Source organism: Balaenoptera acutorostrata, chromosome 4 (genome assembly GCF_949987535.1).
Source record: "Balaenoptera acutorostrata chromosome 4, mBalAcu1.1, whole genome shotgun sequence".
NCBI classification, from domain to species: Eukaryota; Metazoa; Chordata; class Mammalia; order Artiodactyla; family Balaenopteridae; genus Balaenoptera; species Balaenoptera acutorostrata.
In genome coordinates, this window is record NC_080067.1 from 109,107,632 (window position 1) to 109,179,720 (window position 72,089).

Consider the following 72,089-nt stretch of genomic DNA (forward strand, 5'->3'; position numbering starts at 1 on the left):
TGTTATATCTTCTTCTTGGATTGATCCCTGGATCATTATGTAGTGTCCTTCCTTGTCTCTTGTAACATTCTTTATTTTAAAGTCTATTTTATCTGATATGAGTATAGCTACTCCAGCTTTCTTTTGATTTCCATTTGCATGGAATATCTTTTTCCATCCCCTCACTTTCAGTCTGTATGTGTCCCTAGGTCTGAAGTGGGTCTCTTGTAGACAGCATATATATGGGTCTTGTTTTTGTATCCATTCAGCCAGTCTATGTCTTTTGGTTGGGGCATTTAATCCATTCACGTTTAAGGTAATTATCGATATGTATGTTCCTATGACCATTTTCTTAATTGTTTTGGGTTTGTTTTTGTAGGTCCTTTTCTTCTCTTGTGTTTCCCACTTAGAGAAGTTCCTTTAGCATTTGTTGTAGAGCTGGTTTGGTGGTGCTGAATTCTCTTAGCTTTTGCTTGTCTGTAAAGCTTTTGATTTCTCCATCAAATCTAAATGAGATCCTTGCTGGGTAGAGTAATCTTGGTTGTAGGTTCTTCCCTTTCATCACTTTAAGTATTTCATGCCACTCCCTTCTGGCTTGCAGAGTTTCTGCTGAGAAATCAGCTGTTAACCTTATGGGGGTTCCCTTGTATGTTATTTGTCGTTTTTCCCTTGCTGCTTTCAATAATTTTTCTTTGTCTTTAATTTTTGCCACTTTGATTACTATGTGTCTCGGCGTGTTTCTCCTTGGGTTTATTCTGTATGGGACTCTCTGCGCTTCCTGGACTTGGGTGGCTATTTCCTTTCCCATGTTAGGGAAGTTTTCGATTATAATCTCTTCAAATATTTTCTCTGGTCCTTTCTCTCTCTCTTCTCCTTCTGGGACCCCTATAATGCGAATGTTGTTGCGTTTAATGTTGTCCCAGAGGTCTCTTAGGCTGTCTTCATTTCTTTTTATTCTTTTTTCTTTAGTCTGTTCCGCAGCAGTGAATTCCACCATTCTGTCTTCCAGGTCACTTATCCGTTCTTCTGCCTCAGTTATTCTGCTATTGATTCCTTCTAGTGTAGTTTTCATTTCAGTTATTGTATTGGTCATCTCTGCTTGTTTGTTCTTTAATTCTTCTAGGTCTTTGTTAATCATTTCTTGCATCTTCTCAATCTTTGCCTCCATTCTTATTCCGAGGTCCTGGATCATCTTCACTATCATTATTCTGAATTCTTTTTCTGGAAGGTTGCCTATCTCCACTTCATTTAGTTGTTTTTCTGGGGTTTTTTCTTGTTCCTTCATCTGGTACATAGCCCTCTGCCTTTTCATCTTCTCTGTCTTTCTGTAACTGTGGTTTTTGGTCCACAGGCTGCAGGATTGTAGTTTTTCTTGCTTCTGTTGTCTGCCCTCTGGTGGTTGAGGCTATCTAAGAGGCTTGATGGGAGGCTCTGGTGGTGGGTAGAGATGACTCAGCAATAACCATTTTTAAAAGAAGGTGGGAATACACAACAAGTATGTCTTTAGGCACTCATGCTTTGGGTGACTTTCCTATCTTGCCTACTCATCAGTGACTTGTAGACTCATCTAGTAGGGATGGGCAAAAAGCAAAACTAGAAATATTTCTCTCTAAGAAGCAAAATGAAAAAGAATGTCTAACACATAGAGCATCATGCAATTTCCCCTTGAAATGCCAATAGAAAACATCTAGAGTAAAGAGAAAATGATCATGAGACCTCTTACTTGACCCCTGTGGGTGGCTTTTGTTTCTAAACTCCTTAATTATAACAAGAATTGTCTTAGTTAAGCTATCTTCGACATTGATGGGGGAAGAAAAGGCCATTAATTTCTAGTTTTATATGTTTAAAACCATTTACTTACTCTTTTCTCATCTTTCCTTCAACCTAAACATTATGTTGACTTTGATATGTAATTCTTGTTTCATTATAAAAAGGAGCACATAGTATATGAAATAAGTTGCTCTTCATTTTAACTAACACTGTCAATTTTATTTGTAATTATTATGTAGTTAACATGTTAATGATGTATGTTTTAGGTTTTTATTACTTAGAAACTTACAAATTACTTTTTAAAGAATGTATTTCATAATTACTAGGCTAGGTTATTTTGTGGTATGTCAAAATTCACTGAAATAAAATTAGAAAATTGAAAAGAATCTGTTATAAGTCATTTGCAACCAATTATGAAGACTTCCAAAATACTGTCTCATAGAGACACGGATGTGGTGACAATAGTAGAGGCCACATAGAATAACATATGGCTAGTCATTTAAGGGAGATAGTCCCATCTAGATAGGTCTGTTATCTGTTAAATTGTTTGCGCCTTCATTATAAATTCTGTAGATTGTTTATTCAGTTTTTAGAGAGGACAGTCTGGCCATATATCTCACTTAGAATGTACATGTTTATGAAGCTATATAGCACTACATTTTGAAGAGAGTGATCTTGGTCTCTCTTTTTTTTAAAAGGCAGTTTTCTGAGACTATTGTCCCTGCAGCAATCAGTTTATACCGCTAGGGGTCAGTCTACATGAACAGATGTCCATGTATATCACTTAGGTGTCCAGTTTTAGGATAGTGTTATCATTTGATTTCATGCAGGGTCTTTTCATTTGGGGATAGAAGAATCTCCTTGGACACTTACACGGTAATATACAGCTTCTTGCATCCTGAATTTTCTAGCTCTACTCTTGACAGGACATTTCTCGAAGGATTTCAATATACAGCTTAACTGTTCTTTTCCCTTACCTGTCTCGTTTCTCTTCTCTCTGATGTCAATTCAGAGCCCTCATCTAATTTAATATGCAAGAACAAGAGAATGGCTGACAACAATGGAATCATAGGTCAGGGTTTTCCCCAAACCGTTATGAATGGGACTGAAGATGACAGTTGCTCACGGAATGACTGGATTTGGAGGGTGACTGACATGTGGGAGGTATGTATGAGGGTGGCTTTCTAACTATGGTGCCTTATCAAACTGCTGGTTTCTGTTACAGTATTTTTTTCCCCACATTTCCTCTGGTATCTGGAAGACAGTGAGGTCTGTCTTCCTCACTGCATTTTAAGTCCTTCCCAGGCAGGGGCTATATCTTACCCATCTTTCTTCTTCCAGTACTTAGCACAATGTTTGACACATAGTTGGCACTGATTGTGGTTTTTGAACTGAACTGAACTCAGTAAGTACTAATATGCCAGAATGACCTACTACATAGTTATTTTTATTGGTAGAGAAATATTAAACATCAATGGAAATACCCATGGCATGATGGCCAAAAATAGAATGACCCATTCTTCTTTTTCTTTCTAAAGAAGGAGAAGAATGTACATAGTTTAAAGTAATTGGGACAATTTGGAACTCTTATCAAGCTAATAATTGTTCTGAGAAAAGAGAAATGCCTCTAATTTGTAGGTAAAACTCAGAAATATTCCCATCTTTCTCCGAGGAGGGCATTCTTGTTAGTTTGGAGACAACAAGACTTATTTCTCAGAACAGCCTTCATGTTAAGTATAGCATCACACTGGCCATGTTAGAAAATTAGTTTAAAATCACAGAATCCGGCTTTCAGGATTGGAAAGGAACTTATTGTTTGTTTAGCTCACATCGTTGTGAGAAATATTATTCCCTTTTAAGCATAATGAGCACCAAAGTTTGTTAAAAGGGTGATGGCTTTAGTAATGATACTAAATGATATAATATATATGTGTGTGTATATATATGTACTTATACTAAATTATGTACTTATTATGCTGTGATCAAAAGTGAGGTTCAACTTGTGACCACTGGGAGGCACTGTGTAGCTGTCACAGCTAAGGAGGCCCCCCACACCATCCGCACCAGCTTGCTGGGCTGCCGGGGAGACAACACACTCACCTCTTTTCCCCAACCACTGGCACTTATCCATTTGCCAACCGGTAGTTATTAAGTGTCCACAGAGAGCTGGGTGCTGTGTTAAATTAGGCAACACAGTGAGAACAAGCTGCCAGTGTGGCTAGCCCTGTTTCCCCTCTCCCACCCCCCTCCCCAGCAAAGCTCTTTAAATCTCCCTTATGATTTATGTTTTATTTCTTTATTATTATTTATACATTTATTTATGAGGTTTTGTCTTTCCTACTAGAGATCCTTGAGAGAGAGGTCTACATTTTTATTTTGTAATTGTTAATCCCATTGACCGGTTTGTAGTAGATCCTTATTACATGTTTGTTGAGTGACTGGATGCTATGCCAGTTATTTCCTCTTGTTCTTTTGATTTTGCTGTGATTTCTTCTTGACTGCACTACTATCCAGTTATTGCCACCTGCCCTGCATCACTCCCTGCTCACTGTCCTTTAATGCTGTTGCAATAATGAAATGGTTATAGGTGAACACTTTTCCTCTCATATCAATTATTCTTCCTTCCTCATTCTGCTGTAACAGTTTAGAGGTCTTGTTTATACCACATCAGAAGTGAATGACATCAGTTATCAGCGGCAGCATTAACAGTCTCACTTTTGTTAGTGGGAACTAGAATTGAACAATGTGTGGAAGACACCATAGGAATTTAGAAATGTGAGTGATTCCATTTAGATTAGATCTGTCATGATTGACTCTAGAAAATTGAATTTTGCCTCTGGCTTTGAAGTAATGAGACATTCCATTCTCTGGAATGGAGAGCAGAGGACGTTTTGGGGAGAGATGTTCAGTTATGTCTTGGCAATAAGGAGAAGAATTTATGTCTAAAAATGAGAACATGTGTGGGGGGAAAGTGGGAAAAACTATCAAAGAGGTAGTGAGCCCATTTTGTGAAATACCTAGGATGTATTTCTAATCATGAGTTTTGGGACTCTAATATTGAATAGATCATGCTTAAAATTGGACCTTGAAGGCCACTTCTCATTTTATATCTTAATCTTCTTGCTAGAACAACTGGGTGTTCTCTGTAGGTACTACATCTGGAGTTATCATATCCAGTAATTTTTCTGACACTTGCTATTACTAACAATACAAGTCTAAATATTGCCAGAGGGTCTCAACTTTCTTGCAGAAAAGTTGGCATTTCATCCAAAGAACCTTTGCTTTTGCAGATGACAACTGCTGGAACATATGAGGCCCGAAGGTGACCCAGTGTTTGGACACCTGATCTGTTACAAAGAGAGCATAGAGCTCCAAGTCATATCACAGATTTTCCATTTTTCCTTTGGCTTCCATTTTAAAAAAATATTCTCCTGGAAAACTTTCTGCCAGACTAGGAACCACAGATGCTGAACTTATGTGATAAAACATTGAGGCCCTTGAGGATAAATTGGTGACAAGGAAAAGTTGCTTGTTGAATTAATTAAATTTGCATCTTTAAATATTTTAATTATTAGGTAAGTAGAAATGTGTGCTTAGGGTATAATTAGTAGTATAATTCTATTTTTATTCTATTCACTCTTTTCTTAACTTCTCTCCTTCATGCTATGTTTAAGGATTGCCAGTTCAGGGGAACAACCCTTTTTTCCCATAATTGAGAACCAACCTTTATTCCCATAATTGCATAGAGACTTCTGTTCTTGTTAATGCCAATAAATTTTTAGTCCCATTAAGGGAAATGGATCTTTATTTTTGTGAAAGTTATAGAATGAGATGGCTGGAACCTCACAGGTAATAAAGACAAACTGATTAAATGAAGAAAACCATAAAGAAAACAAGTGATTTATGGTAATGATTTTTTGTTGTCCAAAAAAGTCTCCGTAATTAAATTTTCTTCCATGGGAATAATAGTGAAGGAGCCTACAGAAATTATATGTGTGTATGTCTGATTTCAGGCTATGTATTTTATTATCTTATGGGATTAGCTCATATGCCCTGAACACTCACTTACGTGTAGAGCATGTTGTTCAACCTATAAGAGGAGGTCAACCACAATTTTTAAATCAACAACTGAAACAGATAGTGTACCTGGTATAAAAACATCTTACTTCACATTCTAAGGACTGGTAAGAGACCGTGTTAATCCTATGTCTACCCAAGGCTTGCAGTATGATTGGGAAAAAAAATCTCAACAGGTATATACCATTTAACTCAGTAGATATTTCTATAGATTTTAACTCTCTAATTTTGAAAATAGATTAATAATTAAACTAATTTGTTGTAGTAAAAGTGTCCGTAAATAATTGTGTGCAAATTGATTTTCAAAATGTAATTATCATGTAAGGGTACCAAAAATAGTTTCCTATTAAAAAAATTGCAGAGTGTTTTTGGTAATTAACCTTTTAAATATTGCAAATAACCTTTACATGGATAAAATGTAAATTATATTTAGTAAGCCAGAATTTTTCATATATATCGAGATCTCTTAAAAATTGGTCAAATATGCAACTGCCTTCTATTTGGGATTAATAAAAGATACACCTACAGTGTCTCTTCTAAATGACACTAGAAGCATACTTACCACTGAGCTTGACCTAAATATTGAGATAAGAGGGTAGAATGGGTCTGCAGGCCATCAAAACAATCACATTAAAATTAAACAGTTTTGTCAGTCATAAAGATGGATATTTTATACTAAACACATTCAATCATTTACAGAAATTTTTACTTTAAGTAAAAAATTTGAATGGTGTGAGGCTGAGGCTCTATAAATACAGCTATAAAACATAATACAAAAAATCAAATGAACACGTGAGATAAATCCGTGAAGTTATTGGACAAAATTTTCAAAAATAATGGGAATAAGTACCTAAAATATTTTAATTCCTATTCCTTCAAAATCACTTACTGAACATGAATTCTGATTTATATTTGTGTTTTTAATCTGCCTCTTCCATTTCTCACCAGGGTCGAGTGGTTAGTCTTATATGAAAGGAAAAACCGAATGAACAAAATAGTGGTAAATGTAAACTGAGTCCATATATGACCACTTGGTCTTGAAGCAGTAGAAAAATTATTTTCTGCATAAATGGTCATTTGTCCCGAAATATTTCCTAGATAAATTGAGAATGTAATTTTCAGGTCATAACTTTTTGACAGCATAAAGGAATTTCTTTTTTAAAAAGGTACGTCTTCCTATAGAGTAGTAAGAAAAATCAGAAGGAATGCTTTAGAAAGGGGAAACTAGGAAATAAGGAATTAGAAGACACCTTAGAAATTATCCAATGACGAGTAAGTCTCCCTCAACACATAGATGGGGAAACTGAGCTGTGGAGAGAGATAAACGCAAGTTTGTCAAATTTTTTCTCTTAACTTTTTATTATAAAAACATTTTTAACATGCATAAAAGTAAAATGAGTAGCACAGGACTCTTCTGTCCTATATGGTAATCACTGGCAACGTGGCTGTAGAGCACTTCAAAGGTGGCTAGTGACACATGTTGAAATGATAATGTTTTAGGTATATTGAGTTAAATATATTTTAAAATGAATTTCACCTATTTCTTTTTACTCTTCAAAATGTGGCAACTAGAAAATTTGAAACTATATATATGGCTTACATTATATTTTTATTGGACAGCGCTGGCGTAGAATCCCCGTTTACTTACACCCACTTCAACAGTCATCAACTCATGACTCATCTTGTTTCATTTATACCCCATGCACTTTAGAACTGCCTATGGTCATACTGGTAATTGGTCCCAGCTTTGGCATGGAATACCTGCTTGTTGGCTAGTGCTCTTTCCACTACTGTACTTTTAAATTGAAGTCTTTTTTGTGTTTGCTAGCTTTACTGTCTCCCAATTATGTAAGATCACATCTCTGAGAGTTACTGATTTTGACAGGTTAATAATGCATTCATTCATTTCCTTTACAGACTATTATTTTAATTTAATTGATAAAGATTCTTGGGTCAGATTCTCCATTTACTTTACTAAGTAAGGTGGTCTCATTTGTAAATCATTGCTCATTCTTCCAAAATCCTGGTCACCTAAGGATAGCAATGGAGTTAGTGCCTTCTCAGCTTACGCTTCTCATTTATATTTTTCATGCGAAGTTTCATTATTCACTGAAAGTAGATGTTAAAAAAGCATAATTGTTCAATAATCAATAAACATATTCATTGAATATTTACCATATTGAAAGCTCAGTGCGGGTGTACGTACCACCCCCCTCCCACCACAATCTATCATTCAGAGAGTTAGTAGTCATGGGGTGGAAAGAGAGAGAAGGAAACACAAATTTGTTTCCAGACATGCTGGACCTGAAGTGTCAGGAAGAGATCAAAGCAGAAATGTCTAGAGATAAGCAAGAGCTGAGCTACTGGGGAAAACGTTTTCTATGTAGACAATTCTCTTCAGTGATGACTTCTTGAATCAAAGGGGAAAACATTTTGATAAAACTATTTATTATAGAAATATGCTCTTTCAGGGAATATTTACAATTTAGTTTCTTCATATATGTTTATATACCTTTGTTATAGTTATTTCAGTGAAGTATACTATACGTATTTTAAAAAACATAGTTGTGTTATTTGGGTGTATGTAAGTCATTAACAGAACTATTTAATATGTTTTTTAACTTAATTACAAACCTGACTTAACTTCTGCATTTCCATCTTGGAAAACTGCATGGGCTTTATCACAGAAAATCTGAAAGTTTTGAATTTTTCCTTTTACCTGAGGTCAACACTTAGAGAAGGTATCACACCTTCCGGGGTGATTTAGGTGGAAGTGATGATGTCTTTTGGTAGACTATCTTCTACGTGCTCCACAGAGCCACATCCACTTGGGAAACTGACCTGTAAGGACCATGTCAGCTGGCTCCCTTGCCCTCTTGTCCCCTGGTTAGGTGAGGACAGTGGGGAAAACCAGTGGGAGATAGGAAGTAGGGAGGAACATGAACTTTGGGACCTATTCCTCTTGTTCTCTTCCTGTGGGGTTGCTAGGGGTGGCTGCTGTCTACCCAGCCTCTCTGTCTCTGGGTTTTGGTCACCACTCACTCCCCTGCAGACCTAGGGTTGCTAACGCCCCACCTATTAAAAGACCAGGGGTACTGCCTCATCCCTTCTGGGCTTTTCACCCCTGCCTGTACATTTATAAAATCTTTTTATTAAATTCCCCTTAAACTATCCTAATTTGAATGTGCCATCTGTTTTTTGTGGGATCCAAAAGTGTATGAGGATTTCCAGCCCTGGCTCTTCATGTTGGAATTCTGGTTTGACCCTGGATACCTCAGCATTCTCACCTCAGAAGCTGAGTTTCTACTTGGAAAAGAAATTGGCATGTTACTGGAGGCTCTGAGCCATTGAGCAAACGCTATATAGAACAAGGGTTTTCTCACATTCCTTTCTAATAATAAAATGTATTCTTCACCAGAATGAAATATAGAACTGACATTCCAGAATGTACTTGAAAACGAAACAATTCTTCAAGGTATACTTTATTTTTTTTTTTTTTTTTTTTTTTTTTTTTTTTTTTTTTTTCCAGCTGGTAAGAAATGTTTTTTTTTTTTTTTTTTTTTTTTTTTTTTTTTTTTCCACACACACACACTGTATTTTATTTTTACAAGAGATAGATAGACTGACACCAAGCATTGTACATGGATGACCACAACAAAAGCAACAATGATTGCAATTACCAAACATGAAACACACTTATACTATGTCATAACATTGACATTCAGTCCAGTAATCCTCCACTGTAACAGCTCCTTTACTTTGCAGTGAAAATTGATTTGTATATTCTTTTCCTCTGAGTCCTTGTGGGATTTTTTTTTTTTAATTCAGACAGAAAGTCACAAAAATTATACTCATCCTCATCAGTTCACTCAGTCCCATGTAATTAATTTCTTTTTTTTCATCTTGATCTTTTGTTAGCACTTTTATGAGTTCATCAGTTTTTCATTAGAGTTCTGAAAATGCTTATTCATTCAGTTCAGCAGTACAGTCAGTTACCAGAAACCTGTACTTGTCAGAGTCTTTTCCATGAATTTCTTGAAGATGAAACTCTTTTATAGGAACATATTTGCAAAATCATCAGAGTACACCCAGAACTGTCTGTAAATGACAAAAGACTTAAAAATGACCATGGTTAAAGATTTGATGAAAGTTCATAATAATGCAGTTGACAAGAAAATTAGTTATTTCTGAGATATACATTTTAAAGTAATAACTAGGATTATTACTTATAACATTATACCAGAACATATAAGATTTTTAGACGTTTCCTGTAATGTCTGAAACATTTATATTAACATATTTCCATACATATTTCCATACAAATACAAAAATAAGATTTTTAGAAATTTCATGTAATGTCTGAAACATTTATATTAACATATTTCCATACATATTTCCATACAAATACAAATATAAGATTTTTAGAAATTTCATGTAATGTCTGAAACATTTATATTAACATATTTCCATACATATTTCCATACAAATACAAGATTTTTAGAAATTTCATGTAATGTCTGAAACATTTATATTAACATATTTCCATACATATTTCCATACAAATACAAATATAAGATTTTTAGAAATTTCATGTACTGTCTGAAACATTTATATTAACATATTTCCATACATATTTCCATACAAATACAAATATAAGATTTTTAGAAATTTCATGTAATGTCTGAAACATTTATATTAACATATTTCCATACAAATAACCCAATGAAAGTTTAGTATTAGTTGTTTTGTTTGTTTTTTTATACTGCAGGTTCTTATTAGGCATCAGTTTTATACACATCAGTGTATACATGTCAATCCCAATCGCCCAATTCAGCACATCACCATCCCCACCTCATCGCAGTTTTCCCCCCTTGGTGTCCATATGTCCATTCTCTACATCTGTGTCTCAACTTCTGCCCTGCAAACTGGCTCATCTGTACCATTTTTCTACGTTCCACATACATGCATTAACATACGATATTTGTTTTTCTCTTTCTGACTTACTTCACTCTGTATGACAGTCTCTAGATCCATCCACTTCTCAACAAATGACTCAATTTCGTTCCTTTTTATGGCTGAATAATATTCCATCGTATATATGTACCACAACTTCTTTATCCATTCGTCTGTTGATGGGCATTTAGGTTGCTTCCATGACCTGGCTATTGTAAATAGTGCTGCAATGAACATTCGGGTGCACGTGTCTTTTTGAATTACGGTTTTCTCTGGGTATATGCCCAGTAGTGGGATTGCTGGGTCATATGGTAATTCTATTTTTAGTTTTTTAAGGACCCTCCATATTGTTCTCCATAGTGGCTGTATCAATTTACATTCCCACCAACAGTGCAAGAGGGTTCCCTTTTCTCCACACCCTCTCCAGCATTTGTTGTTTGTAGATTTTCTGATGATGCCCATTCTAACAGGAGTGAGGTGATACCTCATTGTAGTTTTGATTTGCATTTCTCTAATAATTAGTGATGTCGAGCATCTTTTCATGTGCTTCGTGGCCGTCTGTATGTCTTCTTTGGAGAAATGTCTATTTAGGTCTTCGGCCCATTTTTGGATTGGGGTGTTTGTTTCTTTGATATTGAGCTGAATGAGCTGTTTATATATTTTGGAGATTAATCCTTTGTCCGTTGATTCATTTGCAAATATTTTCTCCCATTCTGAGGGTTGTCTTTTCGTCTTGTTTATGGTTTCCTTTGCTGTGCAAAAGCTTTGAAGTTTCATTAGGTCCCACTTGTTTATTTTTGTTTTTATTTCCATTACTCTAGGAGGTGGATCGAAAAAGATCTTGCTGTGATTTATGTCAAAGAGTGTTCTTCCTATGTTTTCCTCTAAGAGTTTTATAGTGTCCAGTCTTATATTTAGGTCTCTAATCCATTTTGAGTTTATTTTTGTGTATGGTGTTAGGGAGTATTCTAATTTCATTCTTTTACATGTAGCTGTCCAGTTTTCCCAGCACCACTTATTGAAGAGACTGTCTTTTCTCCATTGTATATCTTTGCCTCCTTTGTCATAGATTAGTTGACCATAGGTGCGTGGGTTAATCTCTGGGCTTTCTATCTTGTTCCATTGATCTATGTTTCTGTTTTTGTGCCAGTACCATATTGTCTTGATTACTGTAGCTTTGTAGTATAGTCTGAAGTCAGGGAGTCTGATTCCTCCAGCTCCATTTTTTTGCCTCAAGACTGCTTTGGCTATTCGGGGTCTTTTGTGTCTCCATACAAATTTTAAGATGATTTGTTCTAGCTCCGTAAAAAATGCCATTGGTAATTTGATAGGGATTGCATTGAATTTGTAGATTGCTTTGGGTAGTATACTCATTTTCACAATGTTGATTCTTCCAATCCAAGAACATGGTATATCTCTCCATCTGTTGGTATCATCTTTAATTTCTTTCATCAGTGTCTTATAGTTTTCTGCATACAGGTCTTTTGTCTCCCTAGGTAGGTTTATTCCTAGGTATTTTATTCTTTTTGTTGCAATGGTAAATGGGAGTGTTTCCATAATTTCTCTTTCAGATTTTTCATCATTAGTGTATAGGAATGCAAGAGATTTCTGTGCATTAATTTTGTAACCTGCAACTTTACCATATTCATTAATTAGCTCTAGCAGTTTTCTGGTGGCAGTTTTAGGATTCTCTATGTATAGTATCATGTCATCCGCAAACAGTGACAGTTTTACTTCTTCTTTTCCAATTTGTATTCCTTTTATTTCTTTTTCTTCTCTGATTGCCGTGGCTAGGACTTCCAGAACTATGTTGAATAATAGTGGTGAGAGTGGACATCCTTGTCTCGTTCCTGATCTTAGAGGAAATGCTTTCAGTTTTTCACCATTGAGAATGATGTTTGCTGTGGGTTTGTCATATATGGCCTTTATTATGTTGAGGTAGGTTCCCTCTATGCCCACTTTCTGGAGAGTTTTTATCATAAATGGGTGTTGAATTTTGTCAAAAGCTTTTTCTGCATCTATTGAGATGATCATATGGTTTTTCTTCTTCAATTTGTTAATATGGTGTATCACATTGATTGATTTGCGTATATTGAAGAATCCTTGCATCCCTGGGATAAATCCCACTTGATCGTGGTGTATGATCCTTTTAATGTGTTGTTGGATTCTGTTTGCTAGTATTTTGTTGAGGATTTTTGCATCTATATTCATCAGTGATATTGGTCTGTAATTTTCTTTTTTTGTAGTGTCTTTGTCTGGTTTTGGTATCAGGGTGATGGTGGCCTCATAGAATGAGTTTGGGAGAGTTCCTTCCTCTGCAATTTTTTGGAAGAGTTTGAGAAGGATGGGTGTTAGCTCTTCTCTAAATGTTTGATAGAATTCACCTGTGAAGCCATCTGGTCCTGGACTTTTGTTTGTTGGAAGATTTTTAATCACAGTTTCAATTTCATTACTTGTGATTGGTCTGTTGATATTTTCTATTTCTTCCTGGTTCAGTCTTGGAAGGTTATACCTTTCTAAGAATTTGTCCATTTCTTCCAGGTTGTCCATTTTATTGGCATAAAGTTGCTTGTAGTAGTCTCTTAGGATGTTTTGTATTTCTGCGGTGTCTGTTGTAACTTCTCCTTTTTCATTTCTGATTTTATTGATTTGAGTCCTCTCCCTCTTTTTCTTGATGAGTCTGGCTAATGGCTTATCAATTTTGTTTATCTTCTCAAAGAACCAACTTTTAGTTTTATTGATCTTTGCTATTGTTTTCTTTGTTTCTATTTCATTTATTTCTGCTCTGATCTTTATGATTTCTTTCCTTCTGCTAACTTTGGGTTTTGTTTGTTCTTCTTTCTCTAGTTTCTTTAGGTGTAAAGTTAGATTGTTTACTTGAGATTTTTCTTGTTTCTTTAGGTAGGCTTGTATAGCTATAAACTTCCCTCTTAGAACCGCTTTTGCTGCATCCCATAGGTTTTGGGTCGTCGTGTTTTCATTGTCATTTGTCTCTAGGTATTTTTTTATTTCCTCTTTGATTTCTTCAGTGATCTCTTGGTTATTTAGTAACGTATTGTTTAGCCTCCATGTGTTTGTCTTTTTTACGTTTTTTTCCCTGTGATTCATTTCTAATCTCATAGCGTTGTGGTCAGAAAAGATGCTTGATATGATTTCAATTTTCTTAAATTTACTGAGGCTTGATTTGTGACCCAAGATGTGATCTATCCTGGAGAATGTTCCGTGTGCACTTGAGAAGAACGTGTAATCTGCCGTTTTTGGATGGAATGTCCTATATATATCAATTAAACCTATCTGGTCTATTGTGTCATTTAAAGCTTCTGTTTCCTTATTTATTTTCATTTTGGATGATCTGTCCATTGGTGTAAGTGAGGTGTTAAAGTCCCCCACTATTATTGTGTTACTGTTGATTTCCTCTTTTATAGCTGTTAGCAGTTGCCTTATGTATTGAGGTGCTCCTATGTTGGGTGCATATATATTTATAATTGTTATATCTTCTTCTTGGATTGATCCCTGGATCATTATGTAGTGTCCTTCCTTGTCTCTTGTAACATTCTTTATTTTAAAGTCTATTTTATCTGATATGAGTATAGCTACTCCAGCTTTCTTTTGATTTCCATTTGCATGGAATATCTTTTTCCATCCCCTGACTTTCAGTCTGTATGTGTCCCTAGGTCTGAAGTGGGTCTCTTGTAGACAGCATATATATGGGTCTTGTTTTTGTATCCATTCAGCCAGTCTATGTCTTTTGGTTGGGGCATTTAATCCATTCACGTTTAAGGTAATTATCGATATGTATGTTCCTATGACCATTTTCTTAATTGTTTTGGGTTTGTTTTTGTAGGTCCTTTTCTTCTCTTGTGTTTCCCACTTAGAGAAGTTCCTTTAGCATTTGTTGTAGAGCTGGTTTGGTGGTGCTGAATTCTCTTAGCTTTTGCTTGTCTGTAAAGCTTTTGATTTCTCCATCAAATCTAAATGAGATCCTTGCTGGGTAGAGTAATCTTGGTTGTAGGTTCTTCCCTTTCATCACTTTAAGTATTTCATGCCACTCCCTTCTGGCTTGCAGAGTTTCTGCTGAGAAATCAGCTGTTAACCTTATGGGGGTTCCCTTGTATGTTATTTGTCGTTTTTCCCTTGCTGCTTTCAATAATTTTTCTTTGTCTTTAATTTTTGCCACTTTGATTACTATGTGTCTCGGCGTGTTTCTCCTTGGGTTTATTCTGTATGGGACTCTCTGCGCTTCCTGGACTTGGGTGGCTATTTCCTTTCCCATGTTAGGGAAGTTTTCGATTATAATCTCTTCAAATATTTTCTCTGGTCCTTTCTCTCTCTCTTCTCCTTCTGGGACCCCTATAATGCGAATGTTGTTGCGTTTAATGTTGTCCCAGAGGTCTCTTAGGCTGTCTTCATTTCTTTTTATTCTTTTTTCTTTAGTCTGTTCCGCAGCAGTGAATTCCACCATTCTGTCTTCCAGGTCACTTATCCGTTCTTCTGCCTCAGTTATTCTGCTATTGATTCCTTCTAGTGTAGTTTTCATTTCAGTTATTGTATTGGTCATCTCTGTTTGTTTGTTCTTTAATTCTTCTAGGTCTTTGTTAATCATTTCTTGCATCTTCTCAATCTTTGCCTCCATTCTTATTCCGAGGTCCTGGATCATCTTCACTATCATTATTCTGAATTCTTTTTCTGGAAGGTTGCCTATCTCCACTTCATTTAGTTGTTTTTCTGGGGTTTTTTCTTGTTCCTTCATCTGGTACATAGCCCTCTGCCTTTTCATCTTCTCTGTCTTTCTGTAACTGTCTCAAGGTATACTTTAAACTAAGGAATGAGGTGGCAGCTGCGGTCCTGAAGTGAATACACTTGGACTTGACTTTAAATCGACGCCACAGACACATTTGGCCTCATGTTGCTGGCAACGGCATTAAGTCCTAGTGCACTTAAGAGCTTCAGGTTTCTAATAAGCATTTTCTTCAAAGCAGTGGCTTGATTTGCTCTGTGATTTTTGTCAAGTGCATATCATATCAAAGGATAAGTGTTTGCCAAAGGCTTTCTTCAGCCACAAAAAGGGGAGTTTTGTTTGAAGAAAGTCAAGTTGCACTGACTGGCTCCCACTGGGAAGATGAAAGGAATGACTGGATTTCCTGTTACTCTGTTGTTGTTGTTTGTATCCCTCAAATATTTTAATCAACATGAAAGGACTTGTCGCACTGTGAGAGCAGTGCAATTTGAGAAAGCCATTCAAAGGCCGCCAAATAGATTCACAGCTAATAAAATTGTATTTGTCTGTGGTGTTAAAGACCAGATTTATGGGAGATGATTAATAAGGGCCAGAATGCCAGGCATGGAAAGAGAGATTATTATTATCAGGAGATTATTTTCCAAATGCATTTCTCCACTGCAGATTCTTGATATGTATTATATACATTGAAAGAAACAATGAGATAAGTTGTAAAGGCTGGTTTTGGTCTGGTTATAAGGGGGGAGGAGAGGGTGGGATGAATTGGGAGATTAGGTTTGACATAAATACACTACCACGTGTAAAATAGATAGCTAGTGGGAACCTGCTGTATAGCACAGGGAGCTCAGCTCAGTGCTTTGTGATGACCTAGATGGGTGGGATTGGGGGGAGGTGGGAGGAAGGTCCAAGAGGGAGGGGATATAGGTATACATATAGCTGATTCACTTCATTGTACAGCAGAAACTAACACAACATTGTAAAGCAATTATACTCCAATTAAAAAAAAATAATGTAGCATTGAGACATGATATAAACTGTATAAATTCTGTACATGTACATGGCCTAATGAATTTAGATTAATAATTTCAAATTTCAAATTAAAATTGCCGTGTTAATGATCTTAACTCTACAGTATGGAAAGTGTTCATCTTAATTAATTGCTGTATATTGTTTTCTTGTTATATTTCTGTGAAATGTGTGTGTGTATATATATATATATATATATAAATATATAAATTCATGTTTGTTCAAAGGATGAATGATTGGATAGTTCAAGCACATGTATTTTCTTATTTTTGAATCTTTAAGAAGTCTGACTATTACAGTCATGTGATGATGCTTGTGTCCTGAAAAGGAAAATTAAAAAAGAAAAAGGAAAAGAAAAAAAGAAGGAAAAAGTACCACTATCTTTGTATTCATTATAATTTATAATTACCAATTAGGAAATTAACTACATAGGACATTCTTATTCAAATGAAGCAAGTCACTTTATTGTCAGTCCTTGAGACAAAAGAGATGTATGACATTATCATACTTGCTCTCTCAAAAGGACAAAATCTGTGTCCCTCAATGAGGGCAAAAAAAAGTGAAGAACACCACCCCTACTCTGTATTGATTTTTATTTGAGTCTCATCTTTTCATGTTCTTATTTTTTATCTCTTTTTGTCTTATACTTTCTTTTCTTCCTATTTAAAAAAAATTAAACAAGAAGTTAAGTTAATCATATTCCTTAGTATATGGGACATTCTCAACACTGTTCTGAAATAGATCCCTCTCCTATTTTATTTATTGATGTATTGCTTTTCTTACCCTTGTTCAAACCCCTCCTTCACAAAAGACAACCATAATGTGTATCTTTCTGTTCATATGGTCTTATAAAATATGTATTGCTGTTTCACATGCATCTATTTTTAATTTATGTTAATGGTATTAGAATAGATCTTTTTTTCTTACGGTTTTCACTTAATAGTATGTTTTAAGATATTTCCTGTGACTGTGTGTAATATAGTGACCATAGTGTGCATTCACCAGGTGTTACCTACCCACTTCCTCGGTCCTGTCACCTATAATGTCTGCAGCCTTTGACCCACATACAAAACTGTATGATCCCTATGGACATACGTGAGGAGCTCTTTGACATATACAAAGGAACAGGGTTGCTGGGTTATAGGTTATATATATCTTTAGTTTGAATAAGTATTAACACGTTATTCTCTGAATGTCTACACCAGTCCGTGTTTCTACCTGCAGTTCCTGAGGGTTCTCATATTCACATAAATCTGTCAACACTTGGCATTATCTAGGCGGCTAATTTTTGTTAGTATAGGTGTAAAATAGATAGGTGTTAATTATATCTCATTGTTATTGATATATCATTGTTTTACTGCACATTTTTCTGATTACTATTGAGTTTAAACATCTTATATGTTAGCTGGCCTTTTAGATTACCTCCTCTGTAATTGCTAGAATGTATACTTTGCCCAGTTTTCAACCGGGATTGATATTTTTTCCTTTTTTATTTTCTTAGTAGGGTCTACATATTAGAACCGTGATAGTTTTAGACACTGAAAACTTCTTACAATCTCCCATTTTCTCTGATCTTCATATCTTCCTTTTCTCTGATCTTCACGAGGTCTTTCCTTGAGCAAAATCCTCAAGTCTGATGTAATAAGTTGTGTCTATTTTGTGTGTGTGTGGTTTTAGGGTTCGTATAAAAAGTCATTCCCCACCAAATGTCCCTAAGTTATCCTTCCATATTACCTATTAATTTTATAGTTTTTCATTACATATTTGAGTCTTTAATATATTTGGAGTCTACATTTATATGTGGTGTGGATTGTGAATGGCTATAGATTGAATGTTTGTCTCCCCTCCCCCAAATTCATATGTTGAAATACTCACCCTCAGTGTGATGATATTAGGAGGTGTGGCCTTTGAGAGGTGATTAGGTTATGAGAGTGGAGCCTTCGTGAGTGGGATTAGTGCACTTATAAACGAGACCCCAGGAAGCTCTTTTGCCCCTTCCATCACCTGGGGACATAGCTAGAAGATGGCTGTCTCCTACCAGGAAGCAGGCTCTCCAGACAGCGAATCTGCTGGTGACATGATCTTCAACCTCCTAGCCTCTAGAACTGTGAGAAATTTCTGTTGTTTATAAGCCACCCAGTTTAAAGTATTCTGCTATAGCAGCATGAATGGATGAAGACAGAGATTCAGTTTTATTTTTCTCCATATAGTAACATTTTTCTCAACTCTGTCTCTTAAACAATCTACCATTTGCCCATGGGTTGTGCTGCCACCTTTATCATATACTTCCGTTCATGGGTCAGAGTCTGAGCTATTTTCTTCCATTGGATCATTGTTCTTAAACCATAACATACTGCCACTATATATATATATATATATATATATATATATATATATATATATATATATACACACACACACACACATACATATGTATGTGTATATATATATTTTAAACTAAAGCTGTATAGTATGACCTAATAGCTGATATGCCAAGTTTCCCTTTTTTTAAATTTTTAAAATTTTTAAAATTAAAAAAAATTTTTATTTTATTTTATTTTTTAACATCTTTATTGGAGTATAATTGCTTTACAATGGTGCGTTAGTTTCTGCTTTATAACAAAGTGAATCAGTTATACATATACATATGTTCCCATATCTCTTCCCTCTTGCATCTCCCTCCCTCCCACCCTCCCTATCAAATTTCCCTTTTTTTCTCTTCTTTTTTTTGTACAGACTTTACCATTTGTGGACCTTTGTTTCCATATAAATTTTAGAGTGAATATATCAAAAATTTCAAAAATTGCTGTTGGGTTAAGAATGTACTGAATTTATAGGGGACACCTGACATCTTTATATTTTTAAGTTGTCTCACCCAAGGGCGTGATCTGTCTCTTCATTCATTCAGCTTATCTATGCCATAAAATTCCCCCCTAGAGTCTTGGGTATTTGTGTTTTGAATAAGTCCTAGAAATATATAGTGTTTAGGTAGTATCTCATTTTTATTATATTTTCTAATTGTTATTGTTTGCCTCTAAAGAGATCCTAATGAATTTTGCAATTTAATTTTATATCAGGAAATCTTTGTCAACTTCTTTTTTAGTTCTAATCATTTGGTCTATTGATTTCATTGATTGTCCTGCAGGACAATTACCTACTACAGTGTTGATATTTACTAGAATTCATTTTTGGCTGTTTTCAGGTGTATTTCCTCTTCTTTTCTGTGATTCTAGCCTTCTAGATTACAAATCTTATAAGACATTTGATAGTGTTGAATATAAAACTTTTACAACCATCTTTATCGTCTTGTTTCAATGCTTTCTTCAAGATTGTTTTCAAGGTGGCTTTAATATGGCAAAATATTTGAGGCTTTGTATGCCTAAGAATATTTTTTTATCATTTCTGAGTATTTAAAAGATAATATGGCTGGATATAAAATTCTTACATTAAAATTATTTCCCTTCCATACATTAAAGCATGAATTATAGCTGCAGGGAACCCAGGGTAACCTGATTCCTATCCTTTTGTAGGTTATCTGCTTTTTCTCTTTGGAATTCTATTCTTGTCTTTGGTATTCTTAAATATCATAATAATGTGTCTAGAAGTAAACTTTCTTATTATATGTTTTTTTAAGTTGCTCGGAGAACTTTCAATCTGAGGTCTCACTTTTCATTAATTCTCGGAAATTTATCTTTGTTGTTTCTTCTTTCCTTTTTCACCTCCCCTATTTCAGGGATTCCCACCACCTGGAACTAGACCTTTCCATATCTCTTTATTTTTATTTTATATTTTATATCATTTTAGTTTTTCTTGCTGCTTTCTCTAAGGTTGCCTAAATCTGATTTCCTGCTTGTAATTTTATTCTTAAACTGTGTCTGTTGTGCTGTTTATTCAATCTCTTCTTTCTTTCAACCATTATCGTTCTTAGGCCTACTATTTGGTCAGTTTTTCAATTCTTGTTCCCATTTGATATTGCTAGCATCTTCCTTCATATATTTAAGTATATTTATTATGCTTTAATTTTTTAATTCCTCTGTTCAGCTTTAATTCATATGTGCTCAATTCATTGTTTTTCTTTTATAGTGGTTGTACTTGTTCTTTTGTCTTTAAGCACATTATCCTATGAGAGTATCAGCTACTCTGCCTGGTAATGTGTATTAAAAAACACTGAGGCCTAAATTATAATTTCTGTCTCTCCTGGTAAATTTTGGGAAATGGAAATGGGTGAAGCTTAGGGTAGAGAATTTTAGACATTATAGAACCACTGTTGTTCACTCTTGCTTATCATCATCAGATGAGGACCATTGATGATAAAAACTCTTGCTTATTGTCAGACTACTTCTGTGGTCAGGGACTCACTTTTATTTATTTTTATTTTATTTTAAAATTTCTTATTTAATTACCTTTCTTTTTTTAATTTAATGTTTTATTTTATATTGGAGTATAGTTGATTTACAATGTTGTGTTAGCTTCAGGTGTACAGAAAAATGATTCAGTTATACATATACATATATCCATTCTTTTTCAGATTCTTTTCCCATATAGGTTATTACAGAATATTGAGTAGACTTCCCTGTGCTATACTGTAGGTACTTGTTGATTATCTATTTTATGTATAGTAGTGTGTGTATGTTAATCCCAGACTCCTAATTTATCCCTCCCCACCCGCCACGTTTCCCCTTTGCTAACCATAAGTTTGTTTTCGAAGGCTGTGAGTCTGTTTCTGTTTTGTAAATAAGTTCATTTGTATCATTTTTTTAAGATTCCACATATAAGTGATATCATATATTTGTCTTTCTCGGTCTGACTTACTTCACTTAGTATGGTAATCTCTAGGTCCATCTGTGTTGCTGCAAATGGCATTATTTCATTCTTTTTTATGACTGAGTAATATTCCATTGTATATATGTACTGCATCTTCTTTATCCATTCCTCTGTCAATGACATTTAGATCGCTTCCATGTCTTGGCTATTGTAAATAGTGCTGCAGTGAACATTGGGAGTGCATCTATCTTTTCGAATTATGGTTTTCTCCTGACATATGCCCAGTAGTGGGATTGCTGGGTCATATGGTAGTTCTATTTTTAGTTTTTTAAGGAACCTCCATACTGTTCTCCATAGTGGCTGTACCAATTTACATTCCCACCAACAGTGTAGGAGGGTAGGCACTCACTTTTAAACTCTTGGAAAGAAAGGGAGAAGGCAGTCTCCTTAGTTTGTAATCTGCTAGCCCTGGGGATAAGAAGGCATTAAAGAATGAATGATGGGGGGCAGAAGGTCAGCTTGGATCTGTTTGAATCCACTTCTCATCCCAACAGGGCTTTTGCAGCACCTTGAAGTTATTCTGTGCATGCTGGTGGTCTAGGCCACCATCATTAGCATATGGCTTCTGTGGCCAAGTGGCAAGTGATGATTTTCCCAAGCAAACACAAGAGAAAGGAAAGGGCAAAATATAAATATTTTCCTGACCACAGTGACCAGTTCAGGACAATCTGTAGTCTCATTCGTGTTTTTTTTGCAGGTTTTGTTGTGGTTGATTATTTTTGTTTGTTCATCTAATATATTCTTTCCTGTAATTTCTGTAATTTTTCAGGAGGAATTCAGTGGGAACTTTCTGACAGCTTTTCTGTCCACTATCTGTTTATTCTCTCTCACTTTCTCTCTCCTTCCCTGTCCCCTTCCTTCTCCTTCCTTTCTTTTCCCTTTTCTTCCCTCTCTTCCCCAAACTCTGGAATAAGGACTGGAGTCAGCAGCTTTTACTTTTCTTCTCTGCCCATGTACAGTCTTCTAGCCCTACAGTTTTCTTAAAATGTTCAGAACCTCAGATCACGGTTTGAAATGTCCCCAATAAATTGCTCAGTTTTCTTCTACTGAAGGTGTTTGCCCAATGAGAGAAGTTGTCATTGACATTGGTGATGTTTAAGGAATTTACTTATTCACTGGCTCTTTCCTAAAAATCTTTGTCAGCTTTTTCTATCTTGTGGTTATTCTGTTGTTATTTTCCTTACCATTTCCTGGGTTTAATTACTTCCATATTCCATATAGCTCATATGATCCCAGAATTTTCAGACCCCTAGAGTTTTCATTTGCAATTGGTTAAAGTACAGTTATTTTAAGAGACACCCAAGAATTGCTCAGATATTCTTGGGAGAAGTTTAGTCCTGCCTGTTTTCTTCATAATATCCAGAATTCTCAAGAACTGGTTGGCCATTATCATATTTTTAGTGACAACTTCCTTCCTTTTTAGGAAAGGATGTTATCTATGGTTTTCTCTGGATGGGAGTAGAGATGAACTTTTTCCAGTTCTTTTAGATTTTCTGTATTTTAAAATTTTCCTCAGTGAACTACTTTAATAAAAAAAAATAAGAAAAGATTTTTAAAATGAGAAAGGATTAAAAAGTAGTAAAACATTAAGAAATGCCTAAAACTTTAGGAACTGTTAGTAAACTCTGTCATCATTCTGTATTTCTCCAAATTCAATGACTTGTTCATTTAGACATCTGGAAGTAAAATTTCTTTTCAAGTCATTCTATAAATAAATTCTATATGAATTTTTTCCTAATATTTCACACTTTACATAAACTATATTAAAGATAAAAAACAGATAATGTTATAATATTATTCCTGATTCCTGGAAAAGATTTAATCATAGTTAATGATAGCAGAGGTTTTTCACCTCTATACTTGGACCAACATATGGAATTGTTTGTTAAATATCAGCGAGTGCAGTGTGGTGCCCAGACATCATGCTTTTTTGTTTTTTTGTTTTTTCTTGTAGCAACAATTGAGACCAATAAAAAGTAAAACATCTTCCATAAACTTTACATAGGGAAGGGGAGATAAGATTTTCCCTTAGACCTTCAGAGTAAAAATTGCCATGCAAAGACTAGAGATTTAATGCATCAAAAATTGTTCTTTTCTGCTATGAAAAGTTTTGTCTCTTGAGCTCCCACACAAAACACACTTGGACCTCTCCATAAAACTGAAATGATTCTGTGATGAGAAGGAGTGACAACTATTTAAAGCATATGTCTCCTTTGGTATAGATACATAGAACACTGTCATTTGCACATACATTGCTAATGTTTTACTCTGAAACCTTGTATTTCTTCACACATTTGGTTAACCATATGCCTTTGATGACAATCCAGTCTTAAAGCATTGCTTCTTATAGGGTATGAGAAGTCTAATTAAGCTAAAATTTTAAACTAAGTCTGTAATGCATTTTGATTTCTCATGGGGTTCTAATCCAGTTTACAAAATGTTTCCAGATGTACAGTCTAGTTCCAGATAAATTTTTATGTATGTGCAGAAATCCTAATGCTTAAATTACAAAAATATAATATTTATATTCTTTGTTGTGGAAGTTACATTTGGGACATCATCTTGAAATTATTAAGATCGTAGATAGTTGTACAGAGTAACTTAAAAAATTTTGCATTTGTGTTCAAAACTAGTGACCATAATCTTTGAAAATGTAGGCCCATACATTAATCTTAGAGATTTACAATATTTAAGTTTATTCTAATTTGCTGTTGTATCTTGGGAGATGCATTGCACTGTGAGGGACAGAACTGAGGGAGGGAGCTTGTATAACAGATGGTTATTTTATGCAAGATATATTTGCAGCTAACTCTTTGATTCTGAATGTTTCCTAAATTCATTTGTTCATTTATTTAATAATAGATCAGCTATGATGCTGGAGATCAGTAACATAAAGATGAATGGGATACTATATATAGAAAACCCTAAAGACTCCACACAAAAACTACTATAACTGATAAACGAATTGAGCAAGGTAGCAGGATACAAAATTAACATACAGAAATGGGTTGTGTTTCTTTACACTAACAGTGAAATATCAGAAAGGGAATGTAAACAAACAACACCTTTTAAAATTGCATCCAAAAAATATTTAGGAATAAACCTCACTGGGGAGGTGACTTATATGCTGAAAGCTATGAAACATTAATAAAGGAAATTGAAGATGATTCAAAGAAATAGAAAGATATCCCATGCTCTTGGATTGGAAGAATTAATATTGTTAAAATGGCCACACTACCCAAAGCAATCTACAGATTTAATGCAATAGCTATCAAAACACCCATGACATTTTCCACAAAACTAGGACAAATAACCCTAAAATTTATATGGAACCATAAAAGACCCAGAATTGCCAAGGCAATCCTGAGGAAAAAGAACAAAGCCGGAGGCATAACCATCCCAAACTTCAGACAATACTACAAAGCTACAGTAATCAAAACACTGTGGTATTGACACAAAACCAGACATATGGATCAATGGAACAGAATAGAGATCCCAGAAAGAAACCCACACACCTATGGACAATTAACCTTTGACAAAGCAGGCAAGAATACACAATGGGGAAAAGACAGTCTTTTCAGCAAGTGGAACTGGGAAAGTTGGACAGCTGCATGTAAATCAGTGAAGCTAGAACACACCCTCACACCATATGCAAAAATAAACTCAAAATGGCTTAAAGATCTAAATATAAAACAAGACACCATAAAACTCCTAGAAGAGAACATAGGAAAAACATTCTCTGACATAAATTGTACCAGTGTTTTCTTAGGTCAGTCTCCCAAGGCAATAGAAATAAAAGCAAAAATGAACAAAGGGGACCTAATCAAATTTATAAGCTTTTGCACAGCAAAGGAAACCATAAACAAAATGAAAGGACATCCTATGGACTGGGAGAAGATATTTGCAAATGGCGTGACTGACAAGGGCTTAATTTCCGAAGTATACAAATAGCTCCTAGAATTCAACAACAACAACAAAAAACCAATCGAAAAATGCGCAGTAATCGTAAATAGACATTTCTCCAAAGTAGTCATACAGTTGGCCAATAGACACATGAAAAGATGCTCATCATCACTGATTATTAGAGAAATGCAAATCAAAACTACAATGAGGTACCACCTCACACCAGTCAGAATGGCCATCATTAAAAAGTCTACAAATAATTAATGCTGGAGAGGGTGTGGAGAAAGAGAACCCTCTTACACTGTTGGTGGGAATGTAAATTGGTGCAGCCACTGTGGAAAACAGTATGGAGGTTCCTCAAAAAAACTAAAAATAGAGTTGCCATATGATTCAGCAATCCCTCTCCTGGGGATATACCAAGGCAAAACTATAATTAGAAAAGATACATGCACCCCAGTGTGCCTAGCAGCACTATTTACAATAGCCAAGACATGGAAACAACCTAAATGTCCATTGACAGACGAATGGATAAAGAAGATGTGGGATATATATATATACACACACACACACACACACACACACACACACACACACACACACACACACACATATATATACAATGGAATATTACTCAGCCATTAAAAAGAATGAAATAATGCAATTTGCAGCAACATGGATGGAACTAGAGATTATCATACCAAGTGAAGTAAGTCAGAAAGAGAAAGACAAATACCATATGATATCACTTATATGTGGAATCTAAACTATGACACAAATGAACATATCTATGAAACATAAACAGACTTACAGATATAGAGAACAGACTTGTAGTTGCCAAGGGGGAGGAGTTAGGGGAAGGAAGGGATGGGAGTTTTGGATTAGCAGTTGCAAGCTATTACATATAGGATAGATAAACAACAAGGTCCTACTGCATAGCACAGGGAACCATATTCAATATCCTATGATAAGGCATAATGGAAAAGAATATGAAAAAGCATATATATATGTGTAACTGAGTCACTCTGCTGTACAGCAGAAATTAAACACAACATTGTAAATCAACTATACTTCAATAAAATTTTTTAAAAAAGATGAATGGAAGAATGTTCTGAAAGAGCTCACAGTCTGGTGGAGGAAATAGAAACACAAATGCATCTTTAGAGATGAGTAGGATGTAACAAAGTGAATACTGAGGGAAAAGAAAACTCTCTGAAAAAAAAAAAACCTCTCTAAGCAGAAGGTTCATCATTAGCTAGGATGTGAGTGTGGTAACAGCATGGGTGATTTTAAGCAGTTCTGTGTCTCCAGTGAGTAAAGTGTAATGTCATTAGTGACAATAGATCAGGCTGGAAAAGCAGTCAGCAAAAAGTACAGCAAGGCCTTTCTTACTTGTCTGGAAGTTTTCCTGCAGTGGGAAGCAAGGCAAATGCCTTTAAGAGGGTGTAGTAATTTGGGTCAAACAGAGAATTGCTTAGGTTGTAAAGACAAAGACACTAGTCTCACCTACAGCTAAGCAAATCCCTGTACTGTGACATGGGAACATCCCCAGGAAAAATGCGTGCTTATGGTCATCATAATAAATCCAAAAGAATGTTTATTAAAGCCTTATTCATAACAGCCTCAAACTGAAACAACTAGAATCTCTATCATCAGAAAAATGGATAAATATATTAGGGGCATATTCATACAGTAGAATACATCTATGGAAAAAACAAACTAGAATAACTACATGGATACATTTCCACAGATGAAACTATATGGATGAATCTCAGGGACACAAGGTGGAACAAAATGAGCCAGACACAAAAAGGAACAAACATTATAATCCCATTTTTTATATAGTTCATGAATAGTGAAAACATATCTTTTTTGATAGAAGTTAGGTTAGTTTTGGGGAGGATATTGACTATGAGGGGGAGTGAGGGAGCATATGGGATACTGAAGATGTTTAATATTGTATCAAAAATTACATGGATGTGTATGCAAAATTCACAAATTCATTGTGCTATACACTTAAGACCTGTTAGCCTTTTCCCATGTATTTTGTACCTTAATACAAATTTTAAAAAACGTGCTAGTCAGTGGAAATTATTGGAATTATTTGGAAAGTAGTCTATTTTTTCCTCTTGTTTTTTGTTAGTGCTTGTGTGCACTTGTGTCATAATAGAATGAACATTGGACTTTGTCTCAAAATAATTGGATTTAAACCGTAGCTCAGCTTAGTAGTGGTGAGATTTTGTGCAGATACTTTAGCCTCTTGGAGCTTCATTTTTCTCTCTGTAAAATGGAAATAATAATAACTGTTTCACAGGATTGCTGTAAGAACTAAATAAGACAGTTTTAGTTTTGTCGAAAGCAGAATAAGCCCAGGGTGAGGAAGGAAAGTAAAACTTCTCCAAAATTTGCCAAGGATAATTTATACTAGTTTTCTTAAGATTTGTTTCTTTGTTTCCATCTTCCTAAGGTGAACAGTTTTTCTTTTTTTTCTTCTTCTTTCCTTTTTTTTTCAGTATTATTAATCTTAAGGACCTCATCCAAAGAGGACGATAGAATTTGAATTATTTTGCTCAACATTATATATATAATTTACTTAGAATAACAATATTAATATTAATACTACCAAGTAAACTGACTGAAAATAGCTAAAAATAATTTTTGCATTTGTTTCCCTCATTTTCCCATTTTTTTATAGTGATACTATATCTACTCTGTCAGAGCATATAGAAATTAGGTATTGTACTTTATGTCTTTTGATTACTCTTATTTCTACATGTAACTGTATATTTAATGTTCACTATCAGTCCTTATTTCAGTATCTCCTTAGTCATTTTGGTTGTTTGAAACTGTTTTCTAGTTGATTCCTCAGAAAGGGTTCAAAGGAAATTATTCCTTGAATTTTTATCTGATATCTGATATTGATATCAGACAAATTTATACTTGAAAGTTGGTTTTGTTGGATATATAATCCTCAGTTCATGTTTCCTTTCCTTGAGTAGCATAAATATGTTTGTTACTCCATTTCTTCCGGCATAAAGCATTGCATCAAAAAGTCTAGGGCTTCCCTGGTGGCGCAGTGGTTGAGAATCCGCCTGCCAATGCAGGGGACACGGGTTCGAGCCCTGGTCTGGGAAGATCCCACATGCCGCGGAGCGGCTGGGCCCGTGAGCCACAATTACTGAGCCTGCGCGTCTGGAGCCTGTGCTCCGCGACAAGAGAGGCCGCGATAGTGAGAGGCCCGTGCACCGCGATGAAGAGTGGCCCCCACTTGCCACAACTGGAGAAAGCCCTCGCACAGAAACGAAGACCCAACACAGCCATAAATAAATAAATAAATAAATAAATAAATAAAAAAAGAAAAAAAAAAAAAGTCTAATGGTAACCAAAATGTCCTTCCTTTGTTAGTCGCTTGTTTGTTGCTTTTTCTTTTACCTTAATTCCTGAACAGTTTTCTTTTTCTTTAAAGCCCAGTAATATTACTAGAATATATCTTGGTGTTTGATATTTGATAGTCTCAGGTATGAGGTGCACTCTTTCAATATGTAGTTACAAACATTTTTAAGTTTCTGAAAAGTTTTCTTGGAATATAGTTTTTAGTATTTGTCCTGTACCCTTAAATTTTCTTTTTCAGGATTGCCTATTGTCTTTTAGATCTTATCTTCTCTAATCATCATTTTCTCTTAATCCTATTTATCACTTCATTTCCTTTGATCTTCTATTTATAATAAGGCATTATCTGTTATATTCATTGCTCATGTATTTTTCTTAGTTTAGTTTTCATTTCTGAATGATTGTTTTATTTTTAATTCTTTCCAAAGTTCTACCTCATTTCTTATTATTTTCTAACTCAAATTTATGTCATTTTTTCTTGTATAACCATTTTACTATCCTTTAGCTACTATAGAAATAGTGAATTATATTTTACATTTGTTATAGTTCGTATTACAGCTACATTATTTTCAGTTTAGGGATATTACTTTGTTTCTTATTCTTTTTTTCCTTATAATACTTTTGTATAGAATTCACTATGATCCTTCTGTGTTGCTCAATTTTTTGATAAAATTAGTTTTCCTTACCTTTTAGAAAGATTTACTTTACTGATTTACTTGAATGCAATTAACAAATGAATTTTCCTGAATTTAAATATAAGTTTTAAATCTAAGTGGTTTGAATTGAAGTCTTTTCAATTACTCATAATCACTATTTCTAAACTTCCAGGATCATTCTAAGCTCAAATTGCCTTACACAGGATTCCAACCTCCTCTTCCTCCTCCTCCTCCTTCTTCTTCTTCTTCTTTTTTTTTTTTTTATGACATGGTTCAAGGTTACTACTTGTTAACTATATGTTAACTTGGTCTTGTTAGTACTTATCACTCTGTGTTAGCAGAAGACCATCTGTATTATAGAATTCAATTAGTAAAAATAATGTGTTCTATCTATGTTGTAGTTTCTTATATAAAGATGTTTTCTTTAGTCTCTGTAATAAAAATAAAACATACATTTTACCATTAAAAAAAAAAAAGATGTGGTTTAGCATAGATTTCCTAGCTTTGCAGAACTTCCTCTCCTGCTTTTTTATTTAAAAATACTTCTATAGTGTTGAAAATATGGTGGTTTGCTTTCTGAGATTTTCCGGCTCTACTCCCCTCCCCGACATTAATTTCAGCTTTAGTTTTCCTTGTTTCTGTTGCTTCTGCACTGCATGTTTATTCCATTCTCAGCAGCTTCTTCTCACACAGTTCTGTTTTTATTAGGAGATTTGGAGAGATTCAAAAACTCTGCCTCTGCCACCACCATTTTCCCCAAATCCTCTTAGTGGTAGAATTCTAATTATAAAAATTTAATGAATAAAGAGTGTAATGCTAGGCTGTTAAAGTTACTAGAGAGAATGGCATAAGATAGGGAAGTGAAAATAGAGAAAATGGAAAAACAGTGGATGCATAACATTAGAGATATTCTTTGAAGGAGCAGAATACAATACTAGCTAGCAGCATTGGATCAAGTAAAAGTGTACAGAAAAGTAAAATTTGTTAAACAGCTGGACTGTAGGGGAAAAAATAGGCATCCATCCTGCTACAACTCACAAACCATGTAATTTTATTTGTTTCAGATTGTAACATGAGATGTAACATTAGCAAGGAGCTGTGCTACTACAGAAGCCTTTGTATATTTTCTTAAAACACTTTTCCTTAGAATATGGAGGTGCAAGTAGGCATGAGTGAGTAGAAATCATGACACAGATTAATGTATATATTAAGAATGTTTGATTAGACAGGAAATTTTAACATTTTTAAAAGCAATTTTGTCTTTCAATCAAGTGTTCAGATCTGTGACATTTGGAGAATAATTGTATATGCACATAGGTAATATAAAGATACTATGTTGACAGTGAAATAATCATTTCATCAAAATTATTCTTAAAACTCCCAAACAATAACAATTCCACTTTCATCAGATACAGTTAATGCTCAAAATGACATTAATCTGGAGAATGATTTATAGGAAAAAAATTTACAGTTTCAGATACAATCAATTAAAAGTTAAAGTTGCTTTTCTGTATAATTGCTTATCAGAACTGAAACTACCTTAAAATCTAGTGTAAAGAGTCCCCATTTTAGAATAATTTTTCAGGATTTATTATTTTGAACCTTTGAGTAAATCACTCTTTATGCATTCTTTCATTCTTTAAGGTACTACTAACACAAGTTGTTGTTGTTGTTTAATGTGAAAGATTTTAAATAATGAGCCAGAGAGAAGTACAAATTTTCATTCATCAGATATCTGCAAGGTGCTGGGGATATAGTATGGAAGAAGACAAAACTCCTGACCTCAAGGAAACTACATTACAGAGAGTGGTAACCAGGCTGTATTGCTGTCCACTGATGGGCCAGAGATTATCCACCCTTTCTAGAACAGTGGGCTGCCACCCTTCCTAGGATACACAAATAAAGGAAACAAATTAACAATAAGAAAGAGCTTATGTTACCAGCTTATTAAGTACCATAACACTTTGAATGAACATTGCATAAATAATGTTTGCATATAAATAAAAATCACATATGTAATGGACTATTTTCCAACTTTCCAGGTCTCTCTTTTAATATACAGTATTATTTTTCAATATTGGAAACAAAACAAAACAAAACAAAACTTGTACTTCCACCCCAGCTAACTTTGGGAATTCCAGTGCATTAACATGATTCCCAAGGGTTTCCAGTGTAGCGAGAAGAGACAGTGTTGACCTTCTCTGCCTTCTGTGTTCCTGCTCCTGTCTTTCTTCTTGACCATGTTGAGCAGTCTCTTCACTCTCTTTGTATGTCTTCATTCTTCAGTGCACACCTAACAGCTTTATTTATTTATGTGTAGGAGATTTTAAGTAGATAGTTAGGAATGCTGAGGGTTAATCACAAATCTAAAAAGGAAATAACTAAAAAGTTGAACATCAGACATTACTTAAATAACCATTCTTTGCCCGTGCTTTATGACAGGGAATTTCTTTCTTGCAGTTTCACATCTGAGACTCTCTCCCATTGCAGACTGATGTGGTCTTTTTTCTTTCCCTCAAGAGAACTTGCACCCATCTCTTGTGTCTTGTCTCCCAGGCTATCAGGGAGATAAATGGAAAATCTTGTTATTTTATATTGAGAGTGATTCTATAATTGTTCTATATTCAGGGAGATCAGACTTCCTCTCCATGCCGATCATGAATAACCAGGGATTTCTCTTTCATAATGTAAAGGTTAATTACTGAAATAACTTCAGTCTCTGCTAGTGCTTCCCATTCTTACCAACTGCCATTTTTAAGTGGAAAAGGGCGGCATTTTGTAGTGGTTTAAGTTCTGTTCTGTCTCTTACCAGAGTCAACGCTACAAATGATAGCACTTATTTCTCTCCTCTAATCCAGCAAGTCTGATATAAGAAGAGTTTACATCTCATTTCCTAATGTCAGTTTTATGAAGATAAAACAACTGTATTAGCTTAATTTTAAGGAGCTTGAAGTATTTTCATGTTTATTACTATCAACTTTTGATGCAAATAATCAATATTGTTTCTGCAATGGATACGTTTTAATATTATAGTAGGTTTTAAATAAAAGGATAAAATAAGTATGCTATGTCAAGAAAACAAAGTTTCTGATTAGTTAAAACTATAATTTTAGCCATGCTATATTTCTGTATTCAACTTTCCATTTTTTATTATTTTATCCTAGTATTGTTTACTTCATTGTTTCCTAAAATAGAAATATGATATAGCTCATGTGAACAATGGCCAAGGTTTCAGAAAATGAACAAAGAGATTTTTGGTCCCCACTGATCCATTCATACTGCCTGAGCTAGCAAACCAAAGATTAAAAAAAAGCACACACTGCATTATTCCCACATTCCCCTTCCCTGCCTCCCAAACTTCATAGTGTGACACAACTATCTATGCAAATTGACCACCTGGTCTCTTGCAAATTAGTCATGTTTTTAAAAGGGTAAAATAGGAGGGAATGTAATGTTCTTTAGCTTCAACTGACTTTCCTAGAACATTTAAAAATGACTAATTCAATTCCAATGATTGTTCTTAAATGTTGCCATGATAAAATTCCCACCTCATAAAATAACATTGTCAAACAGCAGTAGCAATCCGTAGGATGTCAGGCCTAAACTCTAGATAAATTTCTTTCTTTAAAGGATTTTATGAAGACTGAATGAGACAGGATATTTGAAAGGGCTTTCTTAATGAAAAGAATTATAGAACTATGAGCTATTATTATCACTCATTACATGTATGAATTTTAACTTCCATTTAAAATCTGTTTCTTGTCCTACTTGGCATTTGATTGGATGCATATGTGGTTACTTTCACTTAATAGAATCCCTTCCTCTAATATGAGACTTATTATAGATTCTTATTAAAATGGTTTAAATGTCAATATAAGATTCAGAGGGGAGAAATTAGTTCTAACAACTGCAGTACAGTTCAGCCCTCAATCAATTTACATATCTTGAGTTAATTTCTCTTAAATGTACTCTCATTACAAGTTCCATGTAAGCCTGGGTGAGGTATATAAGAATTCTGTTAATGTAGTAGAGCTATTTATTTCTTGAATACGTCATAGATCAGTCCCTTGCTTCCTCAAGACTGAACTTTTTTTCTGGTTTCTCTGACAGAGCATGTCAAGAATGATAATCTGGTCAAGTTGCAAGGTGTAACACGCCTATTTTGGCCATCAGACAGTGGATTTTTTTTTGGAGGGGGGTGGTCTATTAACGGTCAAAACATGAGATTAAGGATAAATATCCATATATAAATATCCATCATAATGCTGCTGCCAGGAACGTATTTAACAAGAGGATTTAATTAATCAAATGTCATCAATCACTGTCTTTTCCAGCTTGCTCCTGGAAGGAAAGCATATGTTTGAATTCATGCTGGAAAATGAATGATGAAAACTATTTTCAGACCTGAAACTTGCTCTAATCAACTTCATAGAGTGAGATATACTACAGAAACTTGTGAGAAATCTACTTTTCTCATTAAATGGAGATAGTGGTTACTAATTGAGAAGTATCTCCAGGCCTAGGCAGGAGGAAAATTGCATGGAAAGGTTGTCGAGGGAGATTTTGAAACTGATATCTGACTGGTCAATTTTAGGAAGTTTAGGCAAAGACACTTGACTGAGAAAAGTGAAATAACCCCCCCGCCCCTTTTCTGGGTCATTTTAGGTCATGTGAAATTAAGTCTGAAGGATCTAGTGTAAAACATAGTAACTATAGTTGATAACACTGTATTGTATAATTGAAATTTGCTGAGAGAAAAAAACAAATGCTTTCATACACAAAAAAGATATGTATGTGAGGTGATAGATATGTAAATTAATTAGATGGAAGGGATCCTTTCACAATGTATAACCACATCAAATCACCACCATATACACTTTAAATGTCTTACAATTTTATTTGTCAATTATACCTCAAAAAAGCTGAAATTTACAAAAAAGGAAATTGAGTCTTTCCTATGTTCTAGGGAGATTTTATCTCCTTTTATCAAAAGAGAGAAAGCCTGTGGGTACTTTTCAACTTTGTGTATTTAATAGGTCTGTGTTTGGTATAGAAATTACAAACCAGTGATGATGATGATAGCTGACATATGTCAATGCTTTCTATGTTTTAAGCAATTTTCTAATTGCCTTATTTGGACTAATTTATTTAAATCTCACAAAAAAAATCATGTAGTGAGGATACTAAGGCATGGAGAACTTCAGTAACTTTCAAAAGGTTCCACAGATAGAAGTAGGCTACAGGGCTCATTCTCTTAACTATTGTCCTGAAGCTTCTAGTCAACAGTGGTGACTGATCATGACATTCAGAATTATGCCCAAACTTAAGGGCAAATTAAATTCTGGATTAGGCTTGTAGAATTGACAATCCTGGCCCCACCTACAAAGTGTAAAATGTATGAAAGAGTTATTCTTTTTTCCATTCCTTCATATCAGAGACATTTCTGTGCAAGGCCTGTGCTAGGCAGTATGATGATACAGAGATGAATCAGATGCCCGAGGAGGGTACTGATAGAGGGAAGATATTGTAAATAACTATAATGACAGCAGGAAATGATAAGAGCCACAAAAGGGGTACAGAATTCCTCTGACATTAAAGATGAGAGGAAGAAATATTTGCTTTCAAGGAGTGGGCAGACTATATTCTTTCCTGCATGTCTGAATGTCAAAATCAGGACCATAGATACTATAACTCAGTTTTTAACATTAGCAGGGTGTTTGAATCAAACACTCAGGTTCCATAGACAAAGTTGTTTGGAACATATTCAAGTCCTCTCATGTTCTCATTTGGGAAACCTTTTTCCCTTTATTATCCACACACCTGAACTTTCATGCCATTTAGAAATGTAAACATGGATAATTAAACATAAAGTTAAACATTTCTGCTTAAGTATATTGCTTTCTGATGGAAGGCAGGTTATTTTCACCGTCTGGTTCTAGTTATCATTTAAGGAACTGAAAGGGTAAATATTAAATAATATGCCCTAATTGGTGGATGACTGCGTATAGCTTTTTTGTATTTCTTTCACCTCAGCCTGCCTTCCTTTCCTTCCTTCCTTCCTTCCTTCCTTCCTTCCTTCCTTCCTTCCTTCCTCTCTTTTTTCTTTCTTCCTCTGTCTCCCTCTCTCTCTCTCTCCCCCCCTTTCTTCCTTCCCTCCATTCCTTCCCTTTTTCCTTCCTTTCTTTGTTTCTCCCTCCCTCCCTCCCTTGCCTCTCTCTCTTTCTCTTCCTCTCCTCCCTCCCTCCCTCCCTTGCCTCTCTCTCTTTCTCTTCCTCTCCTCCCTCCCTCCTGCAGTTCATCCCTCCCTCCCTCCCTTTTATCCTCTTTTTCTTATAGGAGGTTCAACAACCTGTTAGATCGACCTATAATCAGGTTAAAAATGATGGAGTCATTCATTGAACCCTTGACTTCATAAACAGATACCCATTAATCAAGTGAATTTGAGCTTTACCTTACAAATCTACTGCAAACATACACATCTGGTGACAATAATTTTTACTTTAAAATCCATGAATTTTATTGAAAGAAAGAACCCTCAATTATAATGTTATGGCAAAATAATCCTTCAGAACTTTATGACTAATACCAAGCTTAAAAGTTCTGATTTTTAAATATTATCATTTTTGTATATGTAAATTTAGTAGGTGTATAAGTAGTGAAATAATTTTATAATGTTGATTTAATTAAAGTAATGAAGCATTTTCATAAGAATATATAATGATATCTTATTTCTATGTTTTAAAATATTCTTTAAACATTATTTGTGGAATATTTCTGATTCTATTGTGTAACAATAAGCATCAATTATAAAACTCTTCTGAGACAGAAACAGCAACCAACTGAGTTATCTTACTTGGATGTTTGCCAACTAGCAGACAGTATAATTTTGTATCCTTGTCCTTATGTTGTTCTGACTATAAACTTTAAGTGAACCCAAATATATTAACTATATTGATGTTTTTAAATGAGATGCCCCTACTAGTATTACATCCATATGTGCTGGCTGTAATTGGGAAAAATTAGATTTAATATTTACAAGAAGTCAGGCCACCAAAACAGCTGTTCCCAAGGCCTATGTCCCCTTTGGGCCTTTATACTCAAATGTCCCAGAGTATATATTTCTGCTATCCATTCTAGAAAGGATGAAGTACATTTTCAACTGGCAACAATTATAGGAAACATACAGATTATAAAAGTTTTGTAAATAATTTCATGGATGATCTTAAAGCATAACAGTCTTTAATTACTCATATTATATACTGGTTTATTCATATCCTCAAAGCAGGCATATACCTAGAGAGAACAATTTAAATGATCACATCTTTGCACATAATGCAAAAATCTACAGCACTCATGAGGTTCAGTATAACTGCCATGGGACTGGATGCTACTTACAGTATTTCCTTTTCTAGTATTTCTGGAATTGTATGAATGGTTCATTATAGACATATGTTTTGTTCAGCTCAGCTGGGAAAGCAGTAGGCTAAGAATTATAACCCACCTTAATGATAACTTCTAAAAAGTTTTTTTTAAACAATTCCTACTCTGTTATTTAGTATCTTAATATTTTGATGGAAAATATTAATTTCTCAAATTGCACATATGAAGTGAAGGCCTCCCTGTCTAAATTAAGTTGCAAGTTAAGTAAGAAAATATGTGTATTATTTTTTTTCAGTTGGAGGCTAAATAGTGATAACTATGTTCTTCTATATGTCTCTGCTTAATTGAGATGGGAAATTTATCCATGAGGAAAAAATGCATGAACTAACAATGAACAACTATGGAAATGATATGCAGTTTTTTTTCTCATTCTGGACTTCCCCCATCTCTCATGCTATCTACACAAATTTGCTTTGAAAATGCTGACCCACTATCAAGAACTTTAAAGAGTTTGAGAGAGGTTTTACTCTACTTGAAAGCTCAAGAGTTAGCCTGCTACAGTTTTATGAATTCTGGCTGAAAACATGAGACTTCTGTGTCAGAGACAAAGGACTTGTTACTCCCAGCACAGCAAGCAGTATGAGCTTCATGTGCGTATCAGTCCCCTTGTCCCCCAAGTCTCATGGTAGGGAGATGCAGAAGGGCATGAGTGGATGCTGTGAATGTAGTAGGTTTGGATCGTAGCTGAGGAACCCCAAGCTTAATGAACTCCAGTATTTTACAACAAGCTGCAGGCAGACCTGTCCAACCACTGCCCTGTAGGAGACGTTATCTTTATTATACTAGAGGGTTTGTTTACTCTGTCTTGGAGGAAGACACATTATCTCTATCTGACAAGGCTATTTGCTATGCAGACATCCATGAAAAGAATTCAGAATAAAGTGTAGTTAGTGGTAGTTAGTGTCCTTGCTCATAAAATGTACAGAGATATGAGATATCCATGGAGAATTGTCTCCAAATAATTGCAATTCCTTGTTTCTGCATCGACTTTGTTATGGCATATATTCTCAAGAGGAAAACACTCTAGTTAATCTAACTGATAGAAACTGGGACCATATCTATCTGGTTTCTCTCATACAACATTTAATTAAGGATATTCCCAACAAGACTCCAAGCAGAAAGATGGGGCTAACATGCACTATTTACCTCAACCATGCCATGCCTCCATTGACAATTAGGGTGTCCCTTAGAAAGCCAGATGGTTTCTCCTTAAGTTTCTGTATTGAGCTTTCCACTTGGCTTGGGGAATTAAGCCAGGTGCAGAAAGACGTATTAAGAGATTGCCCAGTCTCCACTTTGTTCTTCAAGGGAGAAATCTAGGCCGAGTCTCACGTTCGTATCAACACTGGTCAGTGAGTTGGGGCTGACCTGAATGCCTTCCAGGTCTGAGATAGTGTTTCCTTAAACACTGAAGGTCCCTTGTGATCATCACTGAGGTTTAAGCAACCATGTTTTTGGGAGCGAGCCATGGTAATGACTGGTTTCCTCATAAAAATACCATCCTGAAGGTGCCTCTGGAAAGAAAGTGTTGTTTATAGTTAATGGTGCCCCTCAAACAGAACCTACATCAGTCAGGAGGCACAGATTGAGCGTGCTTCCAATGTAGCCACCTGGCTGGATTGTAAACTGTAGCGTTCTAAGTTCAGTTTGAATAATTGACTCTATTCCTTATTTTTAGAGGGACTATCACTTTGTCCACACTACCAGCTGGTTGATATTCCTCTGCCCAAGAGAATGACTGGGAATCAGGGTGGGGAAAGACATCAGAGGTATTTTGGGAGTTAGGACCATCCAATGCCCTTTCAGATAGACATCTTGAGAACATTAAGAGAAATGGCAATCAAATCACAGTCAGACTCATCTGGAACAGGATGATGGCTGACCTGGGATTCAGTTGACTTTAAGGCACTAAAGTTAAGTTTTGAAGAGTTGCACTCGGGCACTTTTTTTCATGCAGAAGATTCCACAGGGGGTTCTGAAAGAGAATGTCATTAAATTGCCTCCCTTCCCCATTCTTCCTGGCATCCTGGGTGTTGCCTCCTCAGGCGCCAGGATTGTTGCTCTTCATTCTTATCCACAAAATCAGTGTGTCTGTTTCAATAGCTATAACCTCACCTTTATCTTATCATCCCCCTCTTACACCCAGTCCTTTTGTCCAAAAAGATTAGTTACAAGAGTAAGGGGATTTCTATAAAACTTACAGGTACCTATTATGCTCCCCACTTTGGCCTGTGTGGATTACTGTAGGAGGACTCAGTAAGCAATGGACTACTAAATGGTCATTATCCTTAACATCTAAGACCATGTCAAGTCAACAAGAGATCCAAGGGGCTGGACCTGAATTAATTTGAATCTCCTAGGCCCCATTTTGGCTTGGCAGTCACCAAGAAGGTGATTTTTGAAGGCACTGAGTATTGTGAGTCTATCTAAATACTCCCAAGAAACTACTTTGCATGCAGGTACATGTTTTTCTCAGAACTTATTAGCCACTCCTGCTGAAGAGGTATGAAAATACTACATTACGGGTCATTGAGATTGGGCTTTTGACTTGCCAGTCAACAGGACATCATCAGTATAGTGAAAGCTTTGGACATTAGAGGGGAGAGGCATGCATGCTAATTCCTGACCCATCCACTGGTAGACAGTTTCAGGGGAGTTTGTCCCACTAACATTTCTTTACATTTGGCTCTTCCCTGATTGAGGGAACCCCCATATGGCACTTAAGGAATGGTGAAGTACAAGAATATAACACATCAATCCTACTGTACATTCAGATGTTGAGGCATCAACAGTACTTTGAATTGGTCCCAAAGGATTCACCTACAAAATCGACAAAGATTTCCCCCCCTCACTATGAACCCTGTCTAAATAGCAACAGTTGAATTTGATTATCTTCTTGTTCTGCAGAACTGGGTAGGATGGTGAGTTGGGTGCCTATAAGCAACAGAGTCATAAAAGTTTGAGTTTCTCCCATCCCTGAAGTGTGCTTGTATAGGTACATATGATTTTAGGTACGTGATGAAGAAGGGACAGCCTCAGCCCATCCCTAATCATCTTCTGCCATAAAGCAACTGAGATGAAGGTAGAGGAAGGAGGGAAGGCTAGAAGGGTAGAATGCGTAGAGGGAGAGAATGGCTCCACACCAGTAAGCATGGCACATCTACTTTTAGTTTCAAGCGGTCCTTGAATTGCACATGGCTCAACTGAAAAGACCTTTAATATTTTTGACCTACCCAATATTTGGTTCAGGTGGCAAGCTCATCATTACTGACACCATCTATTTCAGGTTGAGGGACTCCTTGACCCATAGCTAGAGCCATATAGCCTTTTGGCCAGAGTTTTGATGCTTTCTGCTGTCTTGTTATGATAATATCCTTACCTCTTTTGCCTAGAGGAGAGTGACCAAGCATCACATCACTATTGGAACAGCTTGAATCAATCCTACCTTTCATCAATCACTCTAAATGTTCATTAATGGGTAGGACAGTAGGAGACACTTCCTCCCTCCCCAACCCCACACTTCTTGGCTCTCCACATTCCAGGGAGTCTTCTCATGTTTCTAAACAGGCCCATGAGGCCTTATTCTTTTTCTTCCAGGAAGTCATGGCTCTGTCAGCATCCCAAACTCATTGATGAAATGTACTTGCAAACTAATAAGTTAGCCTAGCATACTTTCATGGAAGCTGGAGGAGCACATGAGATTCCAAGTTAGGAACTAAGGACTTTATTACTCACAGCACAGCAGGAAACACGAGCCTCATGTTTGCAGTGGTGCACCTTGCTCCCCACCCCACCAAGGCGCACGGGTTTGATCTATGCCACAGCTGAGGAACACTGAGCTTCGGGAAGCTGAATCTTTTATAATGAGCTACAAGCACATCTGACCAATCTTTTACCTGGAGGAACCCATTACCTTTTTTATACTGGACAATTACAAACCTGCATTCTTCTTTGAAGGGAGATACTATCTTCCAAGGCTGTTTTCTATGAAAACATACTTGAAAAGGTGGTTTGGAACAAAAGAGCAATAAGTACCTTTGTTTGCAAGTTGTGCAGAAATGCAAAAGATTCCTGGAGAATTGTCTTCTAATAACTGCTTCTTAAAAGTAATGATCTTTTCCTTTATATTCTTACCAAAATGTTACTCCATTTACTTTTATTCAGTAAAAATATGGATTAGAATAGAGTCTGTCATGGGGAGAAGAATAAGAAAATGGTGAGCCTGTTAGAGTTGGGCCTGTGAGTACAAAAGTGAAAAGGTCATTGGCAGCTCAGCTTATCAGTATTTGGGGCATGCTGTTCTACTAATAAGGTAGAATTCATTAATTAATGTAGCATGTGTTTATTGAATACCTACAACGTGCTAAACACAGTTTTTGTTTTTCGTCATAGGAGAGCAAGGGAGAAGGCGTGTAAAGTAACTATAATGCAGTATCTGTTGATATCATGGCCCTTCAGATAAGGGGCTCACTCTGGGTAGGTAGTAGGAATCAGATAAAGAGCAGGTCTTGAAAGCACAGTGCAGGTTTTCCAAAAGTAATGCAGGTGGGAGGGGGAAAGGAATTCTATAAAGAAAGAAGGGTGAGTAAAGGCAAACATCTACAGAGTATTTCAAGAAACATTTTGTAGCTTGACTGAAATAAATCACAGATGAGAGAATGGCATTAGGAGGTACAACTGGATAGGTAAATGGGGCCCACCCATGGCAAGTTGTGATTGCTCTGCTAAGGGGTTCGTGCTTTATCTTTAGGGTAAAGAGAAAACCTTGAAGATTTATAGATAAGAGTATGGTATGATCAATCTACATATGATAAGAACCTCTTGACTGTTGTAAAATAAATATGAGAAAGAGTTGGAGTTAAGGAGACAGTTAAAAGGCAAATGTAATCATACTTGTGAAATATACTAGGGGCAGAGTCAAGGTACTAGAAAGGAGTGGAAGATTTTAGAGACTTTGGACAAAGTCTTTTGAAACTGGATGAGAAAGTGTAAGTGTTAGAGAGGCAGAAAAAAGGGCACCCCTGTTTTTAAAACTTGTTCATTGCAAAAGTGGCCAACCAATGTCATTTTGATAATGATAGAGGTTTATTCACAAAGCTTCTAAGAATAAACTTGTTCAATATTTCAAGGTACAGAATGTGCTTATATTAATGTTAAGAGCTTTCACTTTCCCATTCCATTTGATGCACTGGTAAAGTGACATAGATTGCACAAAACTTTCTTTGTTACCGACGTTACTCATGCTTGAAATAATCTCCTGCAAAAAATTGAATTAATGTTTGGTCGTATTTTTCCTGCCTTTAACTATTGTGATTTTAACTTTTTTATTTGAATCAACTGATAGTGGAATAAAGCAACAATTTTTTTTCAATTATAAGATCTAAAAAATATAGACCAAATACTCAAGGAATCACCAAAAACTATAGCTTTATTAAATTTGGAATCAGATATCTAATCTATCAAATAATCATGAAAACTATAGTTTTGTCAAATAATTTTGAAATCAAGTATCTCCATTTCCATGCTCAGAGACTATTAATATTGCTGTTATAGTCTCAGTGCAGTATATAATAAGAAAGGAAAACTTTTTATGTACAGTAATCAGTGGCTTCATGCAGAGATTAAAAAATGCAAAGAATCCTTGCAAATAATTAAGCATCCTAATTCTGGGTAGTATTTGATTAATACATTGAAAGGCAACGCACCTCCAGAGTCTTGGAATGTGGCACTGTGATAATGCTGCAGCTGAGCTTTCATTGTTCTAGCTGAAGATTAATTATCTGCCTTCCTCCTATAATATCCGTTTAGGGCCTTATAAATTGGATCCAGCTATTAGCACTATTCATTTATTTCCTGTGAAGATGTTTGAAGCTTTATCTACTTGAGTGTTAGATTTAGTATCACTTTTCATTTCCTTCTTAGCTAACTACATGTTCTTCTATATAGCTTTATTCTAATGTCTTTTCCTCACTTCACCCCAACCCTCTGAGACACAAACACAATACGCACACTCACACACTAATACAAAAGATCTTTTCCTCCATTTCTTGGTAGCTTTCTAATAAATTTATTGTATTTGTAAAGGTTGAAAAAAGTATCACAAAATGAGGGAAAGATAGATCATCACTTTTAGTGAGCCTATTTATGACTCTAGACTGTGGACTTCACAAATGTTTCTCAGTATCTTTTCTCCCCTCTTAGGTGAAAAAGGATGGCTAGAGTGGGCTAGAGTTGGGTATTTCCCAAACTACAGGTCAGTTAGGTTTTGATAAAACCCCATCAGGTTAGGTTCTGGTTAAAAATTTTTCCTGAAGTCAGGCCTTATTGAGAACACAGTGCTCTTGAATATTTCAAAATGGTTCCTTTTCCCAGAAGCATGGGGGAATTTTTCTCTGATATTTACTGTGAGAACTTGATTGAGCTCCTGGAGGTAAAACTCTCGAAAGCATGGGGGCTTCCTATAACTGGGTCCCCCTGGAGTTTTTAACTCTCAGACTTGTCTGCACTGAGCCTCCAGCAATTTGTCAATAAAGGTTCAAGTTTTCCTAGTCCAGCACTGGTTCCTGAGGTGGCTTTGAATGGTTCCAGTAAGCTGAGGCTCCCTGTATTTGTCTGTTTCTCCAATTTTGTGGGCAGTGGTTTGCTCTGTGTCCTCATCTGTCTTATGAATCCAAGAATCCAGAAGAGTTGTTGATTTTTCAGTCTGTTCAGCTTTTTACTTGTTATTAGGACAATGTGGCAACTTCTTAGCTCCTTATATGTGGAACTGGACACCCTGTCATGACTTTCATACTTTGTGTTAGCTCATGAGACTTATCAGCAACACAGGTTGATACAGAAAGAAAAATAAGCTGGGCTTCAGTAGCTGCCCATCTTCCAAATTTAAGCAGGTCTTAGGCATTCAGTTAGGCTAGGTATAGTGTTTTATAGAGTTCAGTTTTCTTTTGTCCTACTTCAGTGCTGAGAAGTCACAGAATTAGGTTAGTATGACAGGGCAATGAGCAATCTAGTCAGTGCAAAAAAATTAGTAAACAGAAATCTAAATTAAATAGAGTTGGGAGCACAAAAGAGGGAGTCCTCACACCCTGTGATGGTAGCAGATCCCAACAGTAAGAAGAAAGTCTCCTCTTTTTCCCTGGTAAGGACTCAGTCAATGAAAAGTCACGGATTCTTTGTTTACTGTAGCCCTCCCAACTTCCTTTTCCTCTCTATGCCAAGGGAAGCATTCTCCTTCCCTTGCCATGCCGGGACTTTCATGTGGGTCACCATGATTTCAGACCCCAAACTGCAATTCTCTGCTGATCCTGAATAAACCCATCTTTGCTGGAGAAATATTTGGCAATCTATTTATATCAAGTCAGCATCAGCCAAGTGACTCATACTTCTAGGTATCTTACCTAATTGATGTGCACCCCACAAAGAGCTGGGGGAATGTGGAGATTGGTACAGCTCTTAAACTGGCAAGAATGAACCAGGGTCTCAGACTCCTGGCCAAATAATTTCAGTAGTGTTCAGGGTAATTCTGTACCCAGATGGACCACCCAAAGTACAGACAGGGAAAGTGATCAGAATAAAAGATGTTGGAGGATTTGGTAGTGCCATTTATGGCCTTGAGTAAAATGAATATTCTCCAATCTTTGCAAGTGGAGCTGTTTTCTGAGCTTAAAATATAATAGAAGAAAAAAGTAATATACAAGATCATAAAAGAAAAAAAAATAAATGGAATTGACCATAAAAGTTAAAATCTGTTTTAGGCTTCTGTTGCTACTATCCAAGCTCCTTTGACTTCATTAACCTTCCTAAGACATATTGAACTTTGTTTAAGTAGTTGGACCTGGGAGTCAGACTAAGTGGGTTCAGTTATTGGTTCTGTTACTAGCTATATGATTTGGATAAATCATTTAAATTCTCTATGCCTTTATTATCTTATTTATAAAATAGGTAAGATAAGTTATTTTGTGAGGATTTACATGAACTAAAAACTTACTACTTAGAACAGCATCCACCTGGCCATTGTAAGCATTTAATAAGTGTTAGCTATTGCTATTATTATCTAAAGTTAACAGTAATATATAATCATTAGTTCCAAATGTAGAGCCTTAGTTGACCATTATTGAGGGTACCATCAAGCTTAATGAAATAGAAAACACTCTATAATTTGGTGATTGCTTTTTCCCTGTGTTGTGGGCCATAAAACTTCCTTTTTTAAACAATTAAAATTTAAATAAATGTAGAAATCTTTAAATATTTGCTCCTCTCCTTATTGTCCTAAAGATCCTGAGCACCAAGTCTCCTTTGTTATGAAAATAGTGGGCTTATTGTCCTGAAAAGTTTTGCTTATCATATAACTTGATAGTTCCTCATTGAAACAGTTTGTTGAGATGATTTTCTTTCTCTGTTTTCTTGCTACTCATTTGTGGAGAAATACATACTTTAAAAATTATTTCCCACTCTAGTTGTGAGTTTCTGTTCTCTTCTTTGAGTACTTTCTCTTAGCAAGAAATATTGAGGTCCTATAGGGCAGGGGTATTGTTTATTTGTATAGTGTTATTCTTTTGTGAGACTCTTACTCAATTTAAAGAATAAATTGCACTCTGTGTGAAATGCTGCAAGGCAGGGTTGACCAGATGACCCAGGTTTGTAGACTTCTATTTTTTAAAGATATACTTTTGGTACCGTCCTTTCGGAATGGAAGTATGTTCTATGTTTCTACTCTGCAGTGGGCCATCTTAGCATTTTCACTTCCAGAACATAGAAACAGAGAGATAGAAGGCACATAGTCAGAACTTGTACTATTTTCTCATGCTGCTAAAGCTTCTTTTAAATTTTAGAGGCAAAACCGAAAGCTGATTTGGTTATGCTGACATGTTTTTATTATTTTTACTTTTTTAGAATAATTGACTCTATTAAAGAGAAAGAAAGAGAAGGATTTCCCCCTTTTTTAAGAACTAAGAATTTAAATAATACAGAAACCCAGTATGTGAATTTAGGAGAATTTTTATATTAAATGTAGACCTCTTCATTTTTGATCCTAGGAGAAAATGTGGTTGGGGAAACTTTCAAGCTTTTAAAGTTTTAACAAAATTCTATCATTGTTATATGCATAATTCATGCATGATTCAAAGACGTTAGAGATTTTTTTTTTCTTGAGGAGTCCCACAATCTTCTGCAATATTTTTGCATCTACTTTCTTCCTAGAATGTTACTGATTATTCATTGAGGCTCCTGGCATAAAGAAGAAACTTGCCATAAGGCTGAGAATAAAACCATGTTCAGATTTTTGGCAGTTTGGTGAGTCATTGTGTCACTGTCCTTTCAGTGTATTACATTATTTTAATTTACATTTTGTGACATATATTTGAATTAAAGTAGTTTCAGGAAGGTCATGAACTTAACAAAAATCTCCGGTTAATAAATTGCTTATCAGTTTTTAAAAAAATTAAACTACTTATGTCTCCAATTGAGAATTGTATGTTGAGGGAAAGTATTTCAGAATACTATTTGCATTTAAATAAGGTTTGAGGTACCTGGAGTGGAAATCAAGTTTTTCAAATAAAAAATGCATACCGCTGGGAAAATAAGTTACTAGTCTTTAAAATTTAGAAAGTGACTGTCATAAACTATGTTTTTACTCCCAAAGAGATAGTTTAACATGTTCATACAATAATGGGGATAAAGAATTCTACCATTTTAGTTAGTTAACCAAATTACATTGAATACATGAAGCAATGTTTTTTTGAAAGTGAGAACAGTCTGATACTAGAGTTTAAAAGATTCTTCATGTCTTCTTACTGTAACGTTTCAAGTTTTAATAAATCAGTTTAATACTAATATAATTAACTTTCAGTGTGAGAGAATTTGCAGATGATACTCAAATTCTAATATTATTCTGAAGAATAGACTTATAGTGGTTTCTGAGTATAAGAATATTTATTTAATTGATGTAAAGCAGAGAATTAAACTGGCTGTCTAGATTCTATTTTTTTAAACTATATAAACATTTACCTTTAAATGATTAGTTTTATGAACTTTTTGTTGCCAATTCATATGGAAAACCTAATAACTAATTCATTACCAGTGAAGTGGGAATTAAATATATGGACATTATTAGCTATAAATGTATGAAATTTTTACCAGGGAAGATTCATTCAGCCTTCATCAGATAGAAATATATCTCAATTAGTCATAACATTAAAGTGGGGAAAGAATCACAAGACCAGAAGAGCAAAATGCCTGGGAAAGAAAATTATAAACTTTACTACAAAATTATAACTTCTTGGTCTTCAGTTTCAGCAAAGTGGGAGTATCATATTACTTTGTTAGGAGAAGCCCGTCATATAAAACACTGACCCAGATTCTCATTCTATAAAACTCTGTGGGAGAGTACACTCCACTGGCAAAATTTAGTCTGTAGAAGCATAACCACAATTAACAGATGCTTTTCTCCTGGCTAAATTAATTCCCTGGTCGTTTATATAGAAAAAAATGTTCTTTGAAACTATTCAATAGCAAGGTAGACTAAGGAGATATTCCCTTATAGTGACAACTTCTACTTCCTTTATATCATTAGTTGATACAGTCTTTCCCTCTGTGAGTAGTAGCTTTTACGAAGCTCATTTCAGTTCTGAAAATGAAATTCCCATGGACTGGCAGAGGCCAATAATTTAGTTCCATATGATTGTAAATTTAGATTCAGTAAGGCGTCTCTCTCCTCTAATAGAGTTTTACATCCAGAGATGCTAAACCTCAGTCATCTGTGCTGTTTCTGAGAAACAAATATACCAGATTATAGGATTTCAATTTGGTGAAATTAGAAACTGCAAGCTTAAATTTCAAAGCCCTACATTTAAAAATACTCAATAATGTTGGAAATTTCTTCTTTCATCCTTTTATTTGATTGTTATAAATCCTGTTTGAGCAGTGAATTTGTCGATTTGAGAAAATAGAAAGAATATAGTGTTGGTAATTAGAAGATTTGATTCTAATCTTAGTTTTGCCCTTAGGTAACTTTTCACCATTCTTCAATACACTTAACTTCCTTGGGCTTAATTGTCTTCCTTAGTAGAATCAGGAGGTTGGATAAAATGATTTTTTTTGGCTTCCACTTCCTCGGCTTGCACCTGCTATGATTTGCTCTGATATTGAGGCTACACGTTTTGAGAGATTTTGAAGTTTCTGAATGGAACTCATATTTATTATAGTTCACTCCATATTCATTTCCTGATTGTTGTGCACTTTGTGATGTACACAAAGTTCATATTTCTTATATTTAAGTTACAGAAGCAGAAATCTGATTATGTAATTTATTTAACAAGTATCTTAGGATACATTGTTAAAATGGGCAAAGATCACAGCTTATATTTACTGAAAAGAGACATAAACAAGAAACAATAAAAAAATATATATATGAAACAAAATATGTAACATTATGTTAGAAATCCATACATGTTATGGAAAAAGAAAAATAGAACAAGTAGGGGGACTTTGGTGGATTGCCTTATTAAATGGGGTGGGCAATTTCACCAAGGAGAAGTTAGAACAAGAACATGGAAGAAATGAAGGAGTTAGCCAAGCCAGTATCTGGCAAAGAGCAGTTTCAGCATAAGGAACAGCTAAGATCCTAATGGAGGAATGTGTCTGTTGTGTTCATAGAACAGCAAGAAGGTCAGTATGGCTGGGGCTTTGTGTGCAAAAGGAAGAGTAGTAAAAAGGATTCTGAGTTGATGCTGGGATTTCTGGAATTGGTTCTCTGATCTGACTAGGTAAAAGGTGCTAATGACTGTATTTCCAGTAGTAAAGAGAGCACTGATAGTTCACGGTATGATGTGGCAATAAAGAGATGCAAAATATTACCTTGGATTCTTCTAAACAAATACCTAGAGAAGGCAGGTTTTTGGGTGACCATGTATTTGGTACCTTAGCACATTTTTGTCAAACTAACACATACAATGAGATTATCTGGCTGCTCCTAATTGTGTTGGAAAAAGTGGGGAAAGAAAAAGACGAACTCAAGGATTTGAATTTCCAGTTTAAGCCCCACATAAATGACCTGAAAGTTTCTATGTCTGCTCTGAAAGAAACCTTTATCTCCTAGAGCCACAGAGGTTGCTGAAAATCAGACCTAGGGTCTCATCCTGCTAGTGCTTAATTATAACACAAATTGAATTCCCAACCTTACAGGGTGTTTGCTGGTAAAGTAAGGGCATTGATTGGGAAGGAATGGAATCCTGAAAACTGGAATGGGGCCATATGGGAAGATCCTGGTGAGGCTGGGGACATGGAACCTCTAATAATTCTGAGTCTTCTTTGCCAGTAGAAGCAGCTGTTGCACCTCTACCTCAGGGGAGTAAGGCTGATATGCCTTAGGAGACTGCAGTGACCTCCCATGAATCAGCTGCTTTGCAAAACACTGCTGATCCACCTTAGGACCCCTTTTTACATTTAGACCTTGAACTAGACTCACTTCCCAGTAGGCCCTGAAAGGTGAGGTACAAAGTATGACCATGAAGAAGAGTGCTGCACTCTGAAAGAACTACTTTTCCAATTTATACATACAGAAATCCAGGGAAGTATGTGTGGGAATGGATATTAAGGGTTTTAGATAATAATAGAAGGAACGCAAAGTTGGATAAGGCTGAATTTATTAATATATATCAATAAGCAGAGATTCTGGATTTAATGTTGCAGCTCAGGGAGTTAGAGAGGGCTCTTAACAGTTTGGTTGGCTGAAACATGGACCAAAAGGTGACCTGAATTAAATCAGTGGGAACAGCAGAGCTGCCTTGGTATATAGTAGGAGAGGGGATCAAAAGGCTTAGGAAGATGAGACTATAAGAGCAGATCTATCATGTAAGACCTGCTCACCCACCCTGGAAGAATCTAGAGGACACATCTTTTACTACAACTGTGAGATAAATTAGGTGACATCTAGCATCTTTGAAGAGCCCCTGGTCATTCTTTTCTGTAGGTCAGAAATTATAGTGGGAACTTAATTGGGAAACCTTAATGCAGTGAGTATTGTTGGATCATGGAGAGGCAGACGCCAGATGGTAACAATTAATCACCAAAGGCAAGGTGGGTGTGGTTATCATAATGGACATCAGAATCAAAGCAGTAATCAGAATAGTCTGAGTAGTAAAGATTCTGGCATTGGCTAGTTGAATCATGGTGTTCCTAGAAGTGAAATAGATGGGAAGTCTACTAAATTTTCACTTGATTTGTATAAGCAGAAAAGTTGTAGGCCAAGTAAATAAAAGTCTAACTGGAATCATAAAAACAGAGTTATGGCCCCTAAATCAATTCCCAGACTTGAGCCAGTTTACAGACCCAGAACCCCTTGAATGAAGAGGAGGCTGAGTCCCCTTGAGTAAAAACCCAGCTGCACTGCCAAAAATTTGTACTGTTAATCTTTCTCCCAGCCTTCCCCAAAGGGATCACCCTTTTACTGGGTGACTGTGCATTGGAGAAAAGGAAATAATCAGACTTTTTAGGGATTACTGGACATGGGCTCTGAACTGACACTATTTCTAGGAGATCCAAAATGCCAGTTTGGTCCACCAGTCAGTGTAGGAGCTTCTGGAGGTGAGGTTTTACCTCAGATCCATTTTATAGTGTGTCCAGTGTGTCCCTTAGCCCATCCTGTGGTTATTTCTCTAGCTCTGGAATGCATAATTGAAATAGACATACTAAACAACTGGAAAATCCCCATGTTGGTTCCTTGATCTGTGGAATGAGGGCTATTATGGTGGGAAAGGCCAAGTGAAAGCCACTAGAACTGCCTCCGTCTAGGAAAATAGTAAATAAAAAGCAATACCTCATCTCTGGCGGTACTGCAGAAATTAGTGCCACCATCAAAGACTTGAAAGATGCAGGGGTGGTGATTCCACTGCATCCCTATTCAGCTTGCCTATTTGGTCTCTGCAGAAAACAGATGAATCTTGGAGAATGACAGTGCATTATTGTATGCATACCAGGTGGTAAATCCAGTTGCAGCTGTTGTACCAGATGTGGTTTCGTTGCTTGAACAAATTAACACATCCCCTGGTACCTGGTATGTAGCTATTGATCTGGCAAATGATTTTTTTCTCCATTCCTGTTAGTAAAGACCACCAGAGTCGTTTGCTTTCAGCTGGCAAAGCCAACAATACATATTCACTGCCATATCTTAGGGATACAGCAACTATCCAAACTTACGTCATAATTCAGTTTGCAGAAATCTTGATTGCTTTTCTCTTCCAGAAGATATCACACTGACTCATTACATTGATGACATTATGCTGATTGGACCTACTGAGCAAAAAGTAGCAACAATTCTAGACTTGTTGGTAGGACATTTGCATGTCGGAGGGTGAGAAATAAATCCAGCAGAAATTCAGGGGTCTTCTACATCAGTGAAATTTCTAAGGATCTAGTGGTGTGAAGCATGTCAAGATATCCATTTTGAAGTGAAGGATAAGTTGTTCCATCTAGCCTCTCCAACAACCAAAAAAGAAATATAATGAGTAGTGGGCCTCTTTGGATTTTGGAGGCAACATATTCATTTGGGTGTGTCACTCCAGCCCATTTACCAAGTGACCAAAAAACTGCTAGTTTTGATTGGGTCCTAGAGCAAGGGAAGGCTTTGCAACAGGTCCAGTCTGTTATGCCTAGCTGCTTTGCCACTTGGGCCATATGATCCAGTAGTTCCAATGGTGCTTAATGTGGCATGGCAGAGAAGGATTTTCATAGGCACCTATCAATGAATATCAGCTCAGAATTTCAGATTTTGGAGCGAACATTGTCATGTTCTGTGGAAACTACTTTCCTTTTGAGAAACAGCTTTTGGTTTGCTATTGGGCCTTAGTAGAAACTGAATGTTAACCATGGACCACTAAGATACCAGGCAACCTGAGATGTCCATCATGAACTGAGCATTGTCTGACCTACCAAGTCATAAAGTTGGGAGTATACAGTAGCAGTCCATCATCAAATGCAAGTAGTGCCTATAGGATTAGGCTTGAGCAGGCTCTGAAGGCACAGGTAAGTTCCATGAAGAAGTGGCCCATTACTTTATCTCTCTCAGCCTACACCTCTGGCCTCATCAGGAGTTCTCTGTGATCAGTTGACAAGGGAAGAGAAAATTTGGGTCTCGGTTACAGTGAGTGGGTCTGTAATAGGCAGGTACCACCTGGAAGTAAAGAGCTGCAGCCCTATAGCCCTTTTCTGGGACATCCTTGAAAGACAGTATGAGGAGAAATTCTCCCAGTGGGCAGAACTTCGAGCAGTCTATCTGGTTGTTCTTTTTTCTTGGGAAGAAAAATGCCAGATGTGCGATTGTATACAAATTCATGGGCTGTGGCCAATGGTTTGGCTAGATGGTTACAGACTTGGAAGGAACATAATTGGAAAATTGATGACAGGGAGATATAGGGAAGGGGTATATGGATGGTCCTTTTTGAATGGGTGAAAGTGTGAAGGTATTTGTGTCCCATATGAATGCTCACCAAAGAGTGACCTCAGCAGAGGAGAATTTTAATAATCAAGTGGATAGGACGACCCATTCTGTGTATACCAGTCAGCCTCTTTTCCTAGCCACCCCATCAGTACCCAATAGGCTCATGAACAAAGTGGCCATGGTGGCAGGGATGGAGGGTAGGTATGGGCTCAGCAACATGGACTTCCACTCACCAGAGCCAACCTGGCTACAGCTACTGCTGAATGTCCAATATGCCAGCAGCAGAGACCAGTACTGAGCTTCTCACATTCCCTGGAGTGATCAACCAGCTATTTGGAGGTGGGTTGATTACATTGAACCACTTTGAAAATCTTTTGCTTTTTTAAAAGAGTTTTTAAATGATTAAGTTTAACTTAGAAATCTTTAAAAATAAAATCTGTAATTACTACTGTAAAATCTAGTTATGCAATATCTCTTGATATGGCAAGATATTGTCTGGGGGTCCTGGGTTTAGGATGGGTCAATGGAGAGAATCAGTGAAGAATGATGCCAAGTATGAATTCACACTCCAGAAGATCTAAAGAATGTCTTTAGATTTTTCTTCAAAAATTTCAGTGTTAATATTTGGAAAACACTTAGGAAGTGTTTCATCTGTAACTTCCCTTTGGAATATGATTGATTGGCATTTGGCAGGCTTCCTTTATTGTGTCACAGTTTTGTTATGGTCTTTTTAGCTTCCATAATAGGAAAAAAAAATCAAAGTATGTACTTGTGTACTATTCCTAAAGGTAATAACAAGAGGATTAAATACAGTCAGTTTTCTAGAGTCAGTCACAACCATAAATATGGTATTGAACATACGTTGAAACAGTCTATAAGGTTTTAGAGAATGACGAATAAGCTAAAGAGTTTTTTACTCCAAAATTCCTTCTATTCAAGAACAAAATGCACTTGGAGGATGCTAAAAATTGTAGATTCAGATTCAGCAGCCACCACTATCATGGAAATTTTGGTTGCTGAAATCCAGTTCAGATATGTCACATAGATGGAGCAATATCTTTATTAAAATCAGAAGTTTCAGTCTTTTAAAATTTTATTTCCAGGACACTGCACTTGATTGGCTTTCTTCCTGACTTACTGGTTGTTCATTCTCAGTTGTCTTTGTCTGTTCCTTCTCTTTTAACTGACCCATTGACATTGGCATGGCCCAGAGCTTATTAGTTTTTAGACTTCTCTTTTTTAGTTATACACCCATGGTTGAACATCCAGTCTCATAACTTTGAAGACTATCTGTATGCTGATGACTCCCAAATTTTTAAGCTGTCTTGGTCATATGTCCAATTTGCCCACTCAACATGTCTACTTGGCCAGCAGACATCACAAATGCAACATTATAAAACTTTTGAAATTCCAAATATTCGGTCCCACATCTGCTCCCTCACTTCCCACTGTCTCCTGTACGTCTGATTCACTTCCTTTCTTCCTGTTGTCCAAGCCAAAACCCTTGGAGCAATATTTACCTCCTTTCTTTCTCCCACATTCTATATCAAATATGTTAGGAAATGATGGTGGCTCTATCTTCAAAACATAGCTTTCACTACTAGCTCCTTTTTTTGTACCACCATCATCTCTCACCTGGATACTGAGTTATACTTTTAAAATATGTCAGATTTTGTTATATTTCCATTTCACTCAGGTTAGAAGCCTAAGTCCAGAAAATGGCCAATATGGTTCTCATGTTCTGCTGCCCTCCTCTCCTTTCTGACTTCTCCTACCATTTGCACACGTTTCCTCGATATTGTGTGAACATCTCAGACATGTTCTTTTTTTTTTTCAATTTTAAAAACAGCTTTATTGAGATATAAACCAATACCATTAAAATTCACCCATTTAAAGCATACAATTTAATGGTTTTAATATAGTCACAGAATTGTGCAACTATCACCACAACCTAATTTTAGAACATTTTCATCACTCCCAAAAGAAACCCCATACCCATTCAGTCACTCCTATTCAGTCACTCCCTTCCCGCAGCTGCTGGAAACCACAAGTCTACGTTCTGTCTCTATGGATTTGCCTATTCTGTAATTTTTTAACCAAACCTCTAATGTTGAATGTTTATGCTGTTTCTACATTTTTACTGTTATTAACAAGGCTCTGATAAACATCTAAGATATGCATTTTTACATTTTGTCTGATTATATTCTTTTTTTTTTTAACATCTTTATTGAAGTATAATTGCTTTACAATGTTGTGTTAGTTTCTGCTGTATTACAAAGTGAATCAGCTATATGTATACATATATACCCATATCCCCTTCCTCTTGTGCCTCCCACCCCTCTAGGTGGTCACAAAGCACCGAGCTGATCTCCCTGTGCTATGCAGCTGATTCCCACTAGCTATCTATTTTATATTTGGTAGTGTATATATGTCAGTGCTACTCTCTCACTTCGTCCCAGTTTATTCTTCCCCCTCCCATTTTCAGATTATATATTATAGATAACAAAATTATATACTTCTGTGTTAAAGAGAAGAAGAAACAATGACAGATGTAGGGAAACAATAGGACAACATAGAACTAATGCATGCATGGTGTGATCTGAGGAGTGACCAAAACTCCAAAGCTGAGAGGACTTCAAAGATAACTTCAAAGCACCTGAGTTTTAAAACTGGGTATAATGTCTGGCGTGATCTGGCAGGTTTTGAAAGGATAACGTTCTTTCTGAGTTATGATAAAACTTCAAAAAGATTTATGTGTTTCTTGAAGCGTATGATTTGTGTATTTCCTTCATCTTTCCCTTCGTTTGTTATTATAAATCCCAGCTGTTATTATATGCATTTTTAAAGGATTGTGTGCTATATATTTTCCTGCTAGAGACTGTTTGGATGCCTTCAATCCATGATTTTGAAAACTTCACAACAGAAAGGGATTCCTTAGAAAATGGAAAAAAAATCAAGTCATAGCATATACTGGTAGTATCATTAAGCATTAGAAAAGCATAGTTTAAAGTTAAAAATAGCTATCTGAGTTTTATTCTTCATACTGTATGTTTGTCTGACTGAAGTGAAACTAGGAATTAAAAAGAGATTAGGCAATTGAATGGACAACAGCAGAAATTTCTTGGGACAAGAAGGGGAAAAACAAAGCAGGTGAGCAATGCCAAAAATATATTTTAAAAAATATTAAAATTCTTTGCATTATTCCTTTGTGAATTGGATATAATATGTATGTCAAGAGTAAAGTTTTCAAATACACCCTTTGGGTTAACCTAAAGCAAATTGCTTAATTAAATTTCTGTAATGATTAAACATTTTTAGCTATGTTAAGTATCTATTTTTGATGGAAATAAATGGGTTTAATTTATTCTTACTGCTTAACATACTGAAAAGCAATAATAAGTTGTTTTTGAGCCATTTGAAGCGATCTTAAGCATCTGGCATGACTGGTAATTTTTTGAAAAGTTGGCTTGGAGTGGGACCATCACACCAAGAGTGATGATGCATAGAGTAGGGGAAGGGGCCAGTATCCCACATGCCATTTTCCTGATCTGAATTATTTTATACTTATCGTGTCACTGTGAGATTATGGGGATAAATAAAGATGTTATAAGACTGTTTCTATGAAAAAAATTGGAGTCCTTGGAAAGATGTTATTGTAAAATATGAAATTATTAGCATTTACATGAAATTGTCTTTTCTTACAAAAACAAAATTAGATGAAAGTTTCTGTTTTAACTGGGCTTTTAATTTCTTTGTAATTTTAATTATGCATCAATTAAATCACCTATAAAATGTGGATGTGTATGAAGTCCTCTTGAAATCATCATTCTCATATGTCCAGCCTTTAATAAAATGTCAATAATGTGCCAAAGCAGAAAGAATATTTAATTGCTTTACAAACAATGTGGAATTATATACAATGTATTGAATATAAGGGAAGAAAGTTAAATTTTCATCTTATCATTATTTAAACGTTGTATTACTTATTAGGAAACAAAATAATGCAAAATTTTTTCATATTAAAAATATTAAAATTTCCTTATATTAGTAAAATTAATACAAAGTTTTCATATGTTAAAAATATTAAAGTTTTCTCATATTAAAAAGTATTACAACATACTTCCAGTGTGAAAAAACTATGACTGCAGTGTGCTGTCTAAAGTGATTTATGATCTTCCAATGCTTATAGTAATGTCAAGTTTCAGTTTTGGATCACACTATTATAATGTGTCAAACAACTTAAAAAATACTCCAACAGTTGACTACACCTGTTTCCACTTTGCAAATCCTTTCAAGTTCATGGCACTTTGATCGAAAAGGAAATATTTAACTTGTGTCTTTCTTTTTCAATCTAAAAATTGAAATTTTTTTCTTATTGTAGTTTTTTGTATGATATTTTAACATTAGCGGGATAAAGATTGTTAAGATTAATAATTCTCTTTTATCTGATCATTTTGTAAAGAGATTTTTCACAGAATATCATTTGGGTTATTTCCAAGAAAGTGACTGGATCCAAATGTGATAAAATTCTACTAAATGATATTACTATATCCAAATGAAGAAAATCTTTTAACATTTAGTCAAAATATTTTGGGTATGCATCTCTAAATTTGACATATATTAGTATATCTACATATGTACGTGTTCTCTATTTCAATATTTAGCAGCATCATATGATTAGGCCAAAAATAAGACACATTTATCATATATTTAGTTATTATTTGGCATTTTGGCCAGCCTACTTATTTTTGGCACGTTTAAGCACAATGAAGTTCATGTTATTTTGACACTTTCATATAGTTTAATTGTCACTGGAAGTCACCATTTCTCTGTCTGGTCACCCTCAATAGGCAGAAATCATGGAGATGAAATCAAGTCATCTTACTGTTATTTCCCTTATTCTCAGTAGATGCATTTGATTAATTCTAGATTACAGTATTGAGGATTCAGGCAAACACATTTAAACTGTGAAAATAGCAACAACAACATAAATTTTCATAGGAAGGGACTTCAAAGCTTTCTTGAGCTTAAAAAAAAATTCATAGAGTGCCACAGGTAAATCTGGAAGTCTTTACTTAGTAGCATATCAGTTTCTTTCCTTATTAATTAGATTTTATGGGTCTTGATTCTCTTAGTTTTTAGACACTCTACTTTTGTGAGGCACTTTGAGAAATTTTCTTTTTCAGTTCATTGTGGAATTTCAATAAAGGGCTTAACAGTGTTTTAATCTAAATAAGTTATACAATTAATATGAAAGGATCAGGTACAGCCAAGAAATCCCCCTTGGCAGACATATTACTATTAAAGGTAAAAGTTAGATGAGAAATTTCAAAAAATATTATTAAAATCTTCAAGGGACATTTCTAAGGATGTCATCTAGTGTGCTATTTAGGTGACTTCTTAAAGCTGTAAAATGTTTTTTTGAAAAATGAAGACATTTATATCTTCAATAAGCTTAATTTAAAAAAAATCATGCTTAAGTGGAAGAATCATAATTCTTACTGAAAATAGCATAATTTTAAGGGAAACTTTAGTATTCCCATGATGGATCCCTTAGGTACTTACCAAGAATGACTTTTGTGCTAGGCCTTGATAAGCTATGTTTATTGTTATTGAGAAGTTAGGCTCTGAATGAATCTGCAGGTACAAGCTGTAGTTATTCATGTGCTTTATAGAGTCACATGCTAAACAAAATGAGGGGGTGTAAAATTGTATTTTCTTATTTATGGAAAGTGAGACAACCTTGAAAACTCTGGAGTATTTTCCAAAGAGAGCTAGACTTGCAACTCTATAGGGGGGCTGGAAAGAAATCAACATTGGTTCCCAGAAAGTAGGAAAGATATGCAGTATTTCCAATATTGACAGTCTTTTCTTTAACCATCAGTTGGTAACAAAGAGAATAAGAATAGGTTTCTGAACAATGGTGCCCTAAAAAAAGAGATAGACTATATCAGGAATCTCCAGATGTTTGTTCGGATTCACAATCATATTATTGCAGCGATATTATTCACATCACCTCATTTTCCTGGGCAGCATCAGCATCATACTCAATCATTTTTTCTGTTTAAGTGCTTGGCCCCAGTCCACTACCTTCCTAAGACATGCTGATGCTCTGGAATAATGTTTATTTAAAGCATTCAGCAGTAGTTCTACCTTTTGTTTTTCTTTCTAATTATCTTGGATTGGACTGGGCTTCCTGACTTTCACAAATGACATGTTCCACAAAACAGTCCGTCGTAATCAACCTCTTCGTGGTATAGAAAATATCCAGAATACACTCTAAATTAGTATAATATTCAACAAGAGGATGTGTTGAAGGTTTAAAGTTGAAAATTAAAAAAAAAAAGATAATCTCAGTATCAAAATCATAGTCAAGGTAGGGAGGATAAACATTTAAAGATACTTACTAGAAGGTGTTAACTACCATGATAGAGAAATGGGCTCCAGGACAGAGAAAAGATCAATTTTTTCTCTCTCAGGATTGGATGAATACTTTTGTATCTCTTTTGGTCAAGAATACCTAAGAAGAGACTTTTTTAGAAAAGCTATTTTAGCCATATTTTATTATCTTTCAAGTCCTATTTCATTTAAAATTAACCCCCAATACTATATATTTACCCCCGTCTCTTTATTTTTATCCTGGCTTTCATACTGATTTTCATGTCATATTTTCATGTGTTATGGAATGATCAATTAAATACTGATTTAATCTTAAATGCCACAACTTGTCAATTCTTTCTTCAGTTATACTGAGCATAAATAGTGCAAGTAAATTACAGACAAATTAAGAAAAAAACTATTTTCAATAAATCATTTAGTAGCATAGAGTTTAGCATACAGTATAATAAAGGATGCTACAGGCTTTGCTCACTTTTATATTTAAATTCTTTTCTCAATACTGTCAGCCTAGTTTGATGAACTGTATAGGAAAAGTACATAATAGAGTTGTATGTTTTATAAATATGTTATAATTCAGTTTATTCATTGATTCCAAATGGCCTTTCTAAAAAAAAAAAAAAAAAGAAAACTCCAAGTAAAGGTTTCTTTAACTTTACTTATAATGCTATTTTTTAAAAGTAAAATAGAGTTCTCACAGCTGTAATTTGGATACCTTGTCCTGTTATCCATTAGTCAGGAAATCAAAACATCATATTTTACTTCATTTGATATTCTTTATGCCACTGGCAATCCCAGGTCAGTATTACCACTGTAGACTACTTACTATTTTTTCTTAATATGTTTTTTCCTTTGTCTCATTTCTTCTGGTTTTAAGCCATGCCATTCACAATTTTCTGACTTGGACTTTTCGAGTCTTTCTTCCTATTTTGTCATTTCTTTCTTTCCTTTGACTTCAATCTATGATGCCTTTTGAATGTTACTTCTTTGACCTCGTTGAACTGCATTAAATTATGCTTGAAATCTTTGATTATGTAATATGCCATTAGGCCTGAGGGTTACTTTCTATCCTGGCCAAAATGCTACAAAGAAATGACTGTCTTAGTTTGCTAGGGCTGCCTAAACAAAGCCTGGGTGGCATGAACAACAGACATTTATTTTCTCACAGTTCTGGAGGCTAGAAATCTGAGCTGTCAGCAAGATTATTCCTTCTGAAGCCTGTCTCGTTGGCTTGTAGATGGCTGTCTTCCATGGTGTCTTCACATGGTTTTCCCTCTGTGTGTCTGTGTCTTAACCTCTTCTTTTTATAAGGACATTATTCATATTAGATTGGGACCCGCCCATGTAATCTCATTTTATCTTAATTACATCTTTAAAGGCTCTATCTCCAAATACAGTCACATTCTGAGGTACTAGGGGTTAAGAGTTCAGCATATAAATTTGGAGGAGACACAGTTCAGGCCAAAACAATGATGTAGCAAAAAGCTTGTTTTTGTAGTTGTTCCTTTTCCTAAATTTCCTTTAATGGAAACACAGTGTCCTCATGAGCTCATTTTCCTGGCTGCCCAAGGGATCTCCCTCTACCACCCTGATTATGTGTATCATTTTAGAATACCTATTGTGTTTAGGACTTTACCAAAACTGTACACACTCTCTTTAAAAGCTACTTATCCTGTTATAGTTCTTAATCTATGGTGGAAAGCTAAAAAAAATCTAATTTTACCAAATGAGATCATGAAAGCTAAAATGATAAACTGCTATACATTCTGGATAATGTATTTCCTTTATACAAACACCCTCTGAAAATGCATACATTTAATAACAAAAAGAAGAATAATGACATATTTCTGGTATAGGGTAAAGCTGATGGAGACATTTTTGGGGGGATTACATGAGTTTTAGGAACCTTGAAGTTATGTGGCATGGGTGGTCTTTTACTGTATATTTCTTTGTCCTTGTATATGGGATCATTTAAGATGATCTTCATTATTTATAGCAAAAATGTCCTGTTCGCTGGTTGTGTTGCAATTTTTTCTTGTGAAAACATGTCTCTTTAAAGTTCAGTGAGTCTGTATTCTTGAGTGATGTAGAATGACATTGGGTATCATTATCCATATGACATTTATCATTGAGCTAAGTTAAATAAAATTAGCATTGGTAAGCACATATTGTGTGCAAAGTAATATGCTTATACCATGTGAGTCTAAATGACTGTGCTAATTTGATGAGAAGAGGCTTTTCACAATATGCCCACAGGCTTTCTACCAAACCCCTCTGGACTCTATTTTCCAAACTAATGAAGACATGGAATGGAAAACACATGGCTTTCCAGATATGAGAGTCAGAATAAAATAGGCATTTTTGAGGCAAAAATGTTGAAATTTCTGGAATATTTTAATGCTTGATGAAAAATACTTCATATCTGGTACATACGGTATGCATCATACCTACCCAAGTATTTTTCCTTTCCATCCTTGCCCTTCATAATTTTCAAAATGTGTGGGGTTAAGGTGAGAATTACATAAGCATCTGGACCCTGCTTTTCCTTAAGATGGAATAAAAGGTGTGAAATAGGGAACACTTCTGTATGCTGGTGTGTTTATAAATCACTTCAGGTTTTCCCCATGATTCAGGCATGAGGAGATTGAAGGGTGATGATGTTTACAAATTAATGTTTCCTTTTCTGTGACGTTTTAGGCTTGAGGCTTAAGAATCTTCAAGGAGACAGTCCAACAGCCACTGCCTTACTGATGAGCTATAGGAATCAGAGACAGGCAGGTATAAAAGGAAGTTAGGACAGGAGCAGATGGCTAGGGTAGAAGAATGAATGCTAACTCACCCTTTAGGGCACAAACCCCCATGCTTAGTCAGTGGCAAGTTCTTTTAACTCCTTGTTTGCACCAAAGCCATCACATTAGATTTTTTTTTCCAAGAGAAATTTTCCTAAATAGGATGCTCTGACTTTAGCCAAAAGCTGATTCATGTTCTTAAACTGAAGGAGCATCTGCTGGAAGCTCTGATTGCAGTGTCAAAGCTGGAAAGTAGGGTATGTATTAAAATGAATTTCTTGATGTTCTTCACAATGAGGTTACTAATAGGCCACCTAGGCAAATGGTTCAAATTCTACTTAGACAAATTAGTTATGTCACAAAAAAACAACAAAACAACTTAAAACAAGAAACATTTAGAAAAATTCCATCTCCAGTTATCACATACATTTCTGTTTATCAGTAGTTGATTTTTAAAAAAATCCTAATTTTAACTTTTTAAAAATTTGAAATATCAATAAATGTTATGTTACAATATTTTATTGCTTATAATTATCATTTAATCCTATATTACAAGCAGCTGATGTGTTACATTATTGATCTTCCAGTTTCTACTTAAATTTCTAATGTTGCTGACTTCAGTAGTTTTATAAAAACAATGATTGCTTAAAATAAAATGATGCTGGTATTTTTATATTGTGGGAACACTTAAAAAATCCTGTATAAAATTTGCCTACACCAGTCTCTACACTGCACAAAGTATTATAATAATTGAATATAGTAATCCAGATATTTTATACAGCATGCTGTCTTTAGGACATAGCATTAGTAGCTTGTGTATTACATAGCCAGATTTATATAATTCCATTTAGACAGGCACATTGATTGTAAAGTCAGTCTTAATTTGCCCTACATGTGAAATATACTTACAAATATATAAAATTTCTGTATCTACATACATTTATATATTTTTATACTTAAAATATATTTTATATATTTTTAAAACTCAAAACTAAGGATCTTGTTGAGAAGCATTCGTTTTACCTACTCTCAAAAAAGTTGGCAAGAACCTAGCTGTCTTTTTTTTTTTTTAATCCCTTCTCCTTTGGGAATGTAAGCTATTACAGTTGTCTCAGCTGCTACTTGGCATTCAAACCAGATCTTGAGCTGCCAGACATTTCTAAATCCCACTCTCTCCTCTTTTCCCAAGTAGTTTACAGTTAACGGTACGGCACCCATAAGCTGTATCTCTCAAGGGAACATTCGACTGACAGCAGCAGGAACAGGCAGTCCTGCTGTTCAGGTCTCTCCATGAAAACTGTGGCACACTCACCAGTTGACATGCATTCAGCCATCTAACCCAGTGGACTTCTCAAAGACCAATTTATATTCCAAATTTGTTCCTCTAAGGCATTCCTCGAGGACAGAGCTATTCTAAATCTGCAAACCAGAAATTTTAAAGCCTCACCAAGTTTGTAGCAATATGTGTGGCAATAAATTATTTTTTTCCTAACATAAATTATGGAATGTCCATTTCAGCAGTTTAAATGCTTTGCAAAGGTTTCAAATGGCCAGTGTTAGTTTTTTGTGATAGTGGCTACCACCTATGAATAGTGATGGCTTGCTCTTTTTCTTCATTTATTCAAACGTGTGTGTGTGTTTGTGTGTGTGTGAGATGGGAAACCAAATTTAAAAACCTGTTACGATCGCATATATGTGGAATCTAGAAAAATGGTACAGATGAACCGGTTTGCAGGGCAGAAATTGAGACACAGATGTAGAGAACAAATGTATGGACACCAAGGGGGGAAAGCAGCGGGGGGGTGCAGGTGGTGGTGTGATGAAGTGGGCGAGTGGGATTGACATGTATACACTGATGTGTATTAAATTGATGACTAATAAGAATCTGCTGTATTAAAAAATAAATAAAATAAAATTCAAAAATTAAAAACAAAAAAAAAAACAAACCTGTTAAGTTGTGTTGAACGTTGAAGTGACAAGGAACTTGTCTTTGAGATCTATATTAACAGACATTTTGTAAGAAAGAAAGTGAATGTGCCCCTGGAGCTACTATTTAAATGACGTTAGCTTTATGGTCTTTTAATGTGGGATCCTTCAGCCTGGAAATGAGGTAGATTTTCCATCCACTGACTCAAATCTGCTCAGCAGGGTAGCTTCCCCACTATCCTCTGAGCAGCTGTTAGTAGCAGGAGAAACAGCGTCCTGCAATAAAATTGATTGCTTTAACCTACACTGCTCTACAACCCTCACAGCTCCACTTTTTGTTGGGTCTCAGCACCTGCTCCCCAAAGCACCCGATCTTTTCTCCAATTGGTCTAAATGCAAACTCCAAAAAGAGAATGGCTGCCCAGTAAAACCATAATGTGGTTCTGTGAGAATTGTGAGGAATTGAGTGCTTGTTATTGCCGAGGTCTTCATGAAGATAACAGGAAAGGTCTGCCAAGGCAGGGGTTTTATTGTGATTAAGATCTTAGTTCTAAATCAAGACATGGCAGCCGGTATCCCTAAATCATTCCTGTGTAGACGCTGGGGAGAAGGACAGAATGCATTAAGTGAATTTCCAGCAATATTGAGCCTTACAGAGTTCCCTGGTCTTCCTGGAAGCCTCACATGTGGATAAGTAACACCTACTTGATACTTCCTTTCAGATTCCTGAGGATCAGTTGTCAACCCTTTGAAATGTCCCTTTCAGTATAAGACTGGAGCTGGTATTGTCATAATTGGGTAACACAAGGGAAGCAGTTCAGTCTTAAGTGTCAGGAGTGATTGGTGTGATGGCAGAATTGTTCATCTTAATTTTAAAATGCCACAATACTTCATTTTAGCAATTAATAACTGTTGCAATGTCTTTACATGAGATTCTGGTTGTACCTTACTCCAATTTAATGCCAATTTAATGAAAAAATGATGTTCAAATCAACTTTCAGGCAACTTTTCTTGATGAAATGCTCTGAATTATTAATTCTTATCATAATGTAGTCTATGTGTTGCTGTGTCATGCTTGAAGACATGTAAGGTGATTTGCATATACATTTAATTTTTTTTGTTTGGATCACAACTTTAAAATATAAAATTTGGAAAGCTAATTAAATATAGTCATCAGATACAACTTTTTTAAAAAAAATTATTTAATTATTTTTATTTATTTATTTATTTATCTATGGCTGTGTTGGGTCTTCGTTTCTGTGTGAGGGCTTCCTCTAGCTGCGGCAAGTGGGGGCCACTCTTCATCGCGGTGCGCGGGCCTCTCACTATCGTGACCTCTCTTGTTGCAGAGCACAGGCTCCAGACGCGCAAGCTCAGTAGTTGTGGCTCACGGGCCTAGTTGCTCCGCGGCATGTGGGATCTTCCCAGACCAGGGCTCGAACCCGTGTTCCCTGCATTAGCAGGCAGATTCTCAACCACTGCGCCACCAGGGAAGCCCCTACAACTTTTTAAAAAAGTATTTATTTATTTATTTGGTTGCACCGGGTCTTAGTTGCAGCATGTGGGCTCAGTTGCGGCACACGGGTTCCTTAGTTGTGGCACGCGAACTCTTAGTTGCAGCATGCATGTGGGATCCAGTTCCCTGATCAGGGATCGAACCCGGTCCCCCTGGATTGGGAGTACAGTGTCTTATCCACTGAGCCACCAGGGAAGTCCCCAGATGCAACTTTTAAAATAGTCTATCAGTAACTTGGATATTTGGAACAACTCATCCCTTCCCAGGCCATTTCAGTGAAATGTAGTTTTCAATTTTATTTTTGTAAGAAAAATATGCTCCAAGTTTGGAGTTCAAAAAATTTATCCTAGAGGGGGCTTCCCTGGTGGCGCAGTGGTTGAGAGTCTGCCTGCCAATGCAGGGGACACGGGTTCGAGCCCTGGTCTGGGAGGATCCCACATGCCACGGAGCAACTAAGCCCGTGAGCCACAATTACTGAGCCTGCGCGTCTGGAGCCTGTGCTCCGCAACAAGAGAGGCCGCAATGGTGAGAGGCCCGCGCACCGCGATGAAGAGTGGTCCCCACTTGCCGCAACTAGAGAAAGCCCTCGCACAGAAACGAAGACTCAACACAGTCATAAATAAATAAATAAATAAATAAATAACGTGAATTTCTTTAAAAAAAAAAAAAAAATTTATCCTAGAAAAAAAAATCATCGTGAAATACACAGTAGTTGGCCAAGGCAAATAAAAACAATAAAATAATTAGTTGGAGAAATATGTATCCAGTTTAGAGTGGAAACATGGAGTTTATTCCTCCTTCAAGGAGAACTATCTGCCTAAAACACTACAATAATTTTGCTACTTTGTAAAAACCAAAAAAACATATGAGGGGGTTAGATGGAAAAAGTATAGAAACTGGATTTGACCAGAGTTGTTAACATTACTCTTCGGGCATCCTGTTTGGGGGTTCCTTGCATGTAGCAGTGGGTTTTCTGAGAAGACAATTTGACCATTGACAGAATGATGTCACTCCCAAGACTGTCTCTTTTAGGAAACCATTATTTGCTTCAGAGTTCTTGCTTAACAGTAAACCCAGCAAGTTTTTTGCTCCAGGTAATTTCACATTAACTTTGAAACATTTGTATTAAAAGGTAAATATGCTGATATATTCAAACATAGAATTAAAAACTACAGACCATTCTCTATGTGTTTTTAATAAGGTCTTAAAATAGTTTAAGACTTACAAGTACGTACAAATTTCATGTTAAGGTCATAATAAGAATATTCAGAGGTATGGGAATAAAAAATACCTTTTTGTGAATAAAAAATTAATTATCTGATTTCTGGGGAGCAGACATCACTGCTGTAGAATCCCCTCATTGAAAACCATACAATGCAGTATAAGTTGACTGACTTAAGTCAACCTAAACAAAATGTACTAGATATTATATTATTCTAATTTGCCAATTTCAATGAAAAAGAAATCAAAGAGTGAAGTGGGTTGGAGTAAAATATTGGTAAGCTGAAACGGGTAGGGGGAGTTGGATTTGTTAAAGGTCTGTAAGGGAAACTATTTCTGTAGTTATCTATTGATGCATAACAAATTATCCTGAGACTTTGAGGCTGAAAAACACAAGCATTTATTTACTTATAGTTTCTATGGGTCAAAAATTTGAAGGCGGCTTAGCTGGATGGTTCTGAGTCAGAGTCAAGTCAAGTTATTGTCTGGGGCTACTATCATCTGAAAATGTGACCAGGGCTGTAGGATCCACTTCTAGCATGGCTCAGTTACATGACTTTAGCAGAAGCCCTCTATTCCTTGACGGTTTTCAACAAGACACCTTAGTTCCCGGCCGTATGGACCTCTATATACAGTTACTTGAATGTCCTCAAGAATGATGCATATGTGATACATGATATGGCATCTAGCTTAGCTTCCACCTTAGCAATTGATCAAAGATAGAGTAAAGAGAAATTTGCAAAGTCTTTAATTATCTAACTCTGAAAATCACACACCATCATTTCTACCATGGTCTATTTGATGAAATCAAGTCATCAAATCCAACCCACATTCAACGGGAAGGAAATTAACCTCTACCTTTTAAAGGGAGGTGTATTAACAATTTGTGGATGTATCTTAAAACTGCCTCTTTTACTTTTATTTTACTTAAAATTAAAAAATATATATACTCTGTTCTATCCCAAGGTATTTTTTTAAACATTTTTTTCTTTAGTCATTGTTCCCAAAACTCAGATACATTACTACCTTAAAACGAGCCAAAAAATTCATAAATTCATAATGACAGCTTTCTTATCTAAAGATACAAAGTTCCTAATTAAAATATTAAAATGTAAAAGAAAGTTTAAATTCTAAAACACATCAGGCAGCACATCTGATTCATTGGATATAGAGACTGTATAAACCATGGAATGTTGATTCTGAGCCCTCAGAAAAATGACAGACTTTTGTGAAAAATTCTGTGTGGAACATGTATTTTCTACAGATTATAGAAATAAAATAACATGTTAAACTAAGTATGATTATTTGATAAACCATATTTTAAGGTTAGAATTGAGTACAACTGCCTCAGAAAGGTATATGTCCTGTTTTGCTTAGGACTCAGTCCTGTGTAAAATCACTGAATGTAATAATGTCCAAAGGCATTAAAGATGAATAATTCTAAAAGACTTTGCCCACCAATTTAAAGGCTAACAATTAATCCTTTTCACATATGCCCTGTTTATTCATATTTTCCTTTAAAGATAGTATTGTAGATCATCACATCATTTTTTTTTGCCATTCAATAATGAATAAAATTTCTGTGTCCTCAAAATTTTAGAATCATGCAATGCTATTCAAATGATGGAATGCATTTAAAGATATGATTAGTAAGCATTTTTTGCAAGATTGTAATTTGGCTTATTAAGCCTAAAATAATGTTTTCACAGATAAATGGTTTCTATATGTGTATGAATAATTTCACCAATCTTTTACAGACCAGAATTGTATATTTTTAAGTGGAATTTCTATTTTTTCATATCTACACAAGAATCAAAGTTATATTATGTTAAGAATTAATGAAAAAAAGATTTTAACAGTCATTAAGACCATAGGCTATGTTTTTGTTTTTTGTTTTTTGTTTTAATTTAATTAATTTATTTATTGGCTGCGTTGGGTCTTCGTTGCTGTGCGCAGGCTTTCTCTAGTTGTGGCGAGCGGGGTCTGCTCTTCATTGCGGTGCATGGGCTTCTCATTGCAGTGGCTTCTCTTGTTGCGGAGCACGGGCTCTAGACACGTGGGCTTCAGTAGTTGTGGCATGTGGGCTCAGTAGTTGTGGCTCGCAGGCTCTAGAGCACAGTCTCGGTAGTTGTGGCTCATGGGCTTAGTTGCTCTGCGGCATGTGGGATCTTCCCGGACCAGGGGTTGAACCCGTGTCCCCTGCATTGGAAGGCGGATTCTTAACCACTGTGCCACCAGGGAAGTCCCTAGGCTATGTTTTTTGATTAAGTTGTTTCGGGAGACAAATTGGAAAGTAAAAAAAAAAGGCAAAAAATTAGAGATAATATGGAAATTAAATGTACTGTTAAATAAAATTAAATAAAATGCTTTGTTGGGTTTTTAGTCCCAACAAGATAGCATGAACTTGTTTTTCTCTGTTCTTCCCCACTAAGTCTAAGTTAACCTCTGTACGTAGTTCAACAGACATTTCAAGGAGAATTCTAAAATGTGGCAAGAAAAAGGCCAACTGGTTTAAGACCTGAAAACTAGAGGAAACACATGTGGCAGGATACCTTCTGCCTCCCCAACAGAAGAAGGTCACTCAGACATGGTGTTTTCTGACCCTAATTTAGCAACGGGAGCCAGCACAGGTAGACTTGTTCCTCCTCCATATCTAAAGGGAGTCCCTCTGTCAACATCAAGTGAGCTATACACCACCAACAAAGGTGGATCTCCACTAATAATAAGTGGTCTGGGTCTCCTCTCTTCTGCCAAGAGTCTCCTCTCTTCCACCAAGAGATACTGAGGTTGTGAGAGGAACTGGCAACATGAACACATATACAACAAATGGCCTAGCCCAGGTAGCCATGTATACCCCTCTTCTTCCCAGAGACACAGGGGCATGTGGGCAGAATGGGCAGGAAAGACTAAGTCAAGACAAGTGGCTGGGTCATGGATCCTCTTTGTCTCTGAGGGCATGAAACTCTCCTACCCCACCCACAGATATGGGGCAGGTGGGCAGAACTGGCAAGATGGACCCACTCACATAAAGTGGCCTGGCAGCAGAAGCCTCTTTGACTCCACTGGCCTGAGACTCTCTTCCCTGTCTAGAGATATCAAGGTAGCCAGAGGCACCAGTAAGGGGGGACACTACCATATCTCTCATCCACTAATCAACCTACTGGAGAGATCACTTCCACTCTCCCAGGTAGTGCCAGCAGGGACCAGTGGCAGTCCCAGTAGCACCAGAGAAACCAAGCAGACTGAAATAACATGACAAAGGCTTTGAATAATAAATTGACATTGGAACTACAGCCCACAAGAGCAAGCCAAGATCTATGTGCTGAACCTAAACAAGATGAATGCCTGCTAAAAGAAAAGATTTAAATAGATCTTTAAAGATTAAATATAATGATATTATAATTTCCTGACATAATAAAAAAAATGTCCATGATGTAATTGGAAATCACCCATCATGCTAAGAACCAAGAAAATCACTTGCATTAGAAAAGACATTAACTAATGCTAATACAAAAATGAATCAGATGTTAGAATTATCTGACAAGAAGTGTAAAGCAGCATTTGTAAAAATGCTTTATCAATCAAGTACAAATTCTCTTGAAACAAAGGAAAAAATTGAAAATCTCAGCAAAGAAATATAAGTCATAAAAAAGAACCAAATGGAAAATATAGAATTGAAAAAATACTGTAATAATAATACTTAAAAAAAACCCCGGGACTTCCCTGGTGGCCCAGTGGTTAAGAATCTGCCTGCCAATGCAGGGGACACGGGTTCGATGCCTCGTCTGGGAAGATCCCACATGCTGCAGAGCAACTAAGCCCGTGAGCCACAACACCTGAGCCCGCGTGCCACAACTACTGAAGCTCGTGTGCCTAGAACCCATGCTCTGGAACAAGAGAAGCCACTGCAATGAAAAGCCTGTGCACTGCAACAAAGAGTAGCCCCCAGTCGATGCAACTAGAGAAAGCCCATGCGCAGCAACGAAGATCCGACACAGCCAAAAATAAATAAATAAGTTAAAAAAAAAAAAAAACCTGCTGGAGGGGTTCAACAGTAGATTGGAGGGGCAGAGGATAAAAATAAGTGACCTGGAGGAAAAATAAAATGTACCTAATCTGAAAAACAGAGATAAAATAGAGTGAAAAAAAATTAAACAGAGACTTGGACCTGTGAGACAATAACATAAAATACAACGTTACTACCATTGGCTTCCAAGAAGAGGAACAATGGAGTGAGGCTGAAAGAGTATTTAAAGAAATAATGTCTGAAAACATCCCATATGTTGGTGACAGATACAAACTTACAGATCCAGGAATTTGAGCAAACTCCAAACAGGACACACTCTTCTCAGTCCCTCTCAAAAAAAGAAATACACACCACACACATATAATTAAATTTTTTTTTCTATTTAAGTATGTATGTATTTATTTGTACAGCAGTTTCTTATTAGTTATCTATTTTATACATATTAGTGTATATATGTCAATCCCAATCTCCAATTCATCCCCCCCACTCCACTTTCCCCCTTGGTGTCCATACATTTGTTCTCTACACCTGTGGCTCTATTTCTGCCTTGCAAACTGGTTCATCTGTACCGTTTTTCTAGATTCCACATATATGCATTAATATACAATATTTGTTTTTCTTTTTCTGACTTCACTCTGTATGACAGTCTCTAGGTCCATCCAGGTCTCTACAAATGACCCAATTCCATTCCTTTTTATGGCTGAGTAATATTCCATTGTGTATATGTACCACATCTTCTTTATCCATTCATCTGTCGATGGGCATTTAGGTTGCTTCCATGACCTGGCTATTGTAAATAGTGCTGCAATGAACATTGGGATGCATGTTTTTTTTTGAATTATGGTTTTCTCTGGGTATATGCCCAGTAGTGGGATTGCTGGGTCATATGCACAATTTAAAATTTGAAGACTAAAAACAAAGAAAAAATCTTGAGAGCAGCCAAAGAGAAACAACACTTATATATAGGGGAACACCAATTTATATGACAACACATTTTTCATCTGAATTTCTGGAGACCGGAAGGAAGTAGCACTTTTTTCAGTGCTGAAAGAAAAGAATGGGCAATCATGAATTTTATATGTAGTGAAACTATCCTTCAGGGATGAGAGGAAATGAAGACATTCAAAGATGAAAGAAAACTAAGAGAATTTTTCCCTATCAGACACATTCTTAACATTTCAAACAGAAAGAAAATGATAAAAGAATCTTGGAGCATCAGGAAAGAATAAAAAATAAAGGAAGTTGCAAAAGTTTGGATATGCACAATGGACATCCTTTACTTCATGAATTTTATAAGTCATATTTGATGAGGGAGACAATTATAACACCATCTGATACTCCAGCAATGCTACTTAAAGATGGGGAAAGCAAAGGCATACCTTAATAAAAATGAGGTTTCCACAGTTCACTCAAAGTAGTAAAATGTTGATATAGACAGACTGTTTTCAGTCACATATGTATATTGTAATACCCAGAACAACCACTAAAAAAACTTTGAGATATACTCAAAAACTGTATAATTAAGTCAAGATTAAATTCTAAAAAATGTTCCAATAACACACAGATGGCAAGAAGAGAGATACAGAAGAATGCGAACCATAGAAAATAGAAGGAAAAGAAAAGGTAAACATAAGCACTAGCATATCAATAACTACCTGAAATGTAAATGGTCTAAATGCACCAAGCAAAAAACAGAGACTGAGTAGATTAAAAAAGTGACCCAACTCTATGCTGTTTACATAAAATTCAAATCAGATTCAATGACAAAATATGGTTGAGAGTAAAATGATGGAAAAAGATATACTATGCAAACATTAATAAAATTTAAAAAGCAGGAGTGGTAATATTATTAGATAAGTAGTTACTAGAGACTAGAGGGATAGTACATAATGATAAAAAGATTAATCCACCAGGAACACATAATGATCTAAATGTGTACACATCAAATAACAGGGCCTCAAAATACATGAAGCAAAACCAAATAGAAATGAAAGGAAAACTATACAAATTATAGTTGGGGACTTCAAC